The 71,711-nt window shown below is 50.7% G+C and overlaps 2 protein-coding genes across 7 annotated transcripts; one reads left to right on the top strand and one right to left on the bottom strand.

Annotated features, from left to right (window-relative positions):
• Positions 1-33,027: 33,027 nt before the first annotated feature.
• LOC136549043 (AP-3 complex subunit sigma-like) lies at positions 33,028-43,517 on the top strand. 6 transcript variants are annotated; one of them, XM_066540368.1, is made up of 8 exons: positions 33,028-33,547; positions 33,745-33,787; positions 33,868-33,929; positions 34,186-34,282; positions 34,660-34,730; positions 35,814-35,905; positions 42,481-42,596; positions 42,708-42,846. In XM_066540368.1, the coding sequence occupies exons 1-7, from the start codon at positions 33,479-33,481 to the stop codon at positions 42,512-42,514; spliced, it is 468 nt and encodes a 155-aa protein (XP_066396465.1). In that variant the 5' UTR covers positions 33,028-33,478; the 3' UTR covers positions 42,515-42,596; positions 42,708-42,846. The 6 variants fall into 6 exon arrangements, with proteins under 6 accessions (XP_066396465.1, XP_066396467.1, XP_066396454.1 ...); XM_066540370.1 differs by lacking the exon at positions 42,708-42,846 and adding an exon at positions 35,992-36,158; XM_066540357.1 differs by lacking the exon at positions 35,814-35,905 and having other exon boundaries at positions 42,708-43,517.
• A 12,485-nt stretch (positions 43,518-56,002) lies between these two features.
• LOC136549036 (leucine-rich repeat receptor-like serine/threonine-protein kinase BAM1) lies at positions 56,003-59,729 on the bottom strand. Its single transcript, XM_066540352.1, has 2 exons — positions 57,108-59,729; positions 56,003-56,704 (listed from the first exon to the last, which is right to left on the bottom strand). The coding sequence occupies exons 1-2, from the start codon at positions 59,668-59,670 to the stop codon at positions 56,265-56,267; spliced, it is 3,003 nt and encodes a 1,000-aa protein (XP_066396449.1). The 5' UTR covers positions 59,671-59,729; the 3' UTR covers positions 56,003-56,264.
• Between the last annotated feature and the right edge of the window lie 11,982 nt (positions 59,730-71,711).

Below are 71,711 nucleotides of genomic sequence, written 5' to 3'. Positions count from 1 at the left end.
AGTTCATGAATCGTCGTTTCTATGAGATGGTATGACTTGGCTATGGTCTAGCACCGTAGTAAGAACTGGAAGATGAATGATGGTGAAATGGTTCTGATTGATTAACCCTTGCTTGAAAGTAGAACAGGTGCTTACCTAGAATGGTTAGCTAATGAAGTAATCATGACTGCTAATTAAACTTGATCTTAAGGACGTACTTCAAGTAATGCTTTTCGCAAACAAAAAGAAAACATCAAACCCATATTGCCCATCATATCCTTGAGAGTCGGGAAACAATTTCCACTAGTCTGGTAAGTCTTGCGAGTACATTGTGTACTCAGGGTTTATTTTACCCCTGTTGCAGGTGCAACTTGAGGAGTAGCTCTTATGTGGAGGATTCTTCTGGTAGGCACAGATGGATCCTTGTATCGCTTCCGCTAGATGTTTATTTCCATTCTGTTGTTCAACTATCACACTCTGAACTCTGGTATTATAATAAATAATTTCCAAAAACTCTTGTTGTATGAAATGCACTAAGTATTGTAAACTCGTACTCATAATTGGATTCTGGACGGAACTGTCCGATGTAGCTAACTTTCAGAGTGCTTAGTGTCTAGTGGAAGATAAGCACCTCTAAAAAGCATGCTATTTTAGGTGGTTTTGCCACACCTTCTCACAATAGAAAAGGCCATTGTTCGCATCCAAAATAAATGAACCCAAACTATTCTGGTAAAATTGGCCTAGCTAATGGCACTTATCTTGTTGACCAAAAGCATAAATTTACTCTACTTGATCAGGCAAGTGAGAGTTTAGATTCACTTCGCTACATTGTTCGAGTGGTAGTACATAAATTCACTCGGCTTGATTGTCAGGGTATATATGTGTTTAAGAACATAGTTTTTGAAGCGTGCTATAAATATTCAAGAAACTATGCCATTGCCATTGGAATTCTTGCTAAAGCTGAAATGTGCCATTTTCTACGCCGGTAGATGACTTGGGGCCATTAATAGGCATATCAATGGGTATTTGTATATGCGTACGGTCTATTTTGCCCCCGCCGATGCCTCTTATCTGTTTCCGTCTCTCCTCTTCCCCCAACTACCATCTTCAATTCTTTTCCCATTCTAGATATTACACAGGCGCCAGCAAGCTCCCTTTGTTCTGGTGTCCTCCCTCCCCCTCGCTGTTGTCCCTTGTGTGGCCTTGCTAGCACCGTTCCTGCATCATTCCACCAGTGCACGATCGAGCACATCGCAGGCTTGGACCAAATCATTGGCTTGCCTTGAATCAATTGCCCTAAGTGCGACATCTAGGTGATAATAAGGTGCAAGAGTAAGAAAGATGAGGTGTTCTACAAGTGCCCAAACAACTTCCCAATATGTTAGTTTTAGGTCGTTTCACTGATTTCTTATGTTTATGTTTGGTTGAGCAACATATTTGGGATTCTCTGTTCAATAGAATGACATTACGTGTGGGTACTACTTGTCGGGGACCAATACTAGGGTATCCGAAGAGGAAGAGCTAATAACCATGAACATTGATTCATCCGAGCAGTTAAGAGCGCGGCTATAGCTCCAACCGACCCCTAGGTGCTCAAGCTCTGCCTCGCCCAGCCTCTGGGGGTGGGCTCTGCCTCACCCAACATCAAGGCCATGGGCTCCGCCTTGCCCAACATCGAGGCCATGGGCTCCGCCTCACTCGATGTCTGGGGGTGGGCTCCACCTCGCTCGACACCGAGGCCATGGGCTCCACCTCGCCTAACCTCTAAGGGCTGGCTCCACCTCGCCCAGCCTCTAGGGTGTGGTCTCTGCCTCACTCGACCCTTAGGTTTGTGCTTCGCCTTGCTCGACCTCTGAGGGCTGGCTCTACCTTGCCTAACCTCTAAGGGCGAGCTTCGCCTTGCCCGCCCTCTAAGGCCTGGCTCCACCTCGCTCGACACTGAGGCCATGGGCTCCGCCTCACCCAACCTCTGAAGGCCAGCTTCGCCTCGCCTGGCCTCTAGGTAAGGGACTCTACCTCGACCAACCCTAAGGCTAGGGGATCCGTCTCGCCTAATGAAGACCCATATCGTCACCAACCACTTCAGATCCAAGCGAATAGGCCTAGGTCAAAGCTCTAACACCAGGGAGGTGACCGGCACGCCCCGATATAACCTGTGGCTATGACGGGCCATACCTAGGGATTCACATCAGGAACAACATTAGGCATACCAGTGTTGTTCTGCCTAACCCTCATACGAGCACTGATAGGCGTGTCAATTCACCATGATGTCCTCTAGGACAGAGTGGGGTGCCACGATCAGGAGATGACGCCTACACATGGCGCCAATGATGGATAGGGCCATGACATGGAGCTATCCCTATTGACATCTACAAGGTCAACGGGACCCGCATGAATGAAAAGAAGGACCCAGCGATCCAGTAGGACCTTTTCTCCTTCTCCTTCTCCTCTTTTCCCTCCACTATAACTCATGCTTTCCCTTGGCCTATAAATAGGAAAGCAGGGCATCCGATATGGGGCACGCAACACATCGCATCGATTCAAACTAGAACCCATCGAACCCCGAACTGATCAGAACACATAAGCATACAGCCGAGAAGTGACCGAGCTCTCGGGACCCATTCGCTCCTCTCACTAGAGACTTAGGAACTATCCCTCTCTCGACCATTTGTAACCCCTACTATGAACTTTTAGTGCTAGTAACATGAGTAACAACATGAACTAGACGTAGGGACATTCTGCCAAAACCAGTATAAACCTCGTATTCTCTTAGCACACCATCCAAGCCAGACGCGTAATATTACAAATTTACTAGTTGGTGGCAACTCAAAACGTCGACAGTTGGTGTGGCAGAACCGCCTAATCTAATACCTCCCAAGAGTACTTATCCTCTATTAGACGCTAAGTACTCAAGGGAAGACACTAAATTACGTAGTTTCGTCGAGCACACCCCAAGGAAGAACCCAAAAATCCATATTTTCCATCAGAATCACAAACGAGAGAATAAAGCTTACAATATTCTTAAGTCTTTTCTTACATCACTTTCCATACAACATCAGAGTATAATATTTATTGATTATAACAGCGGAATATAAACATGTTATCAGAGTTATGAACAATTTAATTTAATAGCAGAATATAAATATGTGATCAGAGTTACAGCGGAAATAAATAACTATTCATGACATGATGAAGCATTGATATATAAACTATGACACCAAATTATAAAACTTCTATTTATAAAAACATTTAGTGAGAGTTATAAATAAAAACTATGATCGCAGCATAAAAGAATCCTCACTGAGCCCACCAGGAGGTTCCCGCACACAAGTGTCAGCTCTAGCATCCACCTATCACTTGCAACAGGGTAGAACAAACCCTGAGTACTCAATTGTACTCCATAAGACTTACCCGTTAGGAGAAAATAAAAGACTCCAAGGATATACAAGGCTATCTGGCTTGTGGGTTTATTGCATCTACGGGAGCATTACTAAACATGCATCCTTATATTCAATTTTATTAGTAGTCATCATTAGTTCATTAACTAACCATTCTATGTAAGCACCTATACTACTTTCAAGCAGGTGGTAAGCAATCAGAACCAGTTTTACACCTTTATATTTCAGTTCTTACTACGGTGCTAGACTGTAGACAAATCATACTGGATCACCCGACAATTCGCGAACTAATGTATCCTAGCTAGGTACCCTGAAACACATGCCCCGCTTATACCCCAGGCATAAATAGGACCAACCCACTACCCTCCTATCACGGGGTCCAGGTCCCCGTCCAAACTTGGACTCCAAGCCCTCGCTCTTGAGCCTCAGACTCAGTGTGGTGCTTAGACCTCCACCATCCCCGCCTCCAATCAGTCAGTCTGAAAAGAGCCGAAACCCATGACAAGAGAACAATGAGGCTTCCCGCACCCATACACAAGTATGTGTTCAGGATAATAAGTCTGTGACCTGACTACCATCTATTGCAACGGCAGGTCCTTAACCAACACAGGCGAAACAAGTGCAACCCAAGCCTCGCTCGAATGCCAAACCAAGTCCAAATCCAAAGTACCATTCCGCCCGGTCTCCAATTATCATTCATATATATTTTCCATGTGATAATAATATAATAGCAATAATAATATATTTCCTATCTCTCGTGAGTGACCGACAATCACTCGACTTCTACCGAAGTCCTGTAGCATAGCAATCTACGTGATCCTGTCATACTAGTAAAACTCATAGGATATATATATATATATATATATATATATATATATATATATATATATATATATATATATATATATATATATATATATATATATATGCAAGTGGGTTTCATTCAACTCCTTAAACTTAATGCACAAGCATAAATTAAAGTATAGAATAATAGGGGTTATGCATCGGGGCTTGCCTGGGTAAGATATAACCAAAATTAGCATTCCATCATGACGACTAGATCAATAAGGCACCATCTTTTCTGCTACTCTGGTCGACTCCAGATCCATCGTTGTTCCTATTATGACATTCGTGGATACACGTGGAAAACGTAATTAATCAATGGCAACCGCAACTCTTAAAATACGTTTACGCCTCTCACGCTAATGAGCTAGCTCTAGTGACTAACGTACTAGGCCACATATCCATGTTATCGAACAAGATGTTATTTCCCAATGAGTGTTTTAGTTATACAAACCCAAGTTGTTTCTTTATTCCATTCTATCAATTTAATATTTATTTAAAATATGCATCATTATCTATCTAGCAAAATAATTATTCTGGTGCTACAAAAATTATAGTGAGCAGCTAATAATATTATGAATTTACTGTAAAATTTTTAGAGTCGACACTATCACCATTTTCTCACAAAAATTCCCACAAGTTTACATTTTAACAATATTAAACATTTTAGAATCATTAGAGCAACCCTGAAACATTTTAAAACTAGATGAATCAATTACGCTAATAGATAAATCATGATTTTAGGAGCCTAACAAAATTGGGTTCACAATTTTTGGACTCCATAATTTTTGGACTCCTACATTGTGGGGGTATTAACCCCTATACCCTTACGGCTAGGCTTGGGCCGGCCCAGATCAGTGGGTCTGGTCCACCAAAAGACGACGCGTGGCCCAGTCAACCTGATCGGAGTCCCGCGCAAGGAGTCAAGGCGGATTTGGCGATCAAGCAAGATCCTGGTCAGTTAGAATAGAAATCCTTATCCGGCCACACATGGCAATTGTAACTGGCTAGGATTAGTTTCCAGATCTGTAATCCTGCCCCCGGACTATATAAGGCGGGCAGGGGACCCCTCTAAAAAATATCTCTCATTGACATACAGCAATACAAATCGGACGCGGGACGTAGGTATTACGCCTTCTTGGCGGCCGAACCTAGATAAAACCTCGTGTTTGTCTTGCGTCACCGTCTTGTTTGTGGCTTGCGCATCTGTCTGCCGACAATCTACTACCTTGGGTATACCCCTAGGTAGACTACCGACCATATTTCGTCAACAGTGGCACGCTAGGTAGGGGGGTGTGCGTACTGCTCTCCAAGCAAATAAGATGGTCATCATCTCTGGCTCCATGGCTATGCCAAACGGCATCACGTTCACTGTTGGCCAGATCACTTGGACCACCGGCTCCGATGACTTCATCGCCATGACCCTGGAGGAGGCGTGGATTTAGTCTGCGCTGACCATTGCTTCACCTACATCGGCTATGGCTCCGACCACGATGGATCTAGCTCCGACCATGGTACATCTGGCTCCGACCATGCCTACATCATCTTCAGCGACGCTGACAATTCGCCGTCCGTTTCCCTGTCACAAAGGGAAATAGATCGACAACACCGACCTGCTCGATTCCATCGATCGGGTCGGCACCAAACTCGCTGAAACCCTAGCTCTGGTAAGTATGATTCAAAGTCAACCTAATGAGCAGGTAACCGCTCCCCACAACAGATCTATCCGACCAGCCCAGACCAGTCGTCCTTCATGACTTGGTACAGATCTCGTGGTCATATCTACTCCTGAAGGGCGCTTCGCTCGTCGCTGGCCAGCCTCCACGATGGGTCTCCGGCTCTCCGAGTACGAAGCCTCGACGAAGAACCACTAGGTCTAGCCCTATGGCCTGCGAAACGCTGCCTCTAGTTATGCGCATAACCTACAACACCGCTTGGATCTATGTTCTATGCACCGACCTCGGCCGAAGCCACGCAACTTCGTCAACATAATCCGGACTGAAGATTATCAAGAAGGATCCATCCACACAGTCCAAGAGGGCGACTCTAGCTCCTCATCTAGCATCGCATCTAATGCATCTATCTACACCGAACTTCAGCATCACGAAGATGAAGGCGTCAAGTACGATCTGGATATCCTAGACCACGCCCCGGGGTACTCACAATTCCCGTCTTTCCTGCCAAGACGAGGGGATTTGATCCATGTTGTCAGCAATGATGAATCGCTAGCAGTTGGTGAAATAGAACAAGAAAGGACTACACGCGAAGCACGCAATATTGACCGGTTTAATCGCCGACAAATCGAAGCCGAAGCAGACCAGGAGACACGACGCATAAGGGTCCAGCAACGTGACCTCAACGATGCTTTCGACAGGGTGGAGGACAAGCAGGTCTTTAGGACTCCAAGCGCCAATGTAGCCGTCGCCATGGCGACAATGCAACGGCTACCCAACACCCTAGAAACCCAAGCAGTTCGTGATGAAATACAAGCCTATCTGACGGCTGCTATGGCCCAGACTGTAGAGATTGTAAATCAAGCCCGGGCTCTATCCGTCTCAGTCGAGTCAAGCCATAGCCGCTAGCACCCAAGTTGCTCACAGCCACTCAACCAACGTGGCTCGCATAACAACGACCCATCAGACAACCGTCAAGGTGGAAATGGTGGCCATGATGGTGGCCAGGATGAAAACCACCATTGGGACGACAACCACCGCAACGTCCGGGATGATAACCACCGAGACAACCGCGACAATCACCGCGATAACCACGGTCGCAGGGCTAATCCAGATGGCAATCGAGATCGCCACGATGGCAATAATGATCTCTGCCATTACCTCGGTGGACGTGACCTCCGTGCTCGTATCAACCAGAGAGCCGACGATCGAGCATCCCATGAAAGTTATCGCCGTATGGAATATGACACTGCCCACGGCCCGCCGGGTTTGAAGCAATTTACTCCACACCTTCACCAAGTCATATGGCCCAAGAATTTCAAGCTCGAGAAACTTCAGAAGTACGACGGCAAGGAAAACCCCAAATTATAGGTCATGCTCTATGAAACTACGTGCAGATCAGCCATGGTTGACGAGCACGTCATGTCTAACTATTTCCCAGTCGCTGTTGGCCATGCAGGTCACCAATGGCTGGTCGGCTTGTCGGTGAACTACTTTGACTCTTGGTAGGAGCTCAAGCAAACCTTCATCGACAACTTCATTGCAACTTGTGAGCAACCAGGAAACAAATATGATCTGCAATGGATTCGAGATTGGAAAGACGAGCCACTGCGCGAGTACGTCCGGCGTTTCTCGGAGATGCGCATCAAGGTCCCATCAATCTACGACAATGAGGTAATCGAGGCTTTCATCATTAGCCTCCGCTTCCACGGCGCCCTAAGGGACAAGCTCCTCCGCAAGAGACCTGAATCGGTCACAGTGCTCTTGGCCACCGCTAAGAAATATGCGGACACCGATGACGCTAAAAAGATAATTATTGAAGAAGCAGCAAGGGTTCCATGCTTCGACCACCCCCCACACCGCGACGACTACCGTGCCAACCGTGATCAAAACGACAATTTTGACCACCACAACCAACGCAACGACTCCCACGACTACCACGACCAACGTAATCAGCGGCGTAATAGCCATGACGATTATAGGAGCAAGTGTGCTCAGGAAGACGATGGTGAGGTCAACACTGTTAAAAAGGGTGGCGGACGTCATAACTATGAAGATGACTATGCCAAAGCATTGAAAGGGCCCTGCCAGCTCCATCCTAAGTCAAACCATACCATGGAGAATTGCCCCCGTTCTCAAGTCTATCTACACGCATCAGCAGGCTCCGGATACGTCCGACAAGCCTAATGATACAGGGGAACAGCGCAACGAGGATAACGACGACGACGATGCGGACCCTCATCACAAGTACGTCAAGCCAACCGATCGCATACACACCATCATCAGAGGCAAAGTGTCCATCGAGACCAAACAAGAACACAAGCTGCTCGCCCGCGCATGCTTGAACGTGGCCAACACTGACAACCTCCTCACCGATCCACGGGTCCCTCCGTGGTCTCACCGTGAAATCTCCTTCAGTAGAAAGGACCAATGGGCTGCAATACCTAAGCCAGGGCATTTTCCCCTGGTTCTCGATCCTTGTATCAACAAGGTTCAGTTCAATAGAGTACTGATCAATGGCGGTAGCTCCATCGATATACTATTTAAGAATAGTCTGCCTGCCCTGAAGATAGCACAGGCGGACCTCAAGCCATACGAGGCACAGTTCTGGGGTGTTCTCCTCAGATAGGGCTCTACACCTCTTGGACAGATCACGCTACCTGTGCAGTTTGGAACCCCGGACCACTTCCGCACTGACTACGTCAACTTCGTGGTCGCTGACTTCGACGGCACCTACCATGCTATTCTTGGTCGACCGTCGCTCACCAAGTTCATGGCCATACCTCATTACAAGTATCTGGTGCTCAAGATGCCTACCAAGAAAGGAGTTCTAACCCTTCGGGACAACGTGTACGTAGCCTATACCTGCGAAGACGATAGTTTCAAAATAGCAAAGGCTCATGACCTCTCTATTCGCATGGCCGAGACCATGCTCAACGCTAAGAAGACCTCGACCGACCACCTGGAGATCTCAGAGCTCAAGGCTCCACGCAAGAACATCAAGTCTAAGGAGCACAAGGTGATCCAGCTGGTCGATGGTGATCCCAGCAAAATGGCCCTTATCGGGGCCAACCTGGATCCCAAATAGGAAGACACGCTCGTCAGGTTCTTGAGGAGCAACGTGGATGTGTTCGCATGGAAACCTGCTGACATGCCCGGTGTACCTCAGAGCTTGATCGAGCACTCCTTGAATGTCAACAGCAAGGCCAAACCTATCAAGCAGAAGCTACAACGTTTCGCTCGCGACAAAAAGGAGGCGATTAGGGTAGAAGTTACATGGCTTTTGGCAGCCAGATTTATCAAAGAAGTGTATCATCCGGAGTGGTTAGCCAACCCGGTTCTTGTACGCAAAAAGAATAATGAATGGAGAATGTGCGTTGATTACACTGATCTCAACAAACACTGCTCTAAGGACCCCTTCGGCTTACCTTGCATAGACAAGGTTGTAGATTCAACCGCCAGTTGCGAGCTGCTCTCCTTTCTCGATTGCTACTCTGGTTATCACCAGATCGCTCTCAAAAAGGATGACCAGATCAAGACATCTTTTATCACGCCCTTCAGCACCTACTGCTACATGGCCATGTCGTTCGGGCTCAAGAACACCAGGGCTACCTACCAACACGCTATACAAGCTTGCCTCAAAGATGAGATAAAAGACGACCTCATCGAGGCTTATGTTGATGATATAGTTGTCAAAACCAAGAAAGCACATACCCTTGTTGACAACCTGGAACGCACCTTTGCAGCCCTTAACACATTCCAGTGGAAGTTAAACCCAAAGAAGTGCATCTTTGGTGTTCCTTCTGGCATATTACTCGGCAACGTCGTCAGTCACGGCGGCATATGCCCTAACCCGGAGAAAGTCAAAGCCGTCTTGGATATGAAGCTGCCCAAAAAGGTGAAGGATGTTTAGAAGCTTATCAGATGCATGGCCGCCCTCAGCCGTTTCATATCAAGATTAGGTGAAAAAGGATTATCGTTCTTTAAACTACTCAAAGCATCTGAAAAGTTTGAGTGGTCGGAGGAAGCAGACGCTGCCTTCACACAGCTGAAACAATACCTTACGTCACCCCTGGTCCTCACTGCTCCAAGAGAAGATGAAACACTCCTGCTTTACATTGCGGCTACTAATCGAGTGGTCTCCACGGCCATGGTGGTCGAGCGAGACGAGCCCAGCCATGTCTACAAGGTACAACGACCAATCTATTTCATTAGCGAGGTACTCAATGAGTCCAAGACCAGGTACCCATAGATTTAGAAGTTGATCTACGCCATACTGATAACATCCCAAAAGTTGAAACACTACTTCGACGGATATCATGTGGTGGTCATGACCGAGTACCCTCTGCGAGACATCATTAGCAACAAGGATGCGAACGGGCGCATCATCAAATGGGCAATGGAGCTATGCCCCTTTTCCTTGGAGTTTGCAAGCCGCACTACAATCAAGTCTCAGACACTCGTCGATTTCATCGTCGAGTGGATAGACTTAAGCATGTTTGTCTCTCCCAGATCAGATGAGTATTGGACAATGCACTTTGATGGCTCTCTCAACATCGACGGTGCAGGAGCAGGAGTCCTTTTCGTGTCACCATCCAAGGAGCAGCTCTAGTACGTCCTTAGGATTTATTTCCCAGCATCTAATAATGCCACCGAGTACGAAGCATGCCTACATGGTTTGCGCATTGTGGTTGAGCTTGGCGTTAAACGTCTCTATGTCTATGGAGACTCTGCTCTAGTCATCAACCAACTCAACAAGGACTAGGACACAACCAGTGAAAAGATGGATGCATACTGCAAATCGATTAGAAAGCTGGAAGGCAGGTTCTATGGCATCGAGTACATACACGTGGTCTGGGACAAGAATCAAGCAGCGGATGCACTGTCAAAGTTAGGATCATCCTGAGCAAAAATCCCACATGGCGTATTTGTCCAAGACCTGCTCATGCCTTTCATCGAAGAGGAAGATTCCACGGCAGATAAGCCTCCAGACCAGCAATTGGTGGCTACGGTTCTGGCGTCAAGCACCGCCGAGCCACCTTCGACCACTCATGAGCCCGACTGGAGAATACCTTTCATCAAGTACCTAACAGATGGCAGTGGTTACACTAATTGGACAGAAAACAAACGCCTGATGTGTCGTAGTAAGCAGTACCTACTCGTCGATGGCAAGCTATGGCGCAAGAACGCAAAGGAGGAAATCTTGATGAAGTGTATAACCTAGGAGGATGGCAAACATCTCCTGGACCAAATCCACTCTGGCTCTTGCGGCAACCACATGGCCTCAAGAACACTGGTCGATAAGGCTTTCTGAGCAGGGTTCTATTGGCCATCAGCAGTAGCCGACGCAGAGAAGCTAGTCCACCACTGTGAGGGTTGTTAGTTCTTCGCCAAGAGAATCCACATACTAGCACATGAGATCCAGACAATACCAGCTTCCTGGCCTTTTGCATGCTGGGGACTAGATATGATCGGGCCCTTCAAATCGGCTCCAGGGAAATTTACATGTGTCTTTGTGCTGATCGACAAATTTTCTAAGTGGATAGAATACATGCCTTTGGTACAGGCATCCTTGGAAAAGGCTATCATGTTCCTCGACCAGGTCATCCATCATTTCGGCATACCCAACAGCATCATCACTAATCTGGGTACTCAGTTCACCAGGAACGCTTTTTGGGACTTCTACGATGAAAGGAGCATAGTAGTAAAATACGTCTCGGTGGCGTACCCTAGAGCTAATGGACAAGTCGAGCGGGCAAATGGCATGATCTTGGACGCGTTGAAGAAGAGGATGTATAGAGAAAATGACAAAGCTCCTGGAAGATGGCTCAAAGAGTTACCAGCCATGGTCTAGGGCCTCAGAACTCAGCCCAGTCGTAACACCGGTGTCTCGCCATACTTTATGGTTTATGGCGCTGAGGCAGTCCTCCCTGTAGATATATCTTTCAAATCAGCACGGGTAGAGAACTTCGATGAAGGCAAGGCCAATGAAGTACGGGAGCTAGAAGTAAATAGCGCAGAAGAGAAGCGGCTCGATTCTTGTGTACGTACGATCAAATACCTTGCTGTTTTGCGCAGGTACTACAACAAGAACGTTAAAGAGCGGTTCTTTGTGGTCGGGGACCTGGTCCTAAAGTGAAAGACGAACCAAGCTAGTGTCTATAAACTCACAACCCTATGGGAGGGGCCCTTCATGATCAAGGAAGTCACACAACCAACGTCTTACAGGTTAGCTCACCTAGACGGTACGGACGTACCAAACTCATGGCACATCAACAAGCTTAGACATTTCTATGCTTAACTACTGAGATATGTACCGCTCTTGTACTTTTGATTTACTTCAATAAAGCTATTATGATTTCTCCGACCACTCTGATGTGTCACTTTGAATTTTATGGTTATTCTAACTTAGCCAGTAAAAGCCAACCACCACTCCTTCTACGGTTTTTGGAGCAGGCCCTGTCTCCAGTTTCTCCCAACATGTGCATGGGGTCCGCTCTCTACGTTACGGGTGATCGGTAGGTCCCTCTTGGTTTGACTTGTCCACGTCTACATGTGCACAGGTCACGCACCTCACACTCTGACCACATGATAAACTAGGGCCGCACAAACTTTTTGGGATGATGTGTTGAGCAAAATGGTACAACTAAACAGAATGTTAACATGTTCTTACTTAGTTACACCAACATAAGTTTCAAGCTTAAATATGTTTTATACAATGCAAACAAGCTTATAATGATATACAGTTATGTTATTACAATCTTGCCTAAAGAGGCCCAAGTTTACAATAACACAACTATGTCCTCCTTCTATAGCTCTAAGCCTATTACATTGGTTGGTTGGGGCGTGCGGCACCTACTGCTTGCTGCTTCTGATATCCTACTCAAGTCTTGGGGACTCTTATGCTAGTTGAGCTGAAGGGGATGGCCCCACCAATGCCTGGCTGGTCAAGACTACAGGCTTCGTCGGTTGGCTTGCAACTGATGGCGTCTCCAGCTGACTTGTCGATGGCGTACCCTGTATAGGTGCTATCCCACCTCCACATAGGTTAATGTCGCCAATTATCTTTGATGACAGGTCCAACTAGGCCATCCAAAGCTCCTTCGCCTTGTCTAGGTCTACCTCCTTCAGGTATCCAGCCTTTAGGTGCTTGAGATCGATCAGGGGGTAGTGGGCACGCACCATGCTTAGCACATGGGCACCTGTGTACTCACCTACCTCCTTCACAAACTCTTGGAACCATCCCCATACTTTTTTGCATCGCTCGACTAGTCCGAGCTGGGGCATCCTTGGCTCTTCCTCTATGAGCGCCGAGTCGATAAGGTCGAGGATGGGCAAAATGCCAGTTGCCACTTCCTGGCACCGGTTCTTCCATGTGTCCTGATCCTCGGTGGCCTCGAGGCATCGTGCTTTCCAGCCATCATGCTCTTTCATCACAGCTTCTAGATGTCTCTTGGCATTGACTTTTAAAATTGCAAACCGTACAAGACATCAAATGTAATGGCACGACAAGATAAGACGGGCAACAGAATGAGAAAGGTGGTCTGGAATACTTACTTTTCAGTTCCTCCTTCATTTTGGTGGTGTGGTCCTAGAGTTGAGACTAGTTGCATGCCAGTTTCTCATTGTCCTCCTTTAGGCGACCACACTCTGCGGTCACGCAGCTATTCTCCTCTTGGAGGCGGGTTACTTCAGCTTCTAAGCCTGCATTACAGCTGTTACTACCAACAATGCAACAACGCGAGTCATGCACTTGCTATGATAAAATGAAAACTTACTTATTTTTTCCTGCTCTTTGTTATTGAGCTGGCCGACTAGGTTCTGGTTTTGTGCCTCTTGCTCTGTCCTCTCCTGGTCGGTGGCTTCAAGTTGGTGGCGCAAGTGTTCCACCTCGGCCGCTAGTTCTCTGTTGTTGGCCGTGATTCCCTCAATCTGGTCAAAGCACCTCTTGCGGTACTTTGCGGTCTTCATTAAGTCCTGCATATAAACAAGCTAAGTCAGACAGTTTGACTACATAGCAGGGTCAAGTGGTCAAGCCAAACATACCTAGACTTCTGTCACCAGACGTTTTGCCGCTCGTTCAACTTTTAGGGTCTCTTCGACCTCCGAGATTTCCTCATGCATAATCCACTCGTCGTTCCACCAGCGCGACACATATACGTGTTGTCGCTTGTCTTGGGGATGGCCCAGGACCTCTTCTACTTCGTCCTATTTGGCCTCTTGTTCTGGGGGTGGCGTTGGTCAGGAGTTTGTAGTCTTAGCGACCACTATGGCCTTCCCACGAGCCAAAGCATCGGCAAGCGTGCTCTGTGCCACCTCCGGCTACTGCTCCTCGGCTTGGTCTGGTTCCCTTAGCACCAAGGTATCCACCTCAGCAGGGTTAGTGCTCAAAGCACTTGTACTTGGCTCGGCTCTCTTCTCGACCAGCTGCTCAGGAACTATCATCTGGCCACTCGTCTACTGAGGTTCCGGTAGAACTTCTTCTACAGGTTCCTCCACAGCCGACTGCTAAGCAGTTCTTTCTGCCAGTACTGGTGAAGCCATGCCACACCCGGCTAGCTGGTCGGGATTTTTGGTGGACACCGACCTAATATACTAGAGAAAAGTTCAGAAGACAATAGTATTCAATACAAATTACATCAAGGTTTCAGATACTTATAAGTTGGAAGCACGAAATGACGTGGCAAAGGAGCGTCTTTTCGACCGCGCCTGCTCCACGTGCTCGGCGGGTTCCATTGGGTCTTTTTCCACGACCAGTATTGGCGCTGGGGTTTGGTGCTCGACCCTTTCTCCGCTTGTCCTCTGTGATGCAGTGGTCAGTGATGCGATCCCTGCTGGCACAGAGGAGTCACCCTTCTCCGTCAACTCCATTTGTCTTCTCCTCTTTTAGGGGATGAGTTGGAAGATGTCCGCACCTCTGTTTCATCATCTAAAAGAGGGAAGATGGCCTGACAATGTTTGTTGGCCACCGGCCGCTTGCCAGCAGCCCTGGTCGTTGCCTCCTCCCCAACCTCGAGTGCCACCCAGTGGACATCTTCGGTCCTGGCACTGGTCTGGGCGGTTGGGCTGGCAACTTATGGCCAATCCACACCAGGGGGTAGAGACATGAACACTACTACTCAGTCACGACCATTACTCTAGGAAACATACAGGCAACAGCATAGTCAAATTTTGTTACAACATAACTCTACAGGTGCAAGGAAGTATCATTTACCTTTGGGGGAGGTCAGGCCAGCTTGAAGGCATGCTCGATGTTGCTTAACCTGACATAGTTGGGATCAGCTAAGTTGAATAGCTCCCCAATCCTGGCCTTGACTTTGATCTTGTCAAGCGCCTCTTTCCTGGTCCTCGTTGGATCTGTGCACCCCTGGTATTCGTACCCAGGATGTACCCTCTTCTAGTAGGGCTGGATCCTTTGGCTAATGAAGTTCCCGACCACGCTTGGACCATCTAGCTTTCCCCACGAGATCATCCCGAGCAGTTCTGCGATCTGCTCCAAGTGCTCGGGCTTCTCTGACCAGCTGTTCTTCTTCTCTGAAATCAACCCCATGTCGCACAGGGTGATCGTGTTTGGCTCTTCGTGGATATAGAACCACTTCTTGTACCATTCATCTAGTGAAGTGTTCCAGGGGCAGTGTAAGTACTAGGCCTTCATCCCGTCACACAGATTGAGGTATACGCCTCCGGCTATCTTTGAGCCGCCGCTCCCTTTCTTCCACAGGTAGAACATATGGCGAAAGAGGTTGAAGTGGGGCTGGAAGCCACCATAGGCTTCGCAAAGATGGATGAAGGTGGAGACAAGAAGAATCGAGTTGGGATGCAGATTGCAAATCCTAATCTCGCAATACAAGCAGAGCCCCTAAAGGAAAGGGTGCACTAGAACCCAAACCCCCACTTGAAGAAATCCTCGAAAACCATAATCTCACCTGGTTGTGGATCGGGGAAGCTTTCTCCTTCCGGCGCATGCCATCCCGCGAGTGCCTTGTTGTGGAGCACTCCCATGGTGACCAGGTCTTCGATGGTTTGCTCATTGCTCCTTGACTTCCACCACTCCTTCGCTATGACTCCACCTTTCTTCTAGGCGTCTCTCTTCGCCATTAATCTGCCCTTGCTAAAGGGGTGGATGCGGTGGAGGGGGGATTGGTGGTGGTTTTCGGGGGAATAGGGTTTCGCAAGAGGAAGAAGAAGGTTGCGGTGGTGAATGACAATGGGGATCAGTAAAAAATAACTTACCAGTTCTATATTATAAATAACCAAGAGCTCCGTCGTTTCGGCCGCCCGAGATTCTTGGGAGACGTGCGCACACGCCACTGACGGTTGTTTTCACAACCTCGAGATCTATGCCAATAAATGCGCCCCTTTGTTACTAGTGTACGCGCCTCTTCGTTGATAGTGTGAGAGGGCCCACATTGACGCACCTCCATACAGGTGCCAAGCGACAGTTTACCAGAAAGAGCAAGACGACAGAGTGATGTGGTATACCCATCTGCTTTTTTTACCAGACGTGTCAGATTGGACTTGACAGAGCAAGGAGATAATAAATACACCAAATAATAATAAAAGCGGTGTTCTTTTTTCGCTGCATGTTTTGTGCTCAATGAAGGACCAGACCATTGCCGTAATCGAGGACTGCCCAGACCACTGCCGTGCTCAGGGACTGCTACGACTACTATTGTGCTCAGGGACTATCCCGACCACTGCTCGAAGATCGCTTTCCTCGGCTACATGTGATTTGTACTCACATACAGTTGAGAGACATTTATTTAGACCTTGCTACAAGGCTCATACTTCGCCTTCCAGCAAGCTCGGGGACTACATCGGTACGATGCACCTGCCGGTGCATCTCTTATCGCCTGTACGACAATTGGGCTCTTAACTTAACTGGGAATTCTTTTTAGACCCTAGCACCACGTGCCTGCGTCACCTACTGCCAGGCTCGACGACTAAGTGGGCACACTTCACCTTGCGATGAATGTGTTTGCTTTTTGACCACTACACCTCTGATGATCAAGGATGCTATGCTTCAAGATTCACTTACATTTCTTTATAGAAATACAAGTGGGCACACTTCACAGGATGAAAATCTTTTTCTTTTTTCTTAAAAGCACCATACATTCTTCAGACAACCTACTTCTCCGATAACAATGGTGGTTAGAGACGTCAAGGACTCAAGCCTTACTTGTCGGAGAAGGTTAAAATGGTGTGTCACAGCATAATACATGATGCTCGGGGACTAGCTGTGGGGGTATTAACCCCTATACCCTTATGGCTAGGCTTGGGCTAGCCCAGATCAGTGGGTCCGGTCCACCAAAAGATGATGCGCGGCCCAGTCAACCTGATCGAAGTCCCACGCAAGGAGTCATGGCAGATTTGGTGATCAAGCAAGATCCTGGTCAGCTAGAATAGGAATCCTTATCCGGCCATACATGGCAATTGTAACTGGCTAGGATTAGTTTCCAGATCTATAACCCTGCCCCCTGGACTATATAAGGTGGGTAGGGGACCCCTCTAAAAAACATCTCTCATTGACATACAGCAATACAAATCGGACGCATGACGTAGGTATTACGCCTTCTTGGTGGCCGAACCTAGATAAAACCCCGTGTCTGTCTTGCGTCACCGTCTTGTTTGTGGCTTGCGCATCTGTCTGCCGATAATCTACTACCTTGGGTATACCCCTGGGTAGACTGCCGACCATATTTCGTCGACATGCATAATTTTACAAAATTGGCTAACAGCGAGGTCGGTGGTGCTCCGTGGCGGACATAGCCTCGCCAACATCCGAACGGCCACGGTAGAGGTTCAAGCTAGGTGAGCATGAATTATAGCCTAGATTGGGGACTCTAGTAGGGGTATTGAATTAGATTCTACCACTTGGAAACTCAACCCCACCCCTACTACTATGGTCATGGCGGTGATAGCGACCGGTAGCGAGGGAAACACCAAATTAGCGGTCGACAGCGCCCCGCCAGGGCTCAGGGTGGGTGGCACAACTAAGCCACTTTATGAAGGAGCTACAGGTGTGATGAATCGAGCTCCGGTGGACTGAGGTACATGAGCTATGAGTCTAGGCGCGCGATGAGTCCAAATGACACGACGACAGCAGCGGCACAGTGGTCGTGCAGGGCCGATGCATAAACAACGCGCGGGAAGTGCAGTGGCACCACGATTAGAGCATTAATTTGATGTGCCAATGGGGGCAGGTAGCGGCTCAATGAGTAGGTGGTTTGAGCGGTGGAAGAAGTGCCACGTCAACTAGGTGGTGGCCGTCGTGACGCTAGCCCGACCTTACGCGCGGCATAGCAGTTCAGCGTGGCAAGGCGAGGCAAGAGACACACCGCTGCTTTGGCCATCACGCGACAGCAGCACCTATGCTAGCCCATAGGGAGAGGCTACAGTCAGCCATGGGCCAAGCCCAGCGCCAGCGAAGCACATGTGCACGGTGACCGTGAACACAATTCGAAAGACGGAAAATGGTGTCGTGCACGCTATTTAAAGCATATCAAAAACCACTTAAAAGCTCGACTAAGGCTCAACCAACTACACAAACCTAAAGTCCACACCACCAGCTATCCAGTGAAGCAATCGTTGAGACTAAAGAGTGACTAGAGAGGGAGAGAGGAGGATGCCAAGGTGATCATGTCGCTTGAGCACTGGTTCACGAGAAGAGCACCGGTGACAAGGTTCTAGTGCGTTCTGATTAAAGTTTGGGCAATTTTTAGGAGTTCAAGTTAACATCCAACTCAACTATGACCTACACCATGCCCAAGTGCTAAGTTAGATGCAACCAATGGTGCAAGAACATGGATGTAGTGCTTAACCATTTTTGTTGAAAATCAAATGCCAAAAGGGCATTGTCTATCATCGTTACAGACTTAGAAAGGATGAGAGTCCCACTTGAACTAAACAACCATTAACACCTTTGACTGAATTTTTAAAAGGTCAGAACTTTGTCAATTTCAACTGGACAACATGTCATGACCTAGTCCATACTTCGTACTAACTCGTGGGAACAAAATATTAAAGCACTATTGTCGGTGCAGAAAGTGACCAACTAGTGAATATTTGTAGTTTTGATGTACGTTGTGATCAGAGGTGGCCTAGCACTCAATGACATAGGATTTATACTGGTTTGGGCAACGTGCCCTATGTCTTGTCAAGGTTGGTTGGTGACTTTATTCTTGAGCCTAGGTGCTCAAAGTTTGCAGTGGGGTTACAAACGAGAAGGAGAAAGATGGGGTGTACAAGAGGTCCGATCGGCTCCGACCAGAAGGGCCGAGAGTGATAGGAACTTTGCTATGAACTAAGTGTTCAAGCGTGTGCTTGCGGTCAGAACCTAGCGGTTCTGTGGTTGTGAGCTATCGATCTAAGGAACTCTGGCCTACTGGAATTGGTTTCAGGAAGTGAGCTTTGATCGATTCCTCCGTCTATTGGAGGGAGTGCATCCCCTTTTATAAATGAATGGGGATACTTTATAGGTGAGAGGGAGAGGGTATGGATGTTTTTAAGCCATATTGCCCACGCTGATGAGGATTGGATAATGGTAGGCGCCCACAACACTATTGATGTCACTATAGAATGTCAGGTGCACGTGGGAGGTTGTGATATCTTCTTCAGGAAGGGATGATGTCGGTACCTGCAAAAACTATTTGATGCCTAGAGGCATGTGAGGAGTCACGCTATGTTCACTAGGTACAGTAAATCCTGGTGCCCATACCGCTATCGATGTCTAGAGACACGCATGGGGGTCTTACCGTATGGGAGTTTTAGTAGCCCCTACAATATTGTTTGTGCTAGGTGGCTGTAGAGTACTGTTCTTGTGCAGGGTATGGTCCTTGGTACAGTGGTTTTGACTTATGAGCCTTGCCTTGCCTTTTTCCGCATGTTTTCTGGTTCCTATCGAGTGGGCGTCCCTGGTCGGATGGCTCCAGTTGACTCTGAGTGCGCCGGTCGGAGAAGAGCGGTGAGTAGGGTTCTTACGAGCCTCGGTCGGAGGGACGTGGGGTCAGAGTCGAAAGTAGGCTCAGGGCAGGCCTTCCAATCGAAGAGGCCGTGCAAAGGTGGCTGAAGCCTGAATTGAGCCCTCCAGTCGGTGAGGTGGGTCGAAGTAGCTGACGAGCGGGCGTTGCTCTTCTTGGGCCTAGCCTTCTGGTTGGTTGTTGGACCGTTCCTTTGCCCTGTTGTTTTTTAGACTCTTAGGCCAAGCCTTGGCGTAGAAGCCAGTCCTCAAGGGACCCCAGGTTTATGAACTCGACAACTATTTAAGTATTTTGCACATTATAATTCTTCAAAAATGGCACTTTCTAATTATAAGCTATGTCACACTTTCATTTACAGAAATCATTTTTCATGTCGAACATCTAAAACCATTGATCCTATTTTTCTTATTAGAATTTCATAAGCATGTTTACACATTAATTGAACTAACTCGCAATATCCCATTTGCTTCTCTTCTCATAAAAATGAGACCTACAATTTAATTATACTTTCTTGGGAGTTTTAATTTTTTTAACACCCAAAAACTTGTTTTGTTAATTTCTTTTAGGGGTTAATCTAAGTACTAAGCAAGATCATAACACTAGAGGTGTTACAGTTGGCACGCCAGGTAGGGGCCTTTTCCGTGTCTCGACAACCACACCAAGCCATGGATGGCTAGTCACAACCTTAGCTGGGTCTTAGGCGCGCACGTGCGCTTCAGGGACATAGACTTCATCATCATGATGGAGGGAGAGTTGGCGATGGCTCCCGCCACCGTCCAACCTCTCCACTCCATCGGCCTCGACATGATCGCCGAGGCGCTTGAGGAGCTGTAGCTGCACGCACCAAAGGCCCATGCCCCCGAAAGCGACCAGCTCCTCGACTTCGACTATGGGAGGTTAGAGCGCTAGCTCGGTGCCTTCCTAGGACCTAGACCATCCTAGAAGGACCTATGCCACCTCACCTTCTTATTTGCCAACATCATGGTGTAGCTTCCCGGAGGGGAGCCGCTCTCTCTGGAATACCTCATTCGGAGCGCCCTAACAGCGCTCCTGTTCGGTCTTTGCAACGCTGCAGAGACCGATGGCCACCCTGTGGCATAGCGCATGCCTCCATCCCCCATGAACGATGAGTTTGTAGGGATGACCGAATATGTCGTGGAGTCATTCCATGACCTCCTTGTGGGAGAATCAGAGTCGCCCTCCAGCTCTGACTCTATCAGGAGGAGCCATCACCCCTCTCATGAGTGTTTTATGGCGAGTACCCCAAGGGACACATCAAAAGCATCCATAAGGAAGAGGTTATCCCAATGAACAACCTTAATGATGAGGTCAGAAGGGATGTAGGGGCCTTGCCTCGCTTGTGGGTGGAGCAGCTAAAGACCCGACACCAAGAGCTCGAGGAAGCATGACTCTAGCTCGAGCAGGAACGTGCGGAGCTCAATCGAGAGATCGAGCACCATAGATACGGTGGGCGTGCATGCGCCATGGCCCATGACATGAATCGGAGGATCATCGATGACGATGAAGTACTCCCGCACTTCCCCTAGGCAAGCCAGAACAACACAGCTGTGGCGGCCTTGCTCTAGGGGATTCTGGGGCCCACAACGCCCAAAGACCGTTGGGCCCATCATGAGATTCGCATGCTACTCGAGCATGTGGTGGCATAGTAGGCCGAGAGCTCACTGTCTCGGTGATGTGAGCTCGACGCCAGCCGATGCACTCCATTAGAGCAACCTGACAAGGACGCATTAGTCCACTAGGCGCCACAAGGTGGTAGGCTATGCACCACAGTCTTGGTACATGAGCGTCTCGGCTGCAACCGTGACGCGCGTGACTCCCTCAATGCCCACAGGTGTGCCCACGGCAATCTGAGGGAGGGAGCTAGCCACAGCTACCCCCTCATCATGGCAGACACTATGACAACAGCGAGGACTAAAGCCCAAGCCCTGGCCTACTGGGACCATAGGCCTTCGGTCGACGCATCCTCAACGCCGCCTTCCCGCCATGGTACCAACCACCAACCAGCATCCCAAAATACTCTAGGGAAATGAACCCTGAACTATGGCTCAAGGATTATCGGCTCACTTTCCAAGCCGGTGGAGTGGATAATGATGATTTCATTATCCACAATCTTCCATTGTTCCTTGCTGATTCGGCGCGAACATGGTTGGAACACTTTCTGCCCAACAGAATCCGAAGTTGGGCGGACCTAAAAGAGATCTTCATGGGAAACTTCCAGGGCATGTACAAGCATCCTGGGAACCCATGGGATCTCAAGAACTACCAATAGAAGGCCAAAGAAACCCTTTGTGGATACATTCGGTGCTTCTCCCAGTAGTGCAACAAGCTACCCAACGTCGCCGACACCGACGTCATTGGAGCCTTCTTGTCTGGGACCACCTGTGAGTCCCTAGTTCACAAACTACGATGTAATGGTTCATGAACCACCAAGGAGCTCCTCGACATCACCACCAGCCATGCCTTGGGTGAGGAGGTGGTCGGAGCGATCTTTGATCATCTCAAGGGCAGGGCAAAGCGGGACAAGGACGCCAGTGAAGGCGCCTTCAACCGTCCTGTCAAGAAGAAGAATAAGTAGCTACACGAGGGCTCACTCGTGGCCGCCATCGACTGCAAGGAGGGTCGGAAGCCCATAGAGGGTACCTTGGACCACTTTGAGAAGCTGCTCAAAGGGCCATACCCGAACCATTCCTTCCCTATCAAGCATCTATACAAGGATTGTAGCCTCATGAAGCAGTTCTTGTTCGTAGGCTTCAATAGGGGAGAGCATGGGATGGACCCCAAGCCTACCACGAGTGATGCCGAGGGGATGAATGGTGGCTTTCCAATGCCGGATAGCTGCCTCATGATCTTTGGAGGGTCGATGGCCTATGACTCCAAGTGCCACTAGAAGCTCACGCGTCGCAAGGTCTATAAGGCTGAGCTGGCCATGCCTCCCTCCCTCCGATGGTCGGAGTCTGCCATAATCTTTGATTGGACCAACCACCCAGAGAGCGTCCCACAACTAGGGAGATATCCGCTCATGGTCGACCCAATCATCGGCATGAAGCGGCTCACCAAGGTACTGATGGATGGAGGCAGCGGGTTCAACATCATGTATGCCAAAACACTTGACGCCATGGGCATTGATTGATCGTGTGTCCGACCGACCAGAGCACCTTTCCACGACATTGTTCCTAGAAAGAAGGCCGTGCCACTTGGACGGATCAATTGGCCTGTCACCTTTGGGGATCCATTCAATTATAGGACGGAGACCGTCACCTTTGAGGTAGTCGGGTTCCATAGAACCTACCACACCATCCTGGGACGTCCATGCTATGTGAAGTTTATGACCATCCCTAACTACACCTATCTAAAGCTAAAGATGTCAGGACCATGTAGGGTCATCACCGTTGGCACCTCCTTCCAGCGTGCCTACGAATGTGAGGTCGAGTGCTATGATCACACCGCGGTAATCATCGCCTCCAAGGAGCTTGCGGCCATCGGGAAGGATGTCACCGAGGAAGCACCCGACCCCAAATGGTCGGTCGAGTCTTTTGGGCCAATGGAGGGCACCAAGGAGGTCCTCATAGACCCTAGCGGCTCTTAAGGGTGAAGTGGTGCACGTTGGCACCATGCTTTCCACCGAATAGGAAAGCGCGCTCGTCAGCTTCCTCCGTGCCAATGAATGCTGAGTAAAACTGGTCAAACTACGAGAGACCTATGCCTTGGCGGCTAGAGTGCCTTTGCTCACCAGTATGATCAGAGTTTTTTCCACACCCTGGGTTTTTTGGGTCTTAGTCACAAAAAGTGTCGGTGCGCGTCTAAGAGTTTGTCCACCTAGCCAACTTTCTTTGTGCCCAACCCCCTATCACATTAAGACCTAGGAGCTAGGGTTGCAGGAACAAGCTCTTAGTATAACTAGTCAGACTATGAGAAACCTATGCCCCAGCGGCTATGGCGCCTTTGCTCACCAGTGTGATCAGAATTTGCTCACCCGCACCCCGAGCTTTATGACCTTAATGACAAAAAGGGTCAGAATGCACTAACCTTTTTATACAAAAAGGGGAGAAGGGCTAAAAAGTTGTTTGGCTATAACAAAATTTACGAGTTTGTCCATTTATTACAAGTTCACCGCCTAACTTATCTACCTAACTAAATTCTTGTGCGGAATGTTCTCATTATCTATCTCCGTAGGTAATTCCTGTTCCAGCGGGGCAATACAAGTCGATTAGATGGCTTAGCCACTACTGAGGGACGGGTAGGGAGCAGCAGGAATGCCGACCCCATTACGAATGACGGACCCAGATTCTGCTTGAACATATCTGGTAAGAACTCTCTGAACCCATCACTCATGCCATTAAGGTAATTCCTATGCCAGCGGGTCATCCAAGTCGATCAAATGATTCGAGTCACTGCTGAGAGATGGGTCACCCTTCCTTTACATGCATTAATTTTGCTATCGAGCCCCTGACCCCAGCAACAGCAAGGGGTTGAGCCTCAGTTAGAGGCTGGCAAGAATGTCTATTCAGTAGACATTCTCGATGCCTGACCCCTTTCTTGCGCTAAAACGTAAAGGCAAGGTGTGTGGAAACAAACACTGGGTCAAATTGGTCGGACTACAAGAAACCGATGCCCCAGCGACTATGATGTTTTTTGCTCACCAGCATGATCGAAGTTTGTTGCCCGCACTCTAAGCTTTAGCCTCCGCCTTCCCAAGAAGGATTTGGAGGGGCCCACCTATGGAATCTCCATCGAGGAGAGGCCAGTAGATCGCCCAAAGTCAATCAAATGGCTCGAGTCACTGCCGAGAGACGAATTGGGAGCAGTGGGATACCCCTTGTTGGTTTCATCGGCTCCATCACGAATAATGGACCTAGACCCCACATGGACATATTCGGTAAGAGCTCCCCGAACCTATCACTCGAGCCATCGAGGTAACTTTACCAATCCCCACTTTTCTTTTCCATTGCATGATCATTTATTCATCCATTCTCATGCATGCATTCATACATTCATTCATTCATCCATTTGTCCATACATTCATCCCATACATCAAGCATTGCATATGCAATTGCTGCATCACAACGCTTCACGTCCCATCATGAAGCGATAGTCATCTCATTCGATATGAGAGGCGACCGATCAAGGTTCGAAGGCTAGCCCATGAGGGGAGAAAACTTAGATGAGGCCCAGCGGCCTTGCTCGACCCTACTCAAAAGTAGACAGGGACATCTAGACCTTTCTCGTTTGATTCTAACCTTGAGCCAAGCCCACAGAATCTCCATCGAGGAGAGGCCAGCAGGCCACCTAAGTCGCTCTCCGAAGTGACATAGGCATCTGCTAGGAGGTAGGTTAAGGAGTAGTGGAATGCCATATAAGGGCTATGCTGACCCCATCAGCAAATGACAAAACCGGATTCCACTCGGACATGCCCGTTAGTGAACTCACTGAGTGCCACACTTGATCCATTGAGGCAAGTGTTGTTAGCTTAGCCCCTTTAGTTGCGAAAACCACAGATGGGGTGATGCATGAAACACGGCCGATCGCCCACCGAGCCCCACGGGGCTTAGGGGCTTGAGCCATCCAACCCAAACTCAGGAATCCACCTGACTAGGGTTCGAAGGTTAGCCCATGAAGGGCTTGAGGCCGCCTCGTGTCGAACAGAGCTAGGGGAGAAAATGCAGATGAGCCCCAGCAGCCTTTGCTTGACCCGCTCAGAAGTAGACAGGGTCATCTCAACCTTCTTATTCGATCCTAACCTCGAGCTAAGCCCATAGAATCTCCATCGAGGGGAGGCCAGCGGGCCACTTGAGTCGCTCTCTGGAGTAACACGGGCATCTATTGGGAGGCGAGTGAAGGAGTAGTGGAATGCCACATGAGGGCTATGTCAACCCTATCATGAACGATGGACCTAGATTCCACTCGAACAAGTCCGATAGCAAGCTCATCTAAAGTGTCACTCGAGCCATCAAGGCAAGTGACGTTAGCTCAACCCCTCCAGTTGTGGAAACCGTAGACGGGACGACGATCACAAAGATGAGCCAACCCTCGGTCGGACCCCTGCTACATGTGGGGACTCACAAGGAGACCGAATGCATGGTCATAGAACGACGGCTTAGATCCTAGGGAGGGGGTATGCACAAAAACAAGATACGCTTTCCCCTACTAGTTTCGCTATCCTCTCCTCGATCTTTAGTGACACCTGACCCCAGTAACGACAAGGGGTCAGGTCTTACTCAGGGGCTGATAAGGGTACACATACACCCTTTCTGAAATAATGACCGTACTCGACACCCTTCCTCACGTTAAACCTAGCAGCAAGGTATGCAGAAACAAATGACTGAGCAAGGCTGGTCAGACTGCAAGAAACCAATGCCCCAGTGGCTATGGCACTCTTGCTTACCAGTGTGATTAGAGTTTCCCTCCTACACCTCGAGCTCTATGGTCTTAACAAACAAAAGGGGCGGAATGTATGAACCCCTTTTCACACATAAAAAGGGAGGAAAAACAAATTCGTTCACACCAAAACAAAAGAACAGACTTGGTCAAATGAAACAAAATAACAAGTTTGTTTAAATGATACAAAAGGATTATAGACCTATCGAACTAACTAACCCCTCTAGGGGAGAACTATGCCTTTGATCCTATTCGCCAGGTCCTGCGAAAGGGGAGCCATCGCCGCTTCCATCTCCTCCAACTCATGGACTTCATAGCCAGGTGATAAGCTATGGCTCATCGTCTCTAGATCGATGATGTCCCCAAAGTGAGAACAAGCAATCATGAAGGATAGATTGACCCCAGCGTGAAGGGCATTTCTCTTAAGCTAGCGCACCTGCACTATGATCTCGACGACATGGGCTACGAGTGAACTAGTCCCTTCCAACCACTCCACCTCAAGGTTATTGTAGACCACTCTGAGGGTGGTGCTCAGGATACCGAGCTCATCGCTCTCCACCTAAAGATTCCTCCTCACCTTGGCAAGGTCCATGGCTAGCCTAGCAGAAACGCTCTCGGCCTCTAGCTTTTGGGTCATCATGTTTTTGAGCTCGGTCTAGAGGGAGCCAACCTTCTGCTGTGCGTCGCCACGCTCTTGGTAGGCCTAGGCACGCTCTTGGAAGGCCTGGTCACGCTCCTTGCGGGCCATGCCACGCTCCGAGTGGAGCCATGCCATGCTCCGAGTGGAGCCTCTCTACGGTTTGGAGTAGCTCATCCCACTCCTTGCGCAGCCGAGCGACCACCATGGCATCCAGGCTCGCCTTCTTCTCCAAGGCCACGAGCTTCTCCATGGCCCCCAGCTTTAGCTCTCTTTCCTTCTCAACCTTGGCTAGAAGGTCGAGGATCTACTGGTGAGTCTTAGCGTCCTTCTGGAGTATCTCGTCTTGCTCCTTCTTGACCTAGGCGGCCTCCTCGTCGTCCCTCCACGATCTCACCAATAGGGCCTCAAATGCCTTCTCAGCCTTGTTAGCATCCCGATGGGCCTCAGCCACCCATGACTGAAGATTTTCTGCTTCCTCAATGAGGGGAGTCAGCTCGGCCACCCTCTATTGGGTGGCAACAAGCTGAGCGGTCACCTGCCCGTGTAGTCGTGCCTCCTCAATGAGGTGGTCCTAGGTCTCTTTCTATTGACGAAGGAACCAAGACTTCCCCCAGCTGTGAGCTATGAGGGACTACAGGGAAATGATGATCAGAATACAAAAGATATATAGAGAAAGAAAAAGGCAAGAAGTAGGATCAGGTGAATACCCATTCGGAGGGAATGACAACGTTGCACAAGGCACCCCAGGCGTGGTCCAAGGCTTCTAGCATGGACACGATCCTCACATCAAGGCTCTCCCGCTCCATGCTCTCAGTGGCGGCGTTGAGGGTGAAGAGCGTCGATGTCAGATCCTATGGATTTGTCCACCGAAGCAGGGGCTTGCCCCACACGGCGAGTCGCTGCCTACTAACAGCAGTGCCAGGGACAACTCCCCACTGGTCCCAAGCATCACTGACCTCTCTGCCACCACCATGACTCCTAAGGACCCCTCGACCACATCCCCCTCCGTCTAGCCCACGCCAGGCACCGTCGATTGGGTCGCCAATGGTGCTGGTCACGCTGGTGCCTCAGGCGCTGCTGCAGTTGCACCAGTTCATGACCCATCTATCACAACCTCCACCACCTCCACCTACATTGGGGGGGTCATGGCCAGCTACATTATGCCCACCATGGTCGGCGCCATGAGCATAGTCAATAGCCCCATCCGCCCCGTCGTCAGCAGTGGTATCGTAGCCATCATTGGCTGCTCTACAACCTTCGAAGGTGCCCTTTGGGCCCCCGTGTCTGCCCATCCCACCGAGGGCACGTGCACCACCGTGGGCAGCGTCCAATCGGCCGATGGTGCAGTCACACTGGTGTCGCTCTCGCGCAAAATAGGCATAACACCAGCCGACAATTACTGCCTCAATTAGAGGGCGACGCTCTTCTTTGGTGCCAACGCCAAAGGATTGCACTACCTGCTGACGCTGCAAGGGATAAAAAGCATAAGTCACGATGAAATCTGACTAAAATAGGAAAAAAATATATAGGAACTGATAACTTACCTCTGCGTCGTCGAGCGACAGATGCGTTTGGGGGGCAAACCCCCTGACCTCTGCTCTAGCTCATTGGGGCGAGGTCGTTTCGAGCCCACCCCCTACTCCTAGGTAGAGGGGCGAGCTCCCTTGACTCTTGGGGCATGACAGTGGAGCCGCCCGCCTTCGTTGACATCTTAGGCACAACAGCAGAGCCACCCACCCCCATTGACTCCTGAGGGAGGTCATCAGTATGTCCTACCTCCATCAGCTCCCTAGACATACCCTCCCTTCCATGGAACAGGAAGGGTCCCGACGCCTGCAAGGACAAACCAATACCTATCAGCGCATCCTTGTTCTCTAGGATGTCCCACACGACACCATTGGCTACCTTGTCCTCATTGCCATCATCATCATCATCGTCACTGTCGGTGTCCTCCCCCTGTTCCCGCGCCTATAGCTTTCACTGCCTCTTCTTCTTCTTGTCCCCCTTCACCTTCCATAGCCGCTCACCCTCGACGTGATTCCTTGCCCTCATGGACAAATCCCTCGGCAACGGCGCTAGGTGATCCATGAAGATGAGGTCCCTTAGCTGGTCCTGCCCCTCTCAAAGTTAGTATTAAGAGGTCGAGAAATCTATTGAAGAGAAGACATGAGAAAGGTAAACTTATGAAGACGACGTGGCCTAGTTCTGACTACATCGGAGGATGTCCCGGCACCAGGTAGATGAAATCAATGGGGGCACCTGCATCGTCCCACGAGAGCTCCATTGCCTCCTTAATGCGTTGTGCGATCTCAGAGTTAGGGAGTGCCCCCTCGACGAGCACCGTTCCATCGAACAACGCCTCAAGCGCCATCGCATACAGCGAGAGCGCACGCATCATCAACGGTGTCACCCTCCTTCTGTGGTAGGCCCCGATGACACCTGACCCCTTCAAGCCGTTCTCCTTGAGGATGTGGATACCGGCAATGTGGTCCTGGATCTTCTTCTTGTCCTTCTCTAGGACGCCCCACTTCCTCCATGACTCTGAGGCCTCTTCGATCAGACACCTGATGAACTCTGGCAGAAGGGTGGTGGCGTCGTTCTTAAGGTAGAACCACTGCAAGTGCTAAGCCTTGTTGGACATTGATAGCCGCATCGATGGGTACTCGGTGACCCGATTGTTCTAGAGCTAGATGTCGACGCACCCCATCGGCATGTGCAGCTCCTGCCTACCGCTCTTCACCCTCTTTTTCTAGAGGGTGATGGCGAAGAAGTACCTCCACAAATCAAAGTGGGGGCTAATCCCTAGGAACCCCTTGCATAGGGCGACGAATGTCACCATGTGCTGGATCCTATTGGGATTGAGATGTTGCACTTCGATCTTGTAGTAGTGCAGTAGCCCTCGAATAATCTATGGACGGGGGTCGCAAACCCATGCTTGTGGAAGTGGGTGAACGACACCACATAGTCATTGGGTGGTGATGGCACGTCCTCCTCATCGAGCAACAGCCACTCCTTAGTCGTGGTCCACGCACAGAGAAGACCACGATGGATGAGTCCCTCCATGCGTTGGAAGGTGATGTCAGAGCGGCACCATGGATCCATTGGAGATGGGGGCAGGTGTATGCGAGCTCGACGGCGGTGGGGATGCGAAGACAGGAAACCTGAGCGATTGGTAGTGGTGGTCGTGGATGCGGATGCAAGGATGCAAGGTATGGAATTTTGGGGGCAAACCCTTTGGTTTTATAGGGGCGACAGAAGTGAGAAAACCAATCGCTTGCCTAGATCTCCGCGCCTGCCATGATCTACCACAACGTCCTGCCATGGGACATGCGCATGTAATCCCTATCTATTCCCTCAGAAAACTCACTGGATGTTTTGCCTCTTTGGACGGGCCATGACTCATCACGAGTAAGAGGAATACGGATCTAAAAGCGCCTCTAGGCCCAACTAGGCCTAGGAGTTCGTAGGTCAGCCTATCGATGGGTTCGACAACCGCTCTAGGCGCCTTTAGGGTGAGAGGTGGAAAGGGATGGGCCCACTAGCGGCCAGTACCTGAGCGCACGAGCACCACGGACATTCTGGCCCACGTTTGAGTCTTGGTCGGTTATGATCCATGGTTTTTTCGAAGAAAGGTACTTAGCCCTCGGGACCGGTCGAACGGACCCGAGAACTATATGGATTGACCGCTAAGAATTTGGGGTCAGTCACCAAGCTGACCCAAGCTGGATCCCCACAAACGGGATGCCGGGGGCCCCACTCAGACTAGCCCATTAATAGCTCACCGGATGCCATAATTTGTCCTTAAAGGAAAATCATGGCATGGCTCAGACCCTCTGTTTTATTGAAAAAATGCTTATGGGAAGACAATCGCAAAGATGAACCGATCCTTGATCGGGCCCCTGCTATGGGAGGGGGCTCAAGGAAAGAGAATCACTACCCCCAGGTCATGCTGTGGGCAACAAAAGAAGGCCAAGGCCTTTAGAGTCCTCCCGTTTGGAAAAACCTCTATGGGTTGGTTCTACTACTCCCCCAGGCAGAACCTCTATAGGTTGGTTCTGCCTCGTTCGGCCTCTAGGGGCAAGCTTCGCCTCACTCGACCCTTGGGTTTACGCTCCATCTCGCCTGACCTTTGAGGGTGGGCTCCGCTTCGCCCGACACCAAGGCCGCAGGCTCTGCCTCGCCTAACCTTTGAGGGGTGGCTCCACCTCACCCGGCCTCTAGGGGCGGGCTCCGCTTTGCCCGACCCTTGGGTTTGTGCCCTGATTTGCTCGACCTATGAAGGTGGGATCCACCTCGCCCAACACTAAGGCTATAGGCTCCGCCTCGCCCGACCTCTGAGGGCTGGCTCTACCTCACCCAACCTCTAAGGGCTGGCTCCACCTTGCCTGGCCTCTAGGGGCAGGCTCTGCCTCGGCTGACCCTTGGGTTTGCGCTCTGCCTCACCCAACACCGAGGCCGTGGGCTCTGTCTCACCGGACCTCTAAGGGCTAGCTCCACCTTGCTTGGCCTCTAGGGGCGGGCTCCGCCTTACCCAACCCTTAGGTTTGCGCTCTGACTCATCCGACACCGAGGCCGCAGGCTCCACCTCACCCGACCTCTGAGGGCTGGCTCTGCCTCGCTCGACCTCTGAGGGCGGGCTCCACCTTGCCCGACACTGAGGTCACGGGCTCCGCCTCGCCCGCCCTCTGAGGGCTGGCTCTGCCTCGCTCGACACTGAGGCCGTGGGCTCTGCTTCGTCCAACCTCTAAGGGTTGGCTCCACCTCGCTCGACCTTTAGGGAGGACTCCGCCTCGACCGACCCCGAGGCCAGGTGATCCGTCTCGCCCGACGAAGACCCATACCCGTCGCCAACCACTCCAGGTCCAAACGAATGGGCCTAGGTCAAAGCTCTGACACCAGAGAGGTGACCGGCACGCCTCGATATAACCCGTGGCCATGACGGGTCATACCTGGGGATTCATATCAGGAACAGCGTCGGGCGTACCGGTGTTGCTCTGCCTAACCCTCGTACGAGCACTGACAGGCGTGTCGGTTCACCACGACATCCGCCAGGACGGAGTGGAGTGCCACGACCGGGAGTCGACGCCTGCGCATGGCGCCAATGACGGACAAGGCCATGACGTGGAGCTGTCCCTGTTGACGTCTATAGGGTCGGCAGGACCCACGTGAAGGAAAAGAAGGACCCGACAATCCTGGAGGACATTTTCTCCTTCTCATTCTCTCCTTTTCCCTCCACTGTAACCCGTGCTTTCCCTTGGCCTATAAAAGGAAAAGCAGGACGTCCCATAAGGGGGATCGCAACACATCGCATCGATTTGGACTGGAACCCATTGAACCCCGAATCGATCAGAACACATAAGCATACAGCCGGGAAGCGACCGAGCTCTCGGCACCCGTTCGCTCCTCTCACACTGATGAAAGCGGACCCCCCCGGCCCGACGAGAGCGAGCGTGGCCTCGTCGTTTTCAGAATCACTGTGAAACCACATTTTTACCGATTCACGTTAAAACCTGAATCGCTTGGAACCGTGTCGACTTGAAATGTTTCACTTGTTAGCTATTTGGCACTTCAGTTCCAAACAAGAGTCTGAACAATTTACACAATATCAAAAAGGGAAACATAAGGAAAATTTACAACAAATATAATATACAAATCATACCTGCCCAGATTTTCCTCCATGGTGAAAAATAATTTCTGCTATGTTTCATTTGGTCAGGAAAAGATGTCACTAACCCTACGACATGTACTTTGCGTTACAATGAATACAAAAACAATTCTACTTTAGATAATATTAACCTCCCAATTTAAAACAAATTATATTATTATAATATGATCTATTCTTTAATTTTGTTTACTACCTATAATTTTTAAATATCCATAACATCCCATCAGATTGCTAACAGCCTGCTTTACTTAGTCATCCCGCAGTAGATCAGCAGCTACCAAGCCAGAGGTCATGTCCGGATGATCATGGACGTTGAGTCCTCGCTGGATGGTTGGATCGGGTGCTACTGCTAAAGTTGCAGTAGCTGTTGTAACTGCACCTGATCCAAGTCCGTCATTTCCATATATCTAACAGTTCGCTCAAAAAGGATACTATCTCTGCTCATCTCATTAACCCTTCTTTTATCCGCCCGTGACACCTGCCTCCGTGCGGCTTCCTCCGACCTCCGAGTTCCGACCCACCCGGCGCTCCAGCAGTCCCACGCAGCCGCGCGCCGGCGAATCAGTAGCTTCGCTCCGGCGGCTCCGCTCCCCACGGCCCTGCGACTCCGCGCCCCACGGCCCACACCCCAGCGACTCCGCTGCTCCGCTCCGGCGCCCACGGTCCAGCGGCCCCGCGCCCCGGCGCGGCGCCTCGCGCGCACGGAGGGGCGTTTCTGGGAGGGCGAAGCGGACGCCTGCGGTCCCGTTTGGTTGGCGTGGAGGCGAAGCTGCTGCTGGAGCGCCTCCAGGAGCGCTACCAAACGGGCACTACTCATCGGCTTCCTCCGCTGACTAGCGCTCGCGATCTGATCGTTGCCCTGCCAGTGTCCCAGCCAGCGCCGCCTCCTACTCGTAGCCCGCGCCATGATCCAGGCGGTGATGGTCATCAGCACCCAGGCCAAGCCCCGCCTCCTCAAGTTTTATAATTTCCAGGTTCCAAACCTTCTCCCTTCTCTTCATTCGTCACCTAGTCCCTTCTCTTTCTTCACCACCCAGCAAGTGCTCGATCAATTTCCCCACCCAGATCAACCACTGCTTCATCCATGGATCCTTTCTTGCTCGAGGAATTACGTCAGCAAAGCAAATGTTCTTGTCCTTAATTCATTTACTTCTCCGTTTTATGGTTGCAGCCACCCGAGAAGCATCAGGACCTCGTCCGCAGTGTCTTCCAATGTATGCACGGTTCCGTTCCTCATTTCTTCAAAAAAAAATTTTTTTGTATGGACGCTGAGCTGTGGAGTTTCTTCTTGCAGTACTCTCTGCAAGGCCCGACAGCGTGAGCAATTTTGTCAAGGTGGACTCCATATTTGGCCTGGTAATGGTTGATAAAGTAGTAAATCTTTGCTAAAGGGGCAACTGGTATGCAAATGCTAGCAATGAATGAAAAAAGTTAATTGGTCAGATGCCATTTGTCTCCTTGGCTTCAGACATGCAGATTGGTATCTTAGGCGTCTGTATGTAATCTAAGCTGTGCTAACTGCCCAGTGGTTAAGTTGCCCTATCTAGGTTAATTTGCTCATATTATCGACAGAGAGGTGATAAGGTTTGGTTTTCTTCTTTGCGCTTTGCAGGGAACAAAAATGGTCTACAAGCATTTGGCCACACTATACTTTGTTTTTGTATTTGATAGCTCTGAGAATGAGCTTGCCATGCTCGATCTGATACAAGGTAACCTAATGGCTTATTGATGAAAGAGGAAAGCATTCTCATTTTTTCTAAGAAGCGAATTATATTCAGTGTGTTCTGTCTTACTGTACAATCATTAGCTATTTATTGTGCTTCTTTCAGCATTTAATCACCCTTGTATTTAACTTTTTTTATTCTGTATTTAATGCATTATTTTTCTTTTACAAAGTATCTGTGAATTTTGATGTAACTACATTAGCTTGTTCTCAACTTTCTTCTCTGTCCACCAATTCTGTCTAGCTACTGAAATTTTCACCTTGCACTTCACTGCCACTGAAGGCTTATTTTGTCTTCCTTTTGTCGAACAACACTGTTATCAGCTCTGATTCTAGGAGATTGATTACTTGTCTCGTGCACAGCTTTTGTTGAAACATTGGACAAATGCTTCAAGAATGTATGCGAGCTTGACATTGTGTTTAACTTCAACAAGGTACCACATGATCCTACCCTTTTTATCTTTTTATACTACATTGTGTGCCTATCAAGGATGTATGGTTTTTATCTTGCTGAAATTTTCATTTATGATTCTTTAGTTGCATGTTGCATGTTTTGGGCAGCAAAAAAGGTGGAATGCAGAAGCTTTTCAACGCTGCATCACCATTTTTTGGCAGCAGTTGGGTTATCTGTATCAAATTAAGCCTTCTGATGCACAGGTCATATGCAGTGCAAATCCGAAAGTTTGAGTATAATAAATGCCTGACTCCAAGAATCCCTGTTATGCAGAATAGCTATACCATTATCTATCCATCTAATTAATTTGCGGTTGTAATAGACAAGTGCGCCCATTCTCTGACTTTAAAGCAATATAGATAGGCTTCAAATGGATGATTTTCTTAGGACATAGAATCACCCCAGGTGGAGTTTGGATGACAGCTGCCTTAAATGATGGAGGGCACTGCACCGCCGCACTGGGCACCCCTAGGGGAGAGGCCTTGGCTAATCAGAGAGATAGAGTTGAGAACTTGAGATACATAGGACTCCTTTTTTAATTCCATTGCCTTCTTTGGCTCTGCATTGCGCACATCCTAATGTAGAGGAGAGTCCTCACTCTTCCGAAATCTAAGCTGACAATAGACAGAAACAACCTAAACAAAAAAGATAGAATCGTGTATATATTACAGAGCAACTTCAAAACTAGGAAATCTGCACCATCCTTCCTGCTTCCTACCCATTATTGCTGCTGTCCACCTTAGCTTGCCACCTCCCAGTGGTGTAGAACTTGAAAAGCAATGAAGGACCAGGCTACTGGAGCATATTTTCATGCCTGGCAATAGAATTTTGTTAGTATGCAGATACTGGTAGCTAAGGAGGGGTACGCTAAACTTTAGCTCCTTAGCACTGAACCTGCGGATGCATATTCCCTTGTTCACTGCATTCTCAAATGTTCACAATGAGATGTACTTTGACGTTTATGTATATAAATGCTCAGTCTTAAGACAAAATGCGCCGATAATTCACTCTGTTCTTGTGTTTCTTCATGTTCCTTTAATTTAACTGTCAATATCTGATGCAGCTGCACACGATTTTGGATGAGATGATGTTGGGGGGACAGGTGACTGAAACGAGTTCAGAACAAATAATGAAATCTGTGGAAGAGATTGAAAGGTTCTCCTCGCTGCCTTCACCGCTCCATATATTGCCTACACTCTTATATGTCTCATGCTAATATGACTGTCCATTACTTGACACAGTGAAAGTGCAATCAAGCCCTAATTGTGGTTTTTGGTGATAATGACCACGCAATTAGAGAACTAATGAGATTTATCGAGATGACAAGCAGGGAATTTATATTCGAGGATACTACATGAAACGGAGAAGCCTCTAGTTACAAATGTAGATGGCTTCAAATTCAAAAGAGGTTTAAATTCTTTTATATTTTGAATTTGAGTATAGGAAAAGCCGTACTATAAAGGGGGACACAATGCTTAAGCTAATAATGTGCTACCAAGTGCTCAAACAGCCACATGCATCCTCAGATTCACAGCAAGACAGTCTACACTTCACTATTACCCTTGCTATTTTGCGTGGTGTGGCACTACCGCACTTGAAGAGAGACACTGCCGCACTTGAGTCGCGACACAAGGAAGTTAGCGCCCACGCTGACTTTCCCATATGGCTTGAGACGTATTAAAAGGTCTCGCCCGACCTCAAGGCTGCGGGCTTCGTCTCGCCTGACCTCGAGGACACGGTCTCCGTCTCGCCCGACCCTAAGGACGTGGTCTCCGTCTCGCCCGACCTCGAGGCCGCGGGCTCTATCTCGCCCGACCCCTTGGATGCGGTGACCGTTGGGGGCTGGGGGGTATATATACCTTTCCCCTTCCTCCCCTACGGCTCTCTGTTTTTTCTTCCTCACTTCAGCACGCTCAAAATAGAGCAGGAGCTCTTTCCCTCTCTCCCTCCATTGTTGACCTTGAGCCCCCAAGCAAATTCATTGATTTCCCCATCAATCCTTGAGGGAAAAGGGTCCAAAACTCAATTAGAGAGCAGCTTCATTGATTCCCCAACTTTAAAGAGCAATTGGTTCACGTTTTGAGCGGCGGTTGTGTTTGTTACTCTTAGAGCTTGGCTCCTAGCCGGCTAGAGCGTCGTCCGTGGAGCTTGCCAACTTGTGTGGCAGCCCCGGGATGTTTGTAATCATCTCTTGAAGATAGTAAACTTACCCCTCATCTCAAGAGTTAAGTCTCTTGACTTGAGAACGAGGAAGGGTTGGAAAGCCCTAAGCCTTAGTGGCTAACCTCAACAACGTGGAGGTAGGCAAGCCTGGGTGGCGAGCCGAACCACGGGATAAATCATTGTGTCACTTGTGCTTGATTTACATTACTTGCATGACATATTGTGGTTGAGGTGATTTCTAGGGTTTCTAGTCGATCTACTTATGTGTGGTGTTTCTACCACTTCTAGCTCTTGATCTGTAATTGTCATACCTGCAGTTAGGTAGAAAAATTTTCCGATCTAAGTTTTTGTTCACGGATTTTAAACTATGATTCGAAGTTGTTGTCTGCAGGTGCGGTAGTGCCGCTGTTCTGGCCCGGCAGTGCCGTAGTCCGACAGTGCCGCCCTCCAGAACGGCAGTGCCGCAGGATGAATTTGATAAAAGTTTGAGTGTTTGTTTTAACATGTCTATTCATCCCGCCCTCCTCTAGACCAACCAGAGATCCTATACACATACTAGAGAAACAATCGAGCACAACCAGCTTCATACCCAAGTCGATTACAGAGCGTTTTACCTGATAAGCTTCCACTCGTTTCCAGGACACTGAGCATTTAGGTGTGAACACGTTACACAACTGAGAAGACATACCATTCAGCCTCATTTTAGTTCTCTGATGACATCTGACGGCCTGGGTTTTGTCATGTTTCATTGTATGCCTCCCGAGCTGTACTCTGTAAGCCTGTAACCTGGATATGAATGCGGCATCTGCAGTCTAATAATACTGCCTGCTTTATATGCTTGATCGTCTGACAGTGCTTGCTGAGGTTCAGACATGCATCAGTAACAAAGTAGCAATATTATAGAGGGATCGCTGATCTCTCACTTGCCTCATGTATCATGATAACTCAGATCACTGTTAATTTTTTTCAACCAGACGTTGCCCATTCATGGATCTAGATTTCCCTTGGGCTTCATTTTTGTTTTTTGTTTCCTCTGTGCTTATATGATAGTTATCTAAAAATTTTGATCATTGTCAAACAATCAGCGTGTGCCAGCTCACACACAGCGTTCGTGTGCCCTTAAACCCGGCTTGATCCGCTTATTTTTTTATCCGAAACAGTGTTTTTCTCTCACAAATTCATCCAGCATTCCTCCAAACCATCCAGATTCCTCTAGAATTCAGACAAGCGAACAGGCCCAGTTGTGTCAATTCATTAGTTGATTCATCTTATAAAAAGGAGGTCCAATTCACCGCTGTAATTGTAAGCATGATACGATTTTTGAAGAAGTGGGAAGAGAGACTTGTGCTGCCCGTATGAGCTGGTATCCCAGCAAGCAGCAAGGTAGCACCGTAGCAGCACCCATTTGATGTTTCCGTAAACCTGGGTCAAATGGTCTTGTATATAAGAATGCATTTGTTTATACATGATATAAAAAAATAAAAGTATTGACGCAAGTAATCATAACAATAAACCGGCCATGACTATTCTTTGGCCTAGCTTAAACATGGAGACAGGTTACATGAGATATTTATGTGATTGTTTTTTACTTCCACCTGATTGCGGAGTAAGTGCAAGTGAAATTTTTCTAGCCATCTGGTCTGTTGCATCCGATGGCTGATATTTTATTCATGCCTGTCGATCAATATTGAGATCTAAATGTAAGTAGATCTTTGAATTGGAGTTAGGTCCCTCACCATTTACAGCAAAACTGGTATTGAGGCTTCCAGCCCGCACTTCCCGTTCCCATTACCATGAGCGATCATGGCGGCTGCGCCGTGCGGCGGCCGCCGACGGCAGCGGAGGTGGTGGGGCGGCTCAAGGACGATGGCGACTTTGATGCTCTCCGCCGCGCCATCGTTCGGAAGGTCAAGGACAACGTAAGCTTTCCCCTAAACGTCAATTCCCCACATCCTTTACCCAAGGGTTGCGATTTCGTCGCTCTTTAGTCCATAATCCTGTGCAGTGGAATTTTGATGCGCATGCCACTCCTTTTCACTGAATTCTCCAGTGGATGGCTCATCGACGTTACTTAATTCGATATTGTGCTTGATTGTTTGTAAGAGATTGGAATGGAATGGGTGCTGATGCGGAGTGTAGGGTTTCTCCGGAATTTCATCCGTTTGGTCTGCTATAGGCCTTAAGATTACGATGCTATATACGGAGCACTTTAGATCGAACCCTGGTCGCGGCGTGCGTGAATGGATCCTTTCCTTGGCATAGTTCTCTAGTGGACAACTGCAGAACTTTGTTTAAAGTACTGGCTTGAGTTAGACATAGATCATCTGTGTTGTGTCTTGTTTGTGTGAACTCCAATATGAGTTCTGAGTTCTGGTGTTTGTTCAGATATGAAATCCTAAGGTTCTAAAAATGGTCTAATTCGATGTTTGTTACAAAACGTTTCGAAATTATAATTTGCAGGATGATGGAAGAGAACTTGGAACATAAGAGAGTGTCTGTACTCTGTACCCTTTTGTATTTATGTTATTCTTTTTTCGCGATCGAGGAATATAGCCCGTTTTTCATTAAGACGAAGAGAATTACACGACGCAGCTACGAGAGAATCCTCGTAGCATAGATTACAAACCACAAAGGTAGTGGTGAGTGACCTGGAATACAACTTATAAGAACAAGAAAAAAGAGGGAAAGAAGGAGCGACTGCCCACAACACCTGGAACCTACAAACTGAGCCTGCAAAAAAGATACAACGCAATGGTTGCCTACAAACAAGACAGTGTCATGGTGGCAAAGTATCCACCTAAAGCAGCAACGGCGACAAAGCATCCGCCAACAAAGACACGACAGCCAAGTATCCGCCAAGTAGGCAATGGCGGCAAAGCATCCGCCAAGGATTCCATCGACGACCAAGTATCCGCCGGGGAAGAAGCGACGACACCTACTGCGGCAAAGCATCCGCAAGGGGAACGACCATAACACACTCGGCAACAAAGCATCTTCCAGAGTGGGGGCCAACGACAACGATAGTAAAGTATCTACCTGAAGAACCAATGACGACCAAGTATCCGCCATGAAGACAACGATAGCGGCAAAGCATCTGCTATGAAAGCTAGATGACAACGGCAAGGTCAATTGCTGCAGGAGAACCATTGCGAGTAGAACATAGACACATTCAGGCACAGTGAGGTCGACGACACGGAAGGAGCCACTGATGTCGGCGACCACACGGGGGACGAGCCATAAGAGATTCTTCAGCGACGCCTTCAGGAAGGGGGGTGACGCCCAAGGGTACCACCATGGACGCCATCACCGCTGGCCTTACAGCTTGTAAGGCAGGGCTTACACCCAGAATCTGACGCCGTCGGTGGGAAGCATGGGGTTCATCAATGACGCCTCTAAGAAGGTATGTGGCGCCTGGGGCGTCACCGTCGTCTGCCCGGCCAAAGCCGAGCTGAGTTTTCGCCTAGAACTCCACGCATCCAAGATCACCGCACCGACGAAGAGGCCGAAACCGGTGCATGGGCTCCAGCAACGACGACAGGCATGGCCACAACGGTGCAGGCGCAGGCGCAGGGGGCGCCACCGCGCTGACTCGGCATCGCACGGATCCAGGCCAGGGACGAGCTGCTGCTGGGCACTGACCGCGGACAGGGCCAGGGGTTGCCGCCAGACCCGGCTCTAGCCGGGCCGCAGTCCTAGCCCCAGCCCGACCGCCGGAACCAACCAGGCCGCCGCCAGTCCCAGCCCTAGGCAGGCAGCGCAGATCTGGCCCTGGCCACCAGCAGCATTGCGGATGGGCCTAGCCAGGCCCTGGCCCCATGTAGCCGCTGGCGCCGTCGCAGGGCGTCTTCCGCCGGCCTCCGGTCTAGATCTGGTTGTCCGCCACGTGTAGCCTACGACGAGGGCTTCTTCACCAGGCAGGGGTGCAGGGAGGTGGAGGCGTCAGATCCGGCCCGGGAGCCTCCATCCTGCCAGCCGGCAGCTCCACCTCGCCGGAGAAGAAGATGGTAAGGGGTGGTAGTGGAGGAGGGAGGTGGGAGGGAGGGCAAGCTGCGGACGACACCCTCTTTTCGTGGCCGACGCTGGCCGGAGGGGAGGCGTGGGCGGGGAACCCTAAGCGCCGGCGAGGTCACCCCCGAGTCGCCCGTTGGGATATGCTGAATTTGGAAGGAGGAAGTTTCAACTTTCAAGAGTTTCCCTCTATCCGACGTGTGTAAAGGTTCTCCAAAAGTTTCCCTCTATCTGACACGTGTAGAGGTTCGCCAAAGTTTCTATGATAGGAAAGTAGACATCTGGATGTAGTTTGCATGGGAAACGGAAGGGTCAATTGTGACTTGTGAGGAGTCCCCCCCCCTCCCAGTTGTGTTTCAATACCTCGGGGATGTGGAAATTGGGCACTCAAGGAAGATAAAAATGCTTCGTGCCATGCCGCTAAGACCAATGTTTTCCTTTTTGTCGTATTAGGATCGTGCAAAAACTCATCCTGCCACTTCCAGCACGTGCAATACTCTTTGCGGCGCAGCATTTATTAGGGCTATAAATGGAGTGGAGAGTTGAATCATCCACCACTAGAATGACTATTCAATGACATGCCAAACATGGTTACAATGGATTAGTGCTTGTGATGAGTAACAGATAAATAATTTTATGAGCTTTTCACAATTAGCTGTGGGCCTTTCCATTCTAGTTTGACCTTGTTGAGCTGCTGCAATGTGGGTGACTAGAGATAAAAGCTCAGATAAGTAACCACAATTATCTGAAACTGCAACACCAGTTGTAGAGCACCAATTGTTTGAGTCATTTCTCAGGGCTATTGTCATTTGGGGAACATTTGGTATTACCTCTGGTGATGTTGCATTATTATTATCCAGTCATCTGTTGACAAACGTGAGACACTAATCTGTATACTTTTGTCGTATACAAATGTTTTCAGCATGACGTTTTGCTTTGTTATCAATAATTCGCATTTCCTGGCCAGCCAGGGTATTGTACTCCCCTACCTTAGAAACAAAGCCAGCCAACCAGGGAGAGTAGGAGACATCTCTCTTGACGTAGTCGAGATTTTTTTTTATTTATCATTATGAGCCATGCTGATTGCCAGTTGCTCAACTTCAGTTCAAATTGTTCCAGTTGTATGATGAAAATGGTCTCTTCTTTGTAGTGACTTTATTTATATAAGCTGTGGCAAAAGAAATTTCCTTTGTATAAGAAGCATGTGATGTCTATCTTTTTTCCTTTTTTGATTGAGACATGAAGGGTTTGTTATCTGGGTTATCTATGCATAGTCCTTTCAACCATGTTTATCGCACATTTAATTGATTTCCTCTGATCACAGAATAATTACAGTTCTTCAGTTGCATCACTTGTCTCTTGGGCAATTTGAAATTTGTGTTAAGAGTATCTATTTCACCATGCTAGGTGGTGTATACTCTGCTTACATGGCCAGCATCCTGCTCAGTAGATGTAGATTGCAGATAGTGCATAGTAACCTTTCCTTTGTTCATCGGATATTGGCATTAGTGGTGCGGTGCATACTTCTATAAGTTTATGGCATGCTATCTTTCTTGCAGGAGGTACTACGCAACAAAATCATCTCCGAGGTAAAGCAGTCAGTGGTTCTACAAGAAGAGGGATCCGAGAGGATGAAATTAAAAGACCTATCTGATGCAATTTTTCAAGATATTGGGTAATTTGAGCCACTTCTTTGCAAAAGGCTTCAAATGTATCACTTCTTAAATTCTCATAATAGATATTGATTACTAACTCAAGTTGCTGCTAAACTGCTCTTCATTATCAGGAGCAGAATAATGGGCGAAATCTCAGATGAGGTATGGAGTGTGATCCAGTCAAACGAAACTGATATACAGGGAACTGTGAAAGCCGTCTACAATAGGATACTGAACCCTGAAAAAATCCCGGAGCCTTCTTCCAAGAAGCTGAAGCGGGAAGGCAAAGATGAACAAGTTTTACCAACAAAAACAGCAACGACAGTTGCAGTCGAGGCGGAAGATGATGATCCGGAGGAACCACCGGGGTTTGGTTTTGGCAATACTCAGCGTAAGCCATCGATGAATTTGGAAAATCGCAATGAAGCGAAGCCAAATGGAGGTGAGCCAGCGGCTATCAGCAATCCAGGGGATGAGGAGGACGATCCTGAAGTGCCCCCTGGATTTGGATAATGCAATTCATAAACTTCAGTGGCAGTGCAGCGGTTTTTTTATGAGCAATATACAAGAAGGGAAATGTTTAATTTTCTGTTGTCAGGAAGAGGAATGCTTTAGCTCATGTCTGCGACTTGAGAGGTACCAAAGTTGAAACCCGTGTAATGGTGGCTAAGTCCATGCAGCAGCAGGATATCTTTTACTGTGATGCCGTGATGGTGGCAAATATGTTTGGGCCTGACAACGAGTTGGTTGTGTGCGTAGTTTCTGACTCCCTGTTTCTGTCCTGCTTTGCCTCCTGAGTTGCTAGTTGCTTGCTCCCTGTAAATGTTGCAAGGCGGGGAGCCCATGTAATTGGTGAGGTAGCTTTGAAGCCCATGGGCTATTTTGGGCATCGCCGAAGGAAGAGTATATATAATTCTTGTGAATTTCTCGTAACATAATAAGATTGGGGCTCTTTGGAACACATGATTCTTAAAAGACAGGAATGGGGAAAATAGATTCTTCAAGGAATAGGAAAAAATACAGGAACCAAGCTGCATATCATTTTTGTCCTACTGGAATTGAGAATGCTGGAAAGTTTTTAATGTAGCGTTTAGAAACGACACAGGAAGATTTATAGAAGAGAGAAGGAACACAGGAAAGTTTTCCAAGAAGGTGGACATAATGTGAGTGACCTCTAAATTTTCTATGAATTTTGTGGGGATGGTCAGTCCTCCATTCCGATTGAGACACGTACGAAAAAATATTGCTATATAGGATTCAAATACTGCAAAATCCCTTAATGAACCCTATGTTCCCTTAGGCCTCGTTTGGTTATCTGAGATTGATTCCTAGACGAATGCTTTGCTTCACAAATTTGTACTACGCAGGAACAGTTCTAGGCCCGGAATAGTCCGTTCCGGAACAACCGAACGGGGCCTTAAGAAGATTGGACTATGGTGATGTGGTGGGCAAATTCAGCTAGTCTGACACCTGCGTTTTGTGCTGATTGCCATTACATATTCGAGCGTAGCAAATGCGTGTTAGGTTAGTTCATTTTTTTTTTGAAAAAAACATCAGATGTTAACTCAGTTTGTGCATCACAGAAGGGGTGGGAAGTTTGAAAATTGAAACCCTGTCAATGAAAAAAGGGAGAGCATTCAACTCTTCGTCACCCGGCCACACGAGGCCATGGGGCCAGCGGCGGCTCAAAAGCTGGATCTGTCAAAAACTGGAAAACGCTTCGCCTGAGCTGAGTTCTTCGTTAATCGTTACACCAAGGCAGGCGCTCCAACATGAATCATCGTAGTCGCAGTCCGCCGAAGCCAAACTCGAACGCATCATTGATCCTAGAGGAGCCCTACCGCCCACCGCTGCCTGCTACGACGACGACAAGCAGCGGTAAGTCCTACCACCAACGTACGAGTCCGGACTCGAGGAGGGAGACACGGCCTGCTGTGCGTGACGTGCCGATTGGAAGCTGGCCATTGGCAGGGCGTGAGCTCTCGAGCACAGCTCGGAATCAGGAGACGCTACGCCGGCCAGCACTGGTAGACGTTAGTACTACGCTCTTCTTTTGCTGCAAGTGCATCACTACGAACTGACCGTTCCAGCAGTCTCCAGTGCCAGGCTGATACTAATCCGTCCCTCCACTTCTTGCTCTCGAGAAGTCAATCATTTTAAGTTTGGATCAAAATTATATAAAAAATACTAACATTTCTGATGCAAAATTAATATCGTCAGATTAGTTATAGAATATATTTTCATAATAAATTCATTTAGAAACATAAATATTAATACTATTTGCTACAAACTTGATGAGCTATTTGACCGGCACGAATCCGATAATTGTATTCTTTTCGTTGACGGAGGGAGTATTATTCCTCCTGTTCCCGTCAGCATTGCCTGTACTAGACGAGCTTATTCGACCACTCAACAAGGACGACGTCAGTTGCTGCAGTATTCTATAGAACGTACTCCTACTACATGTAGGAGTAACATTCTATCAAAGTGATCGGTGACCGCCACTCTCTCTTGTCCAAGCTTTTTCTATACTCTTCTTTTTAGCTTTCTACTGGAACAGTTTAATTTTCTTCCGTGCGACAGCCGCAATGTTGCTCGACGTGACTGGAAGAATGAAGCCACCTTTCGTTTTCTTTCACGTCGATCGAGCAATGATGTCGCCGTATAGTAGAGATATATAATATATCAGTATATATCAAATACTATCACAGTTCCTTCCGAATGAGTGGATATGAACGACATGGGACCCACCTGTTGACTGTTGTGTCTGTATAACAACAGTGTACTCCGTACGCACAAGTTTGTAACCGGATTCATAATATTATACTGCGGATACAAGTTTATAATGTACATTTGTACTGCATCTGGAAATGCAATGTTCTAAGGTTGCTGCCAATCTTGTTTCTTGCTGTCAACCACATGAACATTATATTTCCGACTGACCCGTGTGTGTGTGTTTTGGCCTTTTTGGGTGCTCGTCAAGCTGCAAATTATATCTCGTTGCGTACCCTTCCAAGCAACAGGGACATGAATTGCTTGCTGCAAGGAACGAAGGCTCATGACCTGACCTGCACCAAGGACGGACTGCATACCGCCTCTCCGTGATCTGAATCTGAAATGATGGGGCCTTGGAATGAAACAGCCGGTGCGTGATCGATCGGTCGACCTCAATCAAATACATCTCTTGGACCAAGAAATGCTGGATCAGGATATCGATCGATCGTCTCCGAGAAGGATCGTCAAACAACTAATCATCTCGTCTTGTCCGATCCAAGCATTCAGAATTCCGGATGCTTGAGCTGCATGCGTATACAGGGCAAACACGTAATGAAAGGCAGGCGACGACGTCTCTTGGTTGGAATGTGTATGTTTTGTCGATTGGCGCCCGGTTTTGCGTTTGCACGTATCCACGGTACGATGGGCAATCTACTTTGTTCTCTCTTGCTGTCTTGCACCTCCACCAGGAAATGGAGCTCTGAATTCTAACCAATGTTTTAAATCTCCGGCTATAGCTACCGCTATAGCCCGCTATAGCTGTTTAAGAAAGATCAAGCTATTTGTGTCTATGTACAACTTAGCCGCCAGTGGCGGATGTGGGATGCGGGATAAGGGGGGGCTAAAACAACAGAGTTGTTGATTTGCACGAAGATTTAACGGTGAAATCAAATTTTTGCTACAGTAATTAGCATTGAAATCAAGAAATTAGGGGGGGCTGGAGCCCCCCCAGCCCCCCCTTTGGATCCGCCACTGTTAGCCGCTATAGCCCGCTATATCCCCATTTAGCTCTGCTATAGCTGTTTTTGAGGTCATCCGCTAAAATGTCTTAGCCGGAGATTTAAAACACTGATTCTAACCCATGAGGGTGTTGTCTGGCTCCTTTGTTTCATCGATCTTGTATAAGCGACGCCACTTTATAGTTCTCTATGCGTGCTTCGGAGTGACGGCACTGAATTCACTATTGCTGACTGCCCGTCGATGCCTTCAGGACTACATACCGACATTCTAAACATCACAGCTCCAAAGAAGGAAGATGGCCGGTGATGTGATGACGATGCCATCTGCAGTTTAGCTGCAGGAAATGTGGCATCGTGCAAGCATGTGTGAGCACGTACACTCGCATAGAACATGTAGGCCCCTCGGAGAATAAGTAAACATGAATTTTAGTACGCCACTGGTACGCTGATTATTCTTCAGCTCGCGGCGGCTATATACATGCTGTCCCTCTTGGAATTATTGGATCCGGAATCTGGAAACAGCGCGCGTGGCAACTTTTCCTTTTGAATGAAGGCAACAGTTTGATGGATGTAAAAATAGTGCGTGTAGTACAAGCTGGCTACAAGCGGTTCTATTCTCCGTCCACTGCCCACTTTTCTGAACAATTAAAAGGCCCTCTCTGCTCAATGCTCATGTGAATAGAATAGTCATATATATAGAGGAGAACCTAAAGCCCATTTGCCACGGCTCATCCAAAACGGTTTTACCGGTGAAGACAAAACCGGTGAAGCCAGAAAAACTGACTTTTTTCGGCTTCTAATTCATTTTAACCCCGACTTACAAAACGCAATTTACGCAAAATAGATGAAGCTGAAGTCGGCATAAGCCGTGCCAAAGAGACCCTAGGCAGTTCTGCGTCCTAACTTCAAGGCAATCCTTGCGTGTGTGTCCCAATGCCATGTGTGTCCCACAGAGACATGGGGCCCCACGACCCATCCTCCAGTCAAAGTTCCTGGAGAAAGAAAGCAAGCAATGTCGACATCGCCATTAGTTTATCCTTACGAAACAGGCACGACACATGAACTGACAAAAAGTTGCCCGGTTGCTTAGCACAAAGGCGCGGCGTGATTGGTGCATTTGTTTGGGCGTTTGGGAAGATCTGAAGCCATGGAATGTCTGATGTCCTTGTCGCCTCCAGCAGGGCAAGCAAGCGCACGGCCGTTTAGTTTAAATAAATAATTTAACAGACAAATGCCGCCGCTGGCTGCAGGTAACAGGCAGAAAGCGAAGCTATCCAGAGATAATAAAAAACACCACTAATCCAGTGCCACTCGGACATGACACGTAGGATAGTACGTCTCGCGGGACCCATGGAATTCCGGTTGCCTGCCTGCGTCTGCGTCTGCGTGCGTGCATGATTGAGGCACGCACATGGAAGCATCAGCTCGCAGGCTTCGCGCGGCACCCATCATTCTCAGTTTCTCACACTCTCACGGTCTTACCGTCACCTGAAGAAAATTTGCACTGAAGCCACTGGGAGAGACTAGTCTGCTACGGCCATGCCAATGTTCAGAGGCAGCTGTCTCTCCCGTTTTCAGGTACGTATGCCCTGTACCCTGCACTGCAGCGTCACTCGTTGTGCTCTCCATTTTTATTGTCCATGCCATGCCGATATACCCTCCGTGCACCGTGCTCCGATCTTGGAGGGTACCACACGGCTGCTTTCGGGGGCCGGTGTGGCCGCTCCTCGTTTTGGAATTTCTTGGCGTTTGCAGATAGAAGAGTTGCAGTACGGGCTTTGTTACACAGCGTGAAAGATGCGTGCGGGCACGTGAGTGCGTATGGGCTCTGCCGAACTGCCAATCACTGATAGGGGGAGGGGATGAGAACGAGGTTAAAGCGAGCATTATTCTTGGTTGGAATGTGGGAGATCACTAGTTAATTGAGATGTAGTACTAGTAGTATATATAGGAGTATGTTCAGAGAAGATGCAGTGAATTCTGAACCTGCACACTAAGACGATGCATTTGGGGAGTGCATGCATTGCTTGCACATGCCCTGCCCGCCGGAGGTCTGACTGAGGTAGCTCTAGTGTGTAGCCACCAAAAGTTGCACTAGCTAGGCCAGACGGTGGTTGGTTCCAACCAGCAAGCTTCCACGGCAAATCTACCGGCCATATATGGCGCGTTTTGGTGACAGGCGCACCTCACATTTGACTCTTTGGTTTCAGCAGAGTAAAAAAGGCTATCAAAATGCCAAAACGTAGGATGAAGCTGAAGGTGAAAAATCTTGGTTCAGTGCGATGTACAGTGACCGTCGGTGCTCGGCACTGTTTGACAAAACAGAAGATACGTACGAAGCCCTAACCTGATACTCCTAGCCAGGGGCGGATCCATTCCGGAGCAGTGGAACCCCCTGGAGCTCCATAAATTTTCAGGGAAAGTTCTATAGCGTAGGTGAGGCTGAGACTTAAGATCGAGCTACAGTCAGAGATATGTGTTGTTCAGCCTTCACTAAAATTTTTAGTGGATCCGCCGCTACTCCTAGCCACACTCACTCACTAACCGGTAGCATAGGGCATCATGCAACTCGCCAAACATTTTGAAAGGAGCGCGTACTCCGAACAGCAATCCAGCATGAAAGGAAACCGACAACGTGCAGTAGGGTGGGTACGAGCCGGAAGCGGATGGGTTTGGCCGTTCCCGGGACGTCACGTTCTGGGGCTCCATCAGAAATTCAGAGTAGCGGCTCCCAGACAAACGTGCTTTGCCGCTGCCCGCCTGGGAATGGATGAGCAGGACACGAGACGAGCGGCCGGCCCGGCCTCTTGTAGCTTGTAGGCATCGATGATCGATCGCACTCGGGGCTTGCGCTCGGCGCGGGCCACGCCGCTGCAGATCTGCGCGCATCGCGCACGAAACGCAGCAGGCTAGGGGAGCCAGCAGTAGCCCGTGGCTCTGGTGTTTCCTTCGCCTACGCCGACGCCGGCCGCGCGAGTCAGCAGCGGAGTGAGTACGACTACGACACGTCCGTCCGGGGCGGGCAGTGCCGTCGTGGCGAGTGGCGACGCCAAATCGATAAGAGACAGACGACGCATGTGAATGTGCATGCTGGCAGCACCAGTCAGTCTATGAACCACTCATGCTGATCAGCGATGGGGTCTCAGCAGTCAGCAAGCGGATGAAACGCACGTGTGTTCGTACCCCTTGTGAGTCTGTGACCATCTATATCGGCCAAAAGAGAGCGAGACGTCCCAGCACACAGTGTTCCACCTCCGACGGTCCGACTCCGACCCGTGCTCCGGCCGGGCGGGCGCCGAGCACAAGAGCTAGCAGAAGGCCCTGCCCGCGCTGCACGAACAGCGCGTCCGCTTCCGGGCAGGCTGCTGCCAGCCCGGGGCCGCGCCCATGGTTTCGCGCCCGGTGATGACGGGAGAATGGCAGCAAACATCGGGCGGCGCGCACGCTGCGGGCGCACATACTACGGCCCCGCGCCTCTCCCCTGTCTCTGTGCAATCGTCGGTTCAGGGCTCAGGCGCCCCGACTGCGCTCGGCGCGTGTGGCGCTGGTGGCGAGTGGCGAGTGGTGGGCAGCAGGCCGGGCGGTGCGTGCATGCATGCATGGAGACATGTGTACTTTGTGTCCCGAAAAGCGGTCCACTAGTAACAGTGTTATGCATCGTGCGCAAGACCGGCCGGCCGGCTGGCCCATGGACACGGACGGGCACTGGTGGGATGGAGCGCAATCTGGCGTGCGATCGATGCCTTGCTGCCCCGCAATGGCCAGCAGCACGAACGCCGGTCAGACACTCTGACGACGAGAGATCGGTGTTTATTAGTGGAGGTTGCACAGCATGACATGCTAATGGACTATTCGCGTACGGATGCAGTGCAGGCAGCCATTCATGGAGCGCCTCTGACGACGATGGCGACGTGATATTGTAGATACACATGCTGTTTACTTGCTCTTTTGTAGACACGATTTTTTAGAGAGAGAAAAAAGGAATGAAGAATCTCAAAACCAGTTTTTGCTATGAGAGATCCAATGTAATTAAGCCTTTGAACAAAATTACATAATGTGCATGGATATAAAAATTCATGGTATGTCATCTTACTGTTAAGATCTAATCCTCACTAGACGTGCTAAAAAGAAGATAAATCCTACAATTATTTTTAAAATCATAAACATTGAATCATCATTGATAATAACTATTGATTGGGTCTATTCTAAAAAATATCCACAAAATCCGTCATAGAAAATAACATAAAGTGCCCCGTAAATTTGCATATAAATTACCCAAGTATGCCATTATCAAATATAATATAAAATATACCCTAAACCTACATCTAAATTTACCACTATATCATTATAAAAGATAATCTAAAGTGAACCCATAAATTTACATTTAAATTATCCAACTCACCATTTAAAAATATAATCAATAAACCCTGCATTTCTGTCTAAATTATCCACCCCTGCTATTGTAATAGATATGATCTAGGTAACCCCAAAATTTTGATCTCGATTACCTACCTTTGGATAATAGATAATCTAAATAACCTCTTAAATTTGTATCTAAATTGCCCACATATGCTATTATTAAAATAAAATAAAATACACTCTCATATTTACTTCCAAATTATCGATATCAACTATCATGAAAAAATAACTCCAAGTTACTCTTGTATCGTTTCTAAACACCTACCACAACCCCTATTAATATATGAAGAAAAAACTAGTTCAAAGTAAACATACATATTGTATGCCACCATGCAGACTAGACACATGTGCATACTTGAGCGATGAATATATATATATATATATATATATATATATATATATATATATATATATATATATATATATATATATATATTATTTTATTTTAAAATATAAACTTGAGCGATGAATTTTGATAGAATTTTGGGCTAAGATTTAACCTCACCATAGACTAAATTAAAGACACGCACACACAGATATGCAATGCAAAGGGAGAAACTACGAAAATGAATAAAGAGAGCATGTAAAGATAAGCAATTTCTATTGGGTGTGTAGGTGCTAAATTTATCCATAAACGTTTAATATTTGTGTCGCAGCATACGATTTTAGGTTGTTTATATAGGAGAACGGGTTAATAGACTGGTGTACAGTATTTATCCCAAGTGCATTGATGTACAAATACAATCGGTTTCCGGTGATGAAGAAGAAGAATCGATTGTTCTGTCGCGAACTGACTTTCGTTTCCTATCCCAGCCCGTAATTATGTCATGGAGAGCGGTTGTCGATTGTCGTTACGGAGGTATCAACGGAAAAGCTCCGAATTGCACCGGCAAAAGCGCAACCGGATTGCGCGAAACAGAGCAAGGGGATCAGGAATTCAGGATCAAGGCGCACGCGCCATCATTAATTGTTTCTCACGCCCTGATACCAGGCTGGTTTAACCAGGATTCCAGGAACAAAAGGTGTTGCAGAGGTTGACCTAATAACCGGCCACAATTAATCTGACCCCGGCTGGGGTGGGGGGGGGGGGGGGGGGGGGGGGGGGGGCGGGGGGGAGGAGAAACAAGAGGTGTTCTGGATTTGCACTTCCATTCTTCCCGATTTGACCACCGTGAGATAAACTGGCAGTCACTGTACGGGGCACCGTACGACACGATTTGACCACGCATCGCTCCGGCCCGCTGCCTTGTTCTGTCACGCAGCAATACGCAGATTCATGGATCCACGGAAGTCTGTGCTGTACTACACGTGGTCCCAGTACGTGTGACGATACGTACGTATGTACTAGTAGACGATGCACTCATGTGCCAGGATGGCTGGATGGGGCTGTTGGCCCGTTGCCCATGCAGGACAACCTAGGCGCAGCCTCATCGGCTGCTATAGGACTCGTAAAGCAAAGGCAGGCAGGGAAATTACGAGACGATGGCACGGCACGCCTCGCGCGCACAGGCACAGGCAGACTAGCATGCAAGACGATACGTACGTACACCGGTCGCCCCGTCGTCAGGTCCGGGTTGGTTGTCCAAGCACGAATCACCCGTGGACGGTGGACCCGCCCGTCCGTCCGTCCTCTCCTCGTTTCTCTTCCACGTCAGGACGCCACGGCATCTCTCTCGTCTCGTCTCCACCGACGGACCGACGACGGCGATGCCTTTGCTCGCTGCATATTGCAGTGCATCTATCTCAGCATCTGCTCCCGTGCCACGCGAGACGCGACCGCGGCCGGCCAGGACGCTGGACGCAGGAGGCGACGGCTCAGGGCCAGACGACAGCCAACCGAGGCCTATATCCCAGCCTACGCGATCCGTGTCACATCCTGCTTCGCGATCGCGGCCAAGCATGCGCGCGCCGCGCGCGTCCAGGCGTCCATGCTAGTAGCTGGATCCAATGCTGCTTTTGCACGCCGCTTTCTCTGCCCCGATTTCGATCGATCGACGCCAAGACGGGTACGTGGTTCCCACGGCGGGAGTACGTGGCGGGACCGGCCGGAGCCGTGACAAAACTCAAAAGGAAAAGTTCGCCATGTCTTGGCCAAACAGAGAAAGTAGACTTGATGTGGCTCGCCGCCTAGGTCACGAAATGGCCGTCTTTAGCTGCGTCGTCATGCCCTTCTTCCACGGACGCTGATCAGTTCATCAGTAGTAGTAGGTGCCATGGACCATGCATGGTGGTGGCCTCAGCTCTAGGTCTGTCGCCGGCTCACCGCTCGTCGATCTACTAGTGCTGTAGCTGTATTGGGTGTATCCGTTTCTGTGCAGTGCAGTGCAACCGATGGACGTACGGCTCAATAATTGAGCGCAGGGCGCAGGCGCGTGTCAGGGCCTGTTTGGTTCGTGCGAGCTACTAAATTTAGTAGTTTTTAGTCATTTTAGTAACTTTTTAATTAAATGCTATGACTAAAAGCTATTAAAAGGGTTTTAGTCATCTCTAGTAACTCTGGAGTTACTAAAAGTGACTAAACCGTTTAGTAACACTAAAGTTTAGTAGCCTCGAACCAAACGGCTCCTAAGTGTAAGGTATGTGCATACGTACATACATACATTGTGTGATTCCGCTGTTTATGAACTACTACTACTACCCAGAGATGATGTGGAAGAATGCACGTCTCCTAGACGCTTGCGTGATTCGTCGTCGGACACCATTTTTTTTCAAACAAAAGGCAAAAGCTTCGGTCTTTTCGTTTGGCTAGGCTTGTTTGTCGTTGGATCGTGAAGAAGTACTGCTGAATGGTTTGGTGTGAGAGAAAAATACGGTTCTGGCTGGAAATTTACGATCGTTTACGAGGGAATAATCACAGCCTAGACTGAGAGTGTCAGTCTAGTCTATTTTTTTAAGTCAAAACTAGGAAAAAAAACATGTGACTGCCACGTCTTTCTTAAGTATACTCAACTTTTGTCACCAGGACGTTATAGATTTCTTAGACGAGTCTTTGCAACTAGTCCATTCAACATGATACAAACTTCTCATTTTAATAAATTGGAGATTTCTTTTTGTTGAGATACGTTCTCAACATAATCGACATGTTACCTTGACACACACACGTAATAGGTCCACCAAAAGTGTCTAATCTGTTATAAGTCCCTGCTGTGAACAGCGGTAACTTAAGTCCTTTTTAGAGTTGGCTCCGGACCCGCAATGCTATAAATAAGAGGGAATTCCCCTCAAGTGTCCGGAAGGTCTTGAAATCATGATCTCTATCTCTAGAAGGTATATGGTGTGCTTCTCATCGTCATAACATGTTTTTCACTGACAAAAGGCATCAAGCTCAAAGCCGGTTAACAGATCAGTTCTGCGACACCTACACTCCTACATCTAGTGGTTCTAGTTAGTGTCCTACACTCCTACGCATCGAAGTTACATAATTAACGAAGTTAGTGGTCACGATAAGTGGAGCTCATGAGTAGGGCTGGGCTAGCGTTTGCCCATTTTCACCCTTCCATAAACCACATTCTACTAATTAAGTTGTGCGACCCCTGGAACTCTTTCCCGATTAGTACTCTATAACTGATCTAATCACGATGTCCAACAGATTAAGAAGCTATTGCACGTAGGGTGTTTCATGTGACAGCTAATAATTACGGTTGCTGCCATCTTAGTTTATTTCTCAACCTAAACTAAAATATGTGACGATGCTATTTTAGTTTATTTTTAGACAGCTTTTTTGGTTGGCCAACAATCCAAGACAAGTGAAACTTGCATCCCTAATGCCCTGTTCACGCCGATTGAAGGGTTTTCAGTTTTCAAGCGATTGAATGAAGCATATAGGAGGCATAAAAAAAAAGATGCTAGTATATAGATGAGTGCAAACGCTCAACAAATATGGTTCTACTGTCTGTACTCCTAAATTCCAAATTCCAGAGCAGTTCTCTTCGCAACAGAGCCCTTTTTTCTCATGTGGAGATCTGATAGTGCCTTGAGCAAATGTAGTACTAGTATTTGGTACAACCAGAAGTGTCGTTGTATATATATCCGTTTGCTCAACCACTCGTAAATGGAACTGTCCAAATCGAAATAGTACATTATTATTGGTGGAAGGGATTGCAAAGGGCCCCACTAACTTAACATGCTGGCGTACGAGAGACCATAACTATCGAATACGGAGTACCTGCCTGTTCATCTGTAGAATACTACTCCGTATGTTGCAGTACTAAGCTGGTGAAGAAATAAACCACAAATTCTTTTTCTTTTGGGAAGGCCATTCTTATAAGGAACACGAAGGGCAATTGTGAACCTGTGATCGGACGACATCAGAGCCGCTCAGATCTCGACGGCGGGTGAGAAGATTCTTCGCCGCGGCAGGCTGCTGCAGCCATGGTGTGACCAGTGACAAATGACCTGACCATACAAGCAACCAACACACAGGAAAGAGGGAACACACACACACCCTGGTTGTGGTTGCACGCACGAATCTCGCCGCGTCCTTCTCCTCACCACCACCACCACCACCACACGTGCCACGTGCAGGATAGCAACAGTGGCAGCGCACTCACGTCGTCGCAGCTGCAGTCCTGCTCGCCCTGCCTGCGCTGCAGCTGCAGCTCCGACTACCACCCCGTGCCATGAGCCCCATGACCCTGCTCCTGCTGGCCCGGCCTGGCGCCCCCGCACTCGCAGCACGCACGTCGGGGCCGGTCTCAGGGAAAAAGGTTCCACCGTCCAGGGCGCCAGGCCTGCATGCCTTGCCTCGACACTCCAGCGGTTACAGTATCACTGTGCCGAAGCATAGCTGCACGATCAGATGAAACGAGGCGGATATCACATCGTATAGCAACAGTGGAGTAGTGACATGATTCAAAACTGGAAGCCCAGCATGGCGCGAACCCACACCCACACCCACCTGTCATTGATCTCCACATGAGAAAAGGGCACAGCGGAGCGGAATTGACCGTTCACGTGCACCTGTGGCCAGCCGGAAGCCCGGAACAGAGCCAGCAGCGACAGGGCTCAACCTGTGGCCTGTAGCCTGTACAAGGGGATAGCAGCAGCGGGAGGAGCTCAGCTCAGCAATTGCCAATTCGTACGTGTCGCCCCTCTGAGCCCTGACCTGAGGCGTTAGCGCGTTGGTGTCACCCCTGCATAGCGCAGTTTTGTGGAGGACCAGTGGATGGAGCCATTTCTGGTAGGGTTTTCAAAGGGAACGATCCTTCCAAAAACTAGCAATTCCGGTAGGGTTTTCAAAGGGAACGATTCTTCAAAAAAACTAGCAATTCCGAACCATTTCTGCAACTTGAGATTTAAGAACTCAACTGGAAGCTCAAACAGCTTGATTTGATTTGTACATGGGACAGAGATGACAAGGCCCAACCAACTCGATCACCATAGGTACGTAATAGTGGTAATCTAGCTAACGGGAACATGCACAAATCACCTCTTCCTTACACACACTGATACCGCCACGTTCCAACGCTTCACTGAAACGAACAGGGATGCTACAAAGTACTACTATCAATACGATCATTTCTTGCAATTGCACTTCTAGATACTAAGAAGATCCTGCTGTGGTGGCGAATCGAGTGGCCCTTCCTGCTGCTGCTTCTCTGGGCTCCCAGTCCCATCCTCCTTCGGCTCGATGACAAGGGGCACGTCTATGGACGTGGATGTCGAGCCGGGCATGTCGGCCAGTATCTGCACGACCTCTCGCATCGTGGGGCGCTCGACGCTCTGCTCCGCGACGCATAGCATGGCGACATAGAAGACATGCGTTAGTTCATACAGAGGCACCGTCGAGAGCCGGGGGTCGGCGATCTTCACCACGCCTTCCTTGCTCGACCCGGTCACAATCCGCACCCACTGCACGATGTCCACGCCGTCTCCAAACTCTCCGACTGGCTTGCGGCCCGTGATGAGCTCGAGCAACACGACGCCGAAGCTATAGACGTCGCTCTTCTCATCCACCTTGAGCGTGTAGGCGTACTCTGTGGGACATAGAAAGAGAGGCCACATAAGATCACAACCAACAATTCCCAATGATGATCCATTTAAACGACAAAGCGACGAAACACAGCAATCAGATGTTTCAGGGGATGGACGATGCGTCTGGTGTGTGGGACACAGTAAAAACCAATAAGTGCATTGCATACGGGAGCTCCACACGACAAACAGAACCAGTCTACGTATAGTATATAATGCAGGTGGCACTGTGAATTCAGTATCAAAAACAGGACATTGTAAAAAACCTTTCAGATGGTGTAGAAGATTTCAGCAGTGAATTCACAGGACAGTGACATGGAAAGTCTGTACAGTGAGCTGAGTAGGAGTATACTAACAGTGGAGCAGAAAATGACTAAATAAGGCTAGTGATTTGTGAAGAAAATGTACCAGGAGCAATGTAGCCGTACGAGCCGGCGATGGCGGACATGCACTCGGAACCACCGGCGTTGCCGCGGAGGAACTTGGCGAGGCCAAAGTCCGCGACGTGGGCCTCGAAGTCGGCGTCGAGGAGGATGTTGTTGGACTTGACGTCGCGGTGCAGGATCGGCGGCGAGCAGTCGTGGTGCAGGTAGCACAGGCCCTTGGCCGCCTCCACGGCGATCTTGAACCGCGTCGCCCACTGCAGGTGCCCGCCCTTCTTGCCGTGGAGCACCTCGCCGAGGCTGCCGTTCGGCATGTACTCGTACACCAGCAGGTTGGTCTCCCGGTTGGCCGCGAAACCCAGCAGCCGCACGATGTGGCGGTGCCTGATGCGCCCCAGCGTCTGTATCTCCGCCGAGAAGCCGTAGTCGTCGTGCGCCGCGCCCGCGCGCCCGATGGCTGGCAGCCGCTTCACGGCCACCACGGCGCCGCCCGGCATCGCGCCCTTGTACACGATCCCGGACCCGCCCTTGCCGATCACGTTCTCCTCCTTGAGGCAGTCCAACACGTCGTCCACGGCGAAGTCGAGACGCTGGAACGCCGTGAGCCGCCACGCGCGCGCCTCGGCGGACCGCTTCAGCGACCGCGCCTTCAGCACGGCCGCCGCCGCGAAGATGATGGACAGCGCGAGGAGGCCGAGCACGAGCAGGAGCTTGGACGTCGAAGAGAGGGAGCCGAAGGACGAAGTCGCGACGCCGTGGGAGCGGCACGGGGAGAGGAACGCCCCGCAGAGCCCAGCGTTGCCGGCGAAGGAAGTGGCGTTGAAGTAGGCAAACTGACCGGTGGACGGGACCTCGCCGGAGAGGTTGTTGTAGGAGAAGTCCACGGCTGTAAGGCTCTGCATTCCGGCGATGGCAGGCGGAATCTCCCCTTCGAACGCGTTGTGGGAAACGTTGAGGTAGTTGAGGATGCGGAGGCTGGCGAGCTCTGGCGGGATGCTGCCAGACAGCTTGTTGCTCGAGATATCGAGGAAGGTGAGCAGACGGCATCTCCCGATCGCCGGGGGCACCGCTCCGGAGATCAGGTTCCCAGAAAGGTCCGCCTTCGAGAGCTGCTGTAGCTTCCCGACCTCCGGCGGGAGCTCGCCGGACAACCTGTTCCCGGCGAGCAGCAGCTTCTGTAATCCCGAGAGTCCACCGATCCCGGTAGGCACCTGGCCGGTCAGTCGGTTGCTGTACAGACTCAGCTCTCCGATCGACGAAGACACCTTCCCTCCGTCCAGGGAGAGCTCACCGGAGAGCAAATTGTCGTGCAGCTCTACCTGCGTCAGGTTCGGCAACGTGAACAGCTTTGCAGGTATCGTACCGTTGAGAAAATTCTCTCCCAGCCGAATCCTCGTCAGCGACGGGCACCCCGCGAGCCCGTCTGGAATGTCGCCGAATAGCGAATTGCCCAGAGCGATGAACGTCTCCAGCCGCTCGCCGGCGCACAGCTTGGATGGCAGAACGCCGGTGAGCTTGTTCGTGCTCACGTCGACGATCTTCAGCCTGGTCGCCGCCACGCCGAGGTTCGCGGGTATCCCGCCTGTGAAGTTGTTCTCCCACAGCTGCAGAACCTCGAGGCTCGGCAAGTCGCCGATGAACTCGGGAATCTCACCGGCGAGGCGATTCCGGAAGAGGTTCAGCAGGGTCAAGTTCTTGAGCGACGCGAAGCTCGCGGGGATCTCCCCGACGAACAAGTTGTTCGACAGGTCGAGCGATTTGAGCGCCCCCATTGCGCCTATCTCCGTCGGGAGCCTCCCAGACAGAGCGTTGATCTGAAGAAACAGAGTGTCGAGAGACGTCAAGTTCGCCACCTCCGGCGGGATCTCCCCGGAGATGCCGCAGTTCGCCATGTCGAGGCGGACGAGCGCCCGCAGCCTCCCGAGCTCGGGCGGTATCCCGCCGGTGAAGTTGTTGTAGTAGCCGAGGTACAGCTCCCTCAGTGTCGTCAGGTTGCCGAGCTCCTCCGGTATCTCGCCGGTGAGCTCATTCCCGGAGAGGGCCAGGTACCGGATGCGGCTCCACTGGCCGTAGGACCTCGGGATGCTGCCGGAGAAGAAATTGCCGCCGAGGTGGACGTGGACGAGGTCGGTGAGGTTGGGGAGCGCTGCCGGCAGCGTACTGGTGAGGTTGTTGTTGTAGAGGTCGAGGACGCGAAGGCTCTTGAGCGACCCGATGATCTCGTCGGGGAAGGCGGTGGAGTTGAGGATGTTGTTGGAGAGGTTGAGCGACTGGAGGTGCGGGAGGGAGGAGAGCGCGGCGGCGGGGATGGGGCCGGATAAGTTGAGGCCGGAGAGGTCGAGGGAGATGACTCGTGTGTCGGTGGCGTCGCAGGACACGCGCGGCCACGAGCAGAGCGCGGTGTCCGGAGTCCAGTGCGTGGAGAGGTAGCCCGAGGGGTCCGCCACCGCCGCAGCGAGGTTGAGGAGGGCGGCCGCGTCCGGGGAGGAGGATGAGTCAGCTGCGGTGCAGTGGGTGGCGGTGGCGATGAGGAGGAGGACGGGGAGGAGAAGGGTGGAGGCGGCGGCCGTGGAGGGCGCCATCGCCATGGATGGTGGGGTTGAATGGATGTCCGGGGTGAGTGGAGTGGGTGTCCGAGGCAGGCGGACAGAGTGGGTTATAGGGAGTGTTTTGTTTTCCGTTCGTTGTTGTTTTGTATATATATGTCAGCAGCCCGGGGACGGGAACGTGAACGTGCCCCACGTTCCCGTTCCGGGAACTTCGTTCCGATTCGCGGAATGGGGACATGGTGGGACGCCGTCCCGACGGAAGATGGAACGCGACTCGCAACTAGGGTCCACGAGCAAACACAGGAACGTCGAGTCCCAAACGAGGATGGTCGACGGTTGGCACGCTAGGTAGAGGTGTGCGTTTGATTCCATAGTGAGTCAGATAGATTTTAAATCAACAGCGCGTTTTCGTCATCAATCTCATGGAGATCTATACCGGTCCACGACGACGATTCATCGCTGGCTACATCAGCCCCCGTGACAGCAGATCCGATCTCGGAACCACCTCCGAGATCACCTTCATCAACAACTCGCCGCCTACTTCCTCACTGTCAGAGGAGACAGATCAACAACGACGATCTGATCGTATCCATCGATCGGGTCGGTCTGAAGCTCGCCGATTACCTCTCCATCGCCGAATCGGCTCTGGACACTCTGGTTTAGCGCCGATCACCAGATCTATCGGAGACTGCTCGGAAAACTTCAGAGGCTACGGCCCTACCCTTCGGGTTCACCAACGCCACCACCGCTAGCAACAAGCCCAGAGGGGCAGATTTGCCGACCAGGTTAAAGACGTCCATCCTCTCGCCGACCAGGTTAAAGACGTCCATCCTCTCGCCGACCAGATAACGCCATACATCGCCGACCAAACTTTCTGCCTAAAGCTAAGTCACGTTTTAATATTCTTCTAAATATTCTTCAATCTCCGTATATCGCCATAATATTTCTTCGAGCTGTTTTCTCCATGTTTGCTCTCCAAACGATTTTCTAAAACCCCGAACAGTCATGTTGATGCTCGGATGCCTCTAGAGACGGCCATGTCTCCGGCTCCTCCCTACACGTGCTACGGGCTCCGCGCTCTGCGTTATGGGTGGTCGGCAACGGCTCCTTGGTCACGCCTGTTCCTCCTACACGTGCACGGGCTTCGCGCTCCGCGTTATGATTAACGGGTTAGTTAGGGCTGGAGATTCAGCTACACACTAACTAGTTAGGCAGTTTATATTAAATATAAATGCATCTTTACTCCAACTGATCGCCAAGCTACATACGCTATTTTTTTCTCCGGAGTTCATATATTTTTACATCATATACTACCCGTTTTACATGTTTGTATTGCAGGATCATCGTCTAGGTGATCGGACCACCTGGTGCTTGGACTTCTTCACCGATCAACTAGTCAGACCGCTAGGTTCATAGACTTCGTCGCCGACTAGTTGATCGGACTGTTTGCTGGTCGTTTCTACTCAATGCTCACTTCACCGTCGACCAGTTGACCAGACTGTTCGTCGCTCGTGCTTCATCGCTAGCGACGCTGAGGACTCCTCGGCGCTCGGTTTCTTCGTGCTCGAGGACTTAGTGGGCACACATCACTGCATGGACGTCGCCAGCTACGCGGGTGCTCGGACCTCGCCAGCTTCGCCAGGAACTCCTCGGTGCTCGGACATCGCCAGCGACACCGAGGACTCCTCGCTCCTCGGTGGTCGGTCATCGCCAGTGACACCGGGGACTCCTCGTCCCTCGATGCTCGGCCATCGCCAGTGGCGCCGGGGACTCCTCGCTCTTTGGTGCTTGGACATCGCCAACGACACCGGGGACTCCTCGCTCCTCGGTGATCGGTCATCACCAGCGACGCTGGGGACTCCTCGCTCCTCGGTGCTCGACCATCGCCAGCGACGTCGGGGACTCCTCGCTCCTCGGTGCTCGGACATCGCCAGCGACGTCGGGGACTCCTCGGTGCTCGGACATCGTCAGCGATGCCATAGACTCCTCGCTTCTCGGTGCTCGGTCATCGCCAGTGACACCGAGGACTCCTCGCTCCTCGGTGCTTGGTCATCGCCAGCGACGCCGAGGACTCCTCGGTGCTCGGACATCATCAGCGACGTCGGGAACTCCTCGGTGCTCGGACATCGCCAGTGACGCCGGGGCTCCTCGCTCCTCGGTGCTCGGTCATCGCCAGCGATATTGGGGACTCCTCGCTTCTCGGTGCTCGGACATCACCGGCGACACCGGGGACTCCTCGCTCCTCGGTGCTCGGTCATCATCGGCGACACCGGGGACTCTTCGCTCCTCGGTGCTCGAATATCGCCAGCGACGCCAGGGACTCCTCGGTGCTCCCTTGGTGGTCGGATCTTGCTACGTCTCATCGATGTGCTATCAAGCTGCTCCATGCTGTTCGGATCAAGGTGCTGATCTTGGGCAGCATGTCTGAGGTCTTAATACACGCATGTTAGACGATGTCAGCAGGCTTTTAGACTTCTTTTCCTTTGACCCTGCTACAAGATTCATTCTTCATCTTCCAGCAGGCTCGGGGGACTAAGTGGGCACACTTCACCTTGCGGTGAATGTGCTTGCTTTTCATCTCGAGGCTACGCCCAGGGACTGGCTGCCTGCTCGGCTGGTCTTCTACTTTCTGACCTTGGCACCACGTGACTATATCACCTACTGTCAGGCTCGAGGACTAGCTGTGGGGGTATGGCCCCCAAGACATGGGCCGCACCATCGGAGGTGGCCCAACCCACAAGATCAAGGCATGCACGACGCTGCTCGGCGTGCACTGCAAGACATTGTATAGTACCAAATAGGCTACTTTACTTGTAACTCTGTCCCTCCAGACTATATAAGGAGAGGCAGGGGTCCCTTAGCGGATAGGCTACATCAAGCTACTTGGTCATCCAGATCAATACAATACACCAAAGACACTGGACGTAGGGTATTACGTCGATCAGACGGCCCGAACCTGTTTAAATCGCTGTCTCTGCGCCTTGTGTCACCATCCGGTTCCTGATCACGCGCACCTCCACCGATCAATCTACCATTGTGGGATACCCTCTCGGTGGACTGCCGAGCATCTTTTATCGACAAGGATGGAACGTGACCCTCAGCCACGGCGAGTCGGGGACATCCACAAGTACGAAGCGGGTGCGGGGAAGAAGACACACCTCAGGTCGCATCGCTCGCGGTCACGGGCTGCTCTGCGGGCTGCTCGGAGCCCCGGACGCCGGCTGCCCGGAGGCCGCCCGCCGCAGCATCGATTCCCAGGATGACCGCCCGCTGTACGCCGCCGTACGTCGTCCCAGAGTGGGTGGCCGGCCGCTGACGGATGTGCGGCAGCGGCACTGCAGCCGTGCTCTCTCAGCTCGTGTGGTGCGGTGCAGCAGCGGCGGCCAGCTGCTGGGTGGTGGCTTTCCAGGATGGCGATGGGTGCATGGGCTTGATGTGGGCTTAGGGTTCATTAACTGATGGCCCAATAGAAAAAAACAAATGATAGAAAATGGACCTGATGCAATATTTAAATATTCAAATAATGTCCAAAAAATATTCTTCTTACTGAAATTCTTACTCTTGAATATTCCAGTAAGGCTCTCTTTGAATTGTGAGATTTTTGTACCATCCTATAAAATTTCTGCATTTTATGCATTTTATATGGGCTCTAACGCGAACAAGACATAGAAAAGGGCACCACTAAACATAGGTTTGTAAATACTCCCTCGTATAATTTAATTGGTCATTTTTTTTACATGACTATTCGGATATGGATTTTTTTTTGCGCAAGAGGATATGGAAATTTTAATATATTCACAACACATGGTTGATATAAGTGTTTGTGCGTGTGTTGGTTTTAGGAAAGGATTATAAAAAGTAGCCTGCACTGAGAAGCTAGATTGTGAAAAGGTGAAGGTTTGTTGGATTATTGTGGGCACCGTAAATGCTAAATGGTAAACATTGTCATATATTTTTGAAAGTTTAACCGTTTATATAGTGTTTGAACAGAGTTAAACAAACTAAAGGTATTTATATATATTATTACATGTAAAAATAAATATCATAGAAAGTATACATTTTTGCATATAAAAAATCAAGCATTATCTATTGTCGGGTACCTTAGAACGGGGTACCCCGAGCGAACATCAAAGAGGTCACTTAAGTCCCATCAAAAAACAAAGCTGGAAGGTAAGCCGTGGGCCCCTCACCTGCCATGTCCGAGCCCACCAGGCCCTCCGCCTGGCCTCGAGCCTCGTGCAGGAGGTCTCGGCGTCCTGATGCAATCTCCGCCTCGCGCGAGGCTCTCCACGGAAGGCCTCGGCAGGGAACACGATCTCCGCTTCGCGCGAGGCTCTCCACGGAAGGCCTCGGTAGGGGGTGCCTTCTCCGTATCGCGCGAGGCTTCTCACAAAAGGCCTCAGCAACGAGTCCGATCTTCGTCCCGCGCGAGGCTCCGATCTTCGTCCCGCGCGAGGCTCTGCTCTCCGACTCGCGTAAGGCCTCATTCCCCGTATCGTGCGAGACCCACTTATCCATAGTCCGTCGCCCCCGCCTCGGTCGGTCTTCCCGACAGCACGTCATGTCTCATTAATACTTCAACCACTCCCGCAATCTCAGCCGGACGATGGCTCGACGCCACAGAATGGCCGACGGGACCTGAGGTCGCATCAACGCCATATCGGTTGGGACAAGGCACGGCGGGGGTTACCGGCCACTGTGTTCTGACGCTGTGCCCACGATCAGCGCCCACACTGCACTGTGCTCCGCGATCCCTGCCTCGAAAACAACGCGACATGAACAACTTGGCCCGGGTTATCACCGCCTCCAAGTCGGCGCACCAGATCAGCCGCCCACTCGGAGCCTCGGCACTGTGCACCAAGGTCTCGGCTATCTTGGGGATCGTGCCCACCGAGACCCCCATTGTGGTACAGCCTCGGCACCGACCAAGCCTCGGCCTCGCGCACAGTCTGTCCACAGCGGCTTGCACGTCCACCACCGCACCCACTCCAAGGCAGTCCCAGGGCTCTCACGATGCACAGGATCAGATGGGACTGGCATGCCGCCCCAGTGCTCCAAGGACGGACCACTCCGACGACCATGCCGCCATAGGAACAGGCCACAGGGCTCGGACATGCCACCCCTGTTGGTACGACACCGCATAGTTGAACACATGTACTGTCCTTGTCCTCCCTTCAACTATAAAAGGAGAGGACTTGGGCCACTTAGAGGGGGACGAACAAAGAGGAACACATTGTAACACACACACACACCCCAGCCGCCTAAGAGCAATGTCTCAGACGACCCACACGACACCTTGCCGAGACCTGGGACTAGCTCTCTCTCTCCCCTAGCTTATAACCCCCTACTACAAGCACCTCGGTGTGAGGAATACAAGATCGATCTCTCAAACTAGGCGTAGGGCATCGATTGCCTGAACCAGTATAAACCTTGTGTCTCTTTGCATCACCATCCAGAATCAGGAGCACGCAGTTCAAATTCACTGGTTGGTTGAGGACCCCCCGGTCCGAAACACCGACATCTATCCTATGAAATATGAGTCAGTGACAAACAACAGTTCTTAGTTTTTTTATATGACTAGCTCACTAGCATCACAATTGAAAAATGATAAAAAATAGTTCATCACTTCGACGGAGGGCCCGCGATGTGCACCACCACATCCATGACGACGAAGGGAGTGAGCAGCCCCCAGTCTTCAATCGCGCTAGCCAGAATGTCGCGGCTGCGGCAATGCTAGTCCGCGCAATGCCCGAGCCTTCTACCACGGAGGGGCGGCGGGTCCGCGGCGAGCTCCGAGATCTCCTAGAGACCGCCGCGGTTCAGCAGGCCGAGAGTTCTGCCTCCCGATGGCATGGGGGCGCCTCGAACCTACCCACGGCACCGCCTTGGTAGGACAGGGAAGCCCCGGCTCGTTTCGAGCCTGACCGAGCGCCGATAGCCCACAGGGTCCCCGTGCTCCTGGACCGCCTCGGCAATCGACGTGAGGTACAGGGAGACCATGAGGTGGTCAGCAGGTGACGATGCCACGACAACAAGGGGCCCGCTTGGGGCTACCACCCACACCGAGGCGGTCGCTACGATAGCGGGGAAGACCGCAGTCCTTCCCCTGAACCGCTAGGCCCTCGGGTCTTCAGCAGGGCCATCCGTGCTGCTCTTTTCCCCGCCTGGTTTCGACAACCAACCAATCTCGCGAAGTACAGCGGCGAGACCAACCCTAAACTCTGGCTCACCGATTACCGCCTGGCCTGCCAGCTAGGTGGCGTGAACGATGACCTGCTCATCATCCGTAACCTCCCTTTGCTCTTGTCGGACTCAGCGCGAGCCTGACTCGAGCACCTTCCTCCCTCACAAATCCACGACTGGCGCGACTTGGTTAGGATCTTTGTTGGGAACTTCCAGGGCACATACGTACGCCCTAGGAACTCCTGGGATCTTAAAAGCTATCGTCAGAAGCCGGATGAGTCTCTCCGAGACTTCATCTGGCGCTTCTCCAAACAGTGCACCGAGTTGCCCAGCGTCGGCGACTCGAAGATTGTCCAGACTTTCCTCTCTAGCACCACCTGCCGAGACCTGGTTCGGGAGTTAGGTCGGAACATGCTGCGCACCGCTGCTGTGCTCCTCGACATCGCCACCAACTTTGCCTCGGGCGAGGAGGCTGTTGGAGCCAACTTCCTAGCGACAGGACCGAAGCCCGATGGCTCACGCGCCGAGCCAAGGCTTACGTCCTCTACAATGACGAATTGTACAGGTGAAGTCCCTCAGGTGTCCTCCAATGATGTATCAGTGCCGAGGAGGGCCAAGCCCTGCTTTGGGACTTACACGCAGGCGCCTGCGAGCACCATGCGGTGCCTCGGACGCTCGTAGGGAACGCTTTCCACCAAGGGTTCTACTGGCCGACGGCGGTCGCCGACGCTACCAAGCTAGTACGCTCCTATGAAGGATGCCAGTACTATGCTCGACAGACACATCTCCCGGCCCTGGCCCTGCAAACCATCCCCATCACATGGTCGTTCGCCGTGTGGGGGCTCAACATGGTTAGGCCTCTACAAAAGGCCCCCGAGGGCTACACCCATCTGCTGGTATCAATCGACAAGTTTTCCAAATGGATCGAGGCTCGCCCGATCAATCGAATCAAATCCGAGCAGGCGGTGCTGTTCTTCACTGACATTATCCACGGGTTTAGGGTCCCCAACACCATCATCACCGACAACAGGATGCAGTTCACCGGCAAAAAGTTCCTGACGTTTTGCGACGACCACCACATCCATGTGGCCTGGTCAGCCATAGGACACCCAAGGACCAACAGCCAAGTAGAGTATGCCAACAGCATGATCCTACAAGGCCTCAAGCCAAGGATTCACAACCGGTTGAAAAAGTTTGGCAAGAAATGGCTTGCCGAACTCCCATTGGTCATCTAGAGCCTAAGGAACACTCCAAGCCGAGCCACGGGGTTCATGCCTTTCTTCCTGGTCTATGGGGCCGAGGCCATCCTCCCCACCGAATTGGAATATGGTTCCTCGAGGCTACAAGCCTATAACAAACAAAGTAACCGCACCAAGCCTATAACGAACAAAGTAACCGCACCACCCGAGAGGACGCCCTTGATCAACTGGAGGAAGCTCGAGATGTTGCGCTACTACACTCGGCCAAATACCAGCAGAGCCTACGGCGCTATCAGGCCCGACGCGTCCGAGGCCGAGACTTGAAGGTAGGCGACCTGGTGTTGAGGCTAGCACAGAGCAACAAGGGTCGCCACAAGCTGACCCCGCCATGGGAAGGACCGTACATCATCGCCCAAGTACTGAAGCCCAGGACCTACAAGCTGGCCAACGAGAAGGGCGAAGTCTTCACCAATGCTTGGAACATAGAACAACTATGTCGCTTTTATCCCTAAATTTCCAAGCATTGTATATATCGTTTCTTGAAATACAATTAAAGCATTCTTTAGTTGGTCTAATTTTTCGAGAAACCCCCCGAGCCCATCGTTGGTCTTGGCAGTACAGTAACATGACAAGGGAGACTCGGCTCTGCCTCGGCAGAACCAAGCCTCCCTCGGGGGCTAGATGGGGGACTCCCCCCTAAGTCCCACGCACCGTTCTTTAGTTGTTTTTCACAAAATTCCTACGCCAAGACTCTAGCAGGCTCTGACAAATCAGTTGTAAAAACTCCTCGGACCAAGGTCTGTTTCCTAAGCAAAAGGCCCGTAGAGTCATGAGACGGCCTACGCCTCTGGGCTACGACACTCCCTCACTACTTCTCGCTTAAGGGATGACTTAGGCCCCAAGGTGGTGTTTTGCAAACGAAATCTGATCAGGAGCAACAGAGGGCAGAGGCTCGGAAACATAAGAAAAACAACTAAGAAACACAAATACTTCAAAAATAAAGGCTTCGAGGGCCACAAGCATTACGATACAAAAAATAACCCCTACTCTATTTTTACATAGCCCCCAGGGCCTAGATCAAGGCTCAGGGCCTTCAGCACCGGCAGATGGTAGGGGAGGAACCACCTCCTCTTCAAAAAGCGTCGCCAGCGCCGTGCCAGGGCCTTCCGCCGCCTCCATCAGCTTCGTGACCGCCGCATTAGCCTCCTCGTCATCATCAGGCAGGACATACCCATCACTGATGGCCGGGAGGTCGATGCCGACATAGTGAGAAGAGATGACGGCCAGCACGCGCTTGACACCCGTGTGCAGCGCTCCTCGGAGCCGCTCGTGCATCTGGTTGCTCAGCGCGATCAGACAGCTCCCCAGGGAGCTGCTTGACTGAACTCCTTCAACCTCCAAGGCCTCGCAGGTGGAAAGGGTAGCACGTTTCAGCGCCTCATGCTCCCCAATCTCGGTCTCGAGCACCGTCTGCATTGCGCTGGAAGCCTCGGTGGCCCGAGTGATCTCCGCCTCTGACTCTGCACCATGGAAAATGGAATGAGGTCGAGCGAGAGAGAAAACAAGGGAGCTAGGGGCAGAAACCCACGGAACTCACCCTTGGCCTTCTGCTCCTAGCGTCGGGTCTCGACCTGATAGGCCTTGGTTTTCTCCTTCCAGCGCAGGGCCTCGGCCCTGGAAGCCTCGGCCTCCTCCTTCAAGTGCTGGGCCTCGACCCAAGAAGCCTCGGCCACCCTAGAAGCTTCGCTCCCTAGCTCTACGTCACACAAGGGAGTTAGGGAGTGAACATAAGAAAAATAAAAAGAAAAAGAGGGGACTAAAACTCACCCTCGACCGCCCCCCTCCAAACCACAGCCTCGGTCCGCGAGGCCTCAGTTGCAGCAAGGGCCTCATCCAAGGCACCTTTCATCAGCTGGTGTGCCCTCTGTTCTGCCCCTAGCTACCCCACGAGATCCACGGCCGAGGCCATAGCTTCAATGGCTCAGCCCCTGAAGGCATCCTGATCTCTGGCCATGCGGGTGAGCTCCTCCAACTCCTTCACCTGCGCCGCCAGAGGGGCGAGCTATGTCTGGGTTGTGGACGCCTCGACCTTCGCATCGGCACAACGAAGGCGGAGGTCCTCTACCTCCGCGCTCAACGCCGATAGGAGCTCGTTGGCGCTGGTAAGGAGGCCCTTCTGCCATTGAAGCTGGTCCCAGACGCCCCTCTCCCGCCGGAGAAAGACCGACTTCCCAAGGGACCGGGTCTCAAGCTCCTGGGCGACTCCGGGCAGTTCGTCGGCCACCACGAACAGCGCCGTCCATAGCGACCGCTCTGCCAGCTGGTGGTATTGCTCGAAGGTGCCCCAACGCCCGCCCTCGGCTACGTCCTCGAGGGTGAACAGAGGCTTCCCCTTAGGGTCATCCCGGCTCCGCCATAGTACCCGCGGGTGATCCCACCCGTGAGGCTCGGGTCGCACCCGCATGAGGGAGTCCCCCTAAGTCCCACGCACCGTTCTTCAGTTGTTTTTCACAAAATTCCTACGCCAAGACTCTAGCAGGCTCTGACGAATCAGTTGTAAAAACTCCTCAGACCAAGGTCTGTTTCCTAAGCAAGAGGCCGGTAGAGTCGTGAGACGGCCTACGCCTCTGGGCTATGGCACTCCCTCACTACCTCTCGCTCAAGGGATGGCTTAGGCCCTAATGGGGTGTTTTGCAAACAAAATCTGATCAGGAGCAACAGAGGGCAGAGGCTCAGAAACATAAGAAAAACAACTAAGAAACACAAATACTTCAAAAATAAAGGCCTCGATAGCCACAAGCGTTACAATACAAAAAATAACCCCTACTCTATTTTTACATAGCCTCCAGGGCCTAGATCAAGGCTCAGGGCCTTCAGCATCGGCAGATGGTAGGGGAGAAACCACCTCCTCTTCAAAAAGCATCGCCAGCGCCATACCAGGGCCTTCCACCGCCTCCATCAGCTTCGTGACCGCCGCGTCAGCCTCCTCATCATCATCAGGTAGGACATACCCATCACTGATGGCCGGGAGGTCGACGCCGATGTAGTGAGAAGAGATGATGGCCAGCGCGCGCTTGACACCCATGTGCAGTGCTCCTCGGAGCCGCTCGCGCATCTGGTTGCTCAGCGCGATCAGACGGCTCCCCAGGGAGCTGCCTAACTGAACCCCTTCAACCTCTAAGCTCTCGCAGGCGGAAAGGGCAGCACGTTTCAGCGCCTCATGCTCCCCGATCTCGGTCTCAAGCACTGTCTGCATTGCGCTGGAAGCCTCGGTGGCCCGAGTGATCTCTGCCTCTGACTCTGCACCGCGGAAAATGGAATGAGGTCGAGCGAGAGAGAAAATAAGGGAGCTAGGGGTGGAAACCCATGGAACTCACCCTTGGCCTTCTGCTCCCAGTATCGGGTCTTGACCTGACAGGCCTCGGTTTTCTCCTTCCAGCGCAGGGCCTTAGCCCTGGAAGCCTCGGCCTCCTCCTTCAAGCGCTGGGCCTCGACCCAAGAAGCCTCGATTGCCCTAGAAGCTTCGCTCCCTAGCTCTGCGTCACACAAGGGAGTTAGGGAGTGAACATAAGAAATAGAAAAACAAAAAAAGGGGACCAAAACTCACCCTCGACCGCCCCCTCCAAACCACAGCCTCGGTCCGCGAGGCCTCAGCTATAGCAAGGGCCTCATCCAAGGCACCTTTCGTCAGCTGGTGCACCCTCTGTTCTGCCCCTAGCTGCCCCGCGAGATCCACGACCGAGGCCGTAGCTTCAACGGCTCGGCCCCTGAAGGCATCCTGATCTCTAGCCGTGCGGGTGAGCTCCTCCTCCAACTCCTTCACCCGCGCTGCCAGAGGGGCGAGCTACGTCTGGGCCATGGCCGCCTCGACCTTCGCGTTGGCACAATGAAGGCGGAGGTCCTCTACCTCCGCGCTCCACGCCGATAGGAGCTCGTTAGCACCGGCAAGAAGGAGCTTCTGCCGCTAAAGCTGGTCCCAGACGCCCCTCTCCCACCAGAGAAAGACCGACTTCCCAAGGGACTAGGTCTCGAGCTCCTGGGTGACTCTGGGTAGTTCATCGGCCACCATGGACAGCACCATTCGTAGCGACTGCTCCACCAGCTGGCGGTACTGCTCGAAGGTGCCCCAGCGCCCGCCCTCGGCTGCGTCCTTGAGGGCGAACAGAGGCTCCCCTTTAGGGTCGTCCCGGCTCCGCCACAGTACCCGTGGGTGATCCTACCCGCGAGGCTCGGGTCGGACTCGCATGAGGGCCGAGCTTCCCTCGTCCAAGAGCGGCGCCGGCTGCCCCACGACATCGGTCTCTTCGGCGTTGACCACCTCCCGTGCCCGGGAAGTATCGTCGGAGGAGATCGGATAAACCTCCACCTCCTGGGCGCTCTCTCGCAACAACGGCGGGCCCTGAACCAAGGGCGCCACCGAGGCCTCTGCCGCCTTCATCTCTGCCTCCTGGATAGACGGCCTCACCGCCATCATGACGGCCTTGGTGATCTCGGGGGCTCCGGCCTCTACAATTATGGCCTCGACGGTCTCAGGGGCTTCGGCCTCCGCAATCGTGGCCTCGGCAGACGCAGAGACACCGACCGCGGCCACTACAGTCTCGGCGGTCGTGGGCGCCGTGGCCTCTATCGCCTCAGCCTCGGAGACCCCAGGGGCCTCGACAACCAAGGGCATGTCGGCCCCATCCCTCGTCTGTGTAG

This window comes from Miscanthus floridulus, chromosome 1 (assembly GCF_019320115.1).
Source record: "Miscanthus floridulus cultivar M001 chromosome 1, ASM1932011v1, whole genome shotgun sequence".
Taxonomy (NCBI): Eukaryota; Viridiplantae; Streptophyta; class Magnoliopsida; order Poales; family Poaceae; genus Miscanthus; species Miscanthus floridulus.
This window is presented reverse-complemented; position numbering and strand designations above follow the sequence as displayed.

What these genes read in the sequence shown, in the direction of transcription:
- LOC136549043 (XM_066540357.1), top strand. Translation starts at nt 33,479, where the DNA reads ATGATCCAGGCGGTGATGGTCATCAGCACCCAGGCCAAGCCCCGCCTC. An exon ending in TCAAGTTTTATAATTTCCAG is followed by an intron (nt 33,548 to 33,744) that starts GTTCCAAACCTT and finishes TTATGGTTGCAG; the next exon opens with CCACCCGAGAAGCATCAGGA. An exon ending in GCAATTTTTCAAGATATTGG is followed by an intron (nt 42,597 to 42,707) that starts GTAATTTGAGCC and finishes CTTCATTATCAG; the next exon opens with GAGCAGAATAATGGGCGAAA.
- LOC136549036 (XM_066540352.1), bottom strand. Translation starts at nt 59,670, where the DNA reads ATGGCGATGGCGCCCTCCACGGCCGCCGCCTCCACCCTTCTCCTCCCC. An exon ending in GTACGGCTACATTGCTCCTG is followed by an intron (nt 56,705 to 57,107) that starts GTACATTTTCTT and finishes TATGTCCCACAG; the next exon opens with AGTACGCCTACACGCTCAAG.